The sequence below is a fragment of the Phoenix dactylifera genome, chromosome 11 (assembly GCF_009389715.1).
Source record: "Phoenix dactylifera cultivar Barhee BC4 chromosome 11, palm_55x_up_171113_PBpolish2nd_filt_p, whole genome shotgun sequence".
In the NCBI taxonomy this organism is placed as follows: Eukaryota; Viridiplantae; Streptophyta; class Magnoliopsida; order Arecales; family Arecaceae; genus Phoenix; species Phoenix dactylifera.
Window position 1 is genome coordinate 4007947 of NC_052402.1, and position 60948 is coordinate 4068894.

General features: G+C 42.9%; 4 protein-coding genes across 12 annotated transcripts; all 4 read left to right on the top strand.

Annotated features, from left to right (window-relative positions):
- The first annotated feature begins 19202 nt into the window (after positions 1 to 19202).
- LOC103721311 (early nodulin-93-like) lies at positions 19203 to 20261 on the top strand. The gene is made up of 4 exons (XM_008811474.4): positions 19203 to 19384; positions 19615 to 19676; positions 19797 to 19872; positions 20059 to 20261. Exons 1-4 carry the CDS (start codon positions 19321 to 19323, stop codon positions 20145 to 20147), a joined length of 291 nt encoding a protein of 96 aa, XP_008809696.1. The 5' UTR covers positions 19203 to 19320; the 3' UTR covers positions 20148 to 20261.
- Positions 20262 to 26161: 5900 nt separating this feature from the next.
- LOC103721318 (zinc finger Ran-binding domain-containing protein 2) lies at positions 26162 to 28164 on the top strand. The gene is made up of 4 exons (XM_026809315.2): positions 26162 to 26341; positions 26482 to 26819; positions 27667 to 27737; positions 27867 to 28164. Exons 2-4 carry the CDS (start codon positions 26506 to 26508, stop codon positions 27902 to 27904), a joined length of 423 nt encoding a protein of 140 aa, XP_026665116.2. The 5' UTR covers positions 26162 to 26341; positions 26482 to 26505; the 3' UTR covers positions 27905 to 28164.
- Positions 28165 to 33346: 5182 nt separating this feature from the next.
- LOC103721328 (biotin carboxyl carrier protein of acetyl-CoA carboxylase) lies at positions 33347 to 43991 on the top strand. Of its 7 annotated transcripts, XR_005513837.1 has the most exons (10): positions 33347 to 33529; positions 35804 to 36037; positions 38605 to 38681; positions 39310 to 39369; positions 39486 to 39710; positions 39898 to 39960; positions 42637 to 42705; positions 42826 to 42871; positions 42969 to 43661; positions 43741 to 43991. XR_005513837.1 is itself a non-coding variant. In XM_008811496.4 (9 exons), the coding sequence occupies exons 1-9, from the start codon at positions 33520 to 33522 to the stop codon at positions 43055 to 43057; spliced, it is 873 nt and encodes a 290-aa protein (XP_008809718.1). In that variant the 5' UTR covers positions 33347 to 33519; the 3' UTR covers positions 43058 to 43991. The 7 variants fall into 7 exon arrangements, 6 of the variants coding, with proteins under 6 accessions (XP_008809718.1, XP_008809725.1, XP_008809732.1 ...); XM_008811496.4 differs by having other exon boundaries at positions 42969 to 43991; XM_008811503.4 differs by having other exon boundaries at positions 38608 to 38681; positions 42969 to 43991.
- Positions 43992 to 50833: 6842 nt separating this feature from the next.
- On the top strand, positions 50834 to 57810 carry LOC103721352 (mediator of RNA polymerase II transcription subunit 17). 3 transcript variants are annotated; one of them, XM_008811529.4, is made up of 8 exons: positions 50834 to 51110; positions 51262 to 51487; positions 52007 to 52120; positions 53464 to 53549; positions 53633 to 54026; positions 54097 to 54570; positions 54676 to 54993; positions 57295 to 57810. In XM_008811529.4, exons 1-8 carry the CDS (start codon positions 51016 to 51018, stop codon positions 57610 to 57612), a joined length of 2025 nt encoding a protein of 674 aa, XP_008809751.2. In that variant the 5' UTR covers positions 50834 to 51015; the 3' UTR covers positions 57613 to 57810. The 3 variants fall into 3 exon arrangements, with proteins under 3 accessions (XP_008809751.2, XP_026666096.2, XP_026666099.2); XM_026810295.2 differs by lacking the exon at positions 50834 to 51110 and having other exon boundaries at positions 51354 to 51487; positions 51995 to 52120; XM_026810298.2 differs by lacking the exon at positions 50834 to 51110 and having other exon boundaries at positions 51380 to 51491; positions 51995 to 52120.
- Positions 57811 to 60948: the final 3138 nt, after the last annotated feature.

Here is a 60948-nt window from a genome sequence, read left to right on the forward strand (position 1 = left end):
TAATCCATCTTTAGTTTAGCATGAAATGTCTACCCTAATCTATGGTGGTAGCACATCGCATCTTCCTTAAGCATGAACTATCTTATTTTTACGTCAATGATCATGAAGAGCAGTTGTATAAACTTCATATTTAAATCACAGAAATTAAATATGAGATGAAATAAAATATTCATTAGAAGCAAAATAAGGTTTATACAACTCCAAGAATAGAAATTAAAAATATAAAAACCCTTGGCTCTTTGTTAGGGCTGCATCCAGCCCTGGAGAAGAGATCAGCCCTGCATGGAGTTGGAGACGGCAGCAGCAGCACAGCAGCAGGCTCCCATCTCTTCCTTCATGATTTCTTTCTTTGAAATATTCCCAAAATAACAAAACTCTTCTCTCTCCTCTTATTTTTTTATTCTCTCATGTTCCCGTGGCTCACTCCCTCCCCTGTTTCCTCTTCTTCTTCCCGTGGGACTTGCCTCCGAGAGATTGATCGATCCATGGGATCCGTCTCCTCCTCCTTTTATAGCCTTCCCGAATGAAGAGATAAGGGTAGATGAACGGCTGACATGTGCGTAGATGATTTGGACGACGCGGGATAAAGATTGGAGCCGATCTGGAGGTTGGTATGCTGTTGGGATCGGGGACGACGCGGAAGAAGGTGATGATGTTGAGCATATCCCGGGATGAATGCGGATGCAGTTGGTTCGTTGAAGCTTTGGAAATGAAGACACGGAGTAGGATGCTTGATTTGCGAACGGGTTTGTGGTGTTGGTTGGGATTTTGTGGGAGGAGGGAACGGGAGAAGGAAGATCCTGGGAAATGGTTGGTTTGGTGGAACCGTGGAGCTGGGATTTGATTCCGAAGCAGAGGAATGATGCTGTTGAAGCTCTTGCGGATGAGGTTGATCCGTGAAGCTCGGGTTGCTGGGAACAAACGCGTGAGCTGGGAGATGTGATTCGAAAACAGGGGAGATGAACTGGTTCGGATTTGGAAGTTGGGGAAGATGTAACGGCTGGGAACGAACTCTGTTTTGGGATGTTGATTCACTCAGAGCAGGGGAGACTACGAACGGCTGGGAGATGAAGCTTATCCGGGTCGAAATGCAGGGGATTTGGCTGAGAGATAGCTGGTTGCGGCTGGGAGGAAATCTGGAAATGAATGATCCGTGGGAATGGAACCAATCCGGGCTAGCTACGGGATCATGATGGAACAACATCGTGGATGAAACGGTTGAAGCTGGGACGCTGGGTTTATGCGGTTAGAAGGAATATTGAGATGCTGGGAGATTCGTTGGGAGAGACGTTGGGAGGATCAACGTGGAGGAGATGACGGAGAACAGGGGATGTTTCGGTTTTGTTATGGGACACGGGATTAATCTAGAAGATGGCTGGATTTGTGAGCGTGGATATGGATGAAATGAATCCAGAAGAGAAGGATCACGGGATAAGCTTTCATCCGGCTATGAGCTGGGATTTGATCTCATTCGGAAGACGAGTTCTGTTTTGAGGGAATGATATGGATGAAGCTCATGGCTGAGAAGATGATGCTGGATGCGAAGAAGACACGTAGATGGAATGCTTGGCTTGATCCTTGGAGCTCGGATGGTGAGGACGTGGAGCAGTTGGATTCAGAAGTTGGGAGGAAGTTGGATACGGTTCGGAAGATGACGAGAGGATCTCGGCTTTGTTTATGGACGTGTGATCGTGGGATAAGGCTTGGTTTGTTCGTGGGAGCTAGGGAGTTGGAATGCGATGAAGACGGGATGAGCTGGGGGTGGCTGGTTTGATTCTGTTCGTGGGAGACTTGGAGGATGAACTTGATTCGGTTGAGAACAAGATCTTTGGATGCTCACGGAATGGGAAGAGATCTTGGGTGATGCAGATGAAATCTGGGAGTAGGTGTCGTGGAAGATGAACACGGAATGGACTCGGTTCTGGTTGAATGTCGTGGAACAGGGGAGTTGGATTTGGTTCGTGGATCACGGGGAAGATGGGATTTGAAGATGGATGCTGAGGCTTTGAACGCGGGTCACGGGAGGATGAAGCTGAGGAAGCTGGGGAGCAGGGGATCTTTGGATAAGGCTTGGATTCGTGAGCTGAATGGGAAGAAGGGGATTTGATGCGCTGGGAGATTTCTTGCGGATACAAGGAATACGGAAGCTGTGGATAGACTCGGGAGGTTGACGCTGGAACAGTCGCGGACGTGAGATGAACTCGGGACGTTGGAAAACTAGACTCTATTTTGAAGCTTAAAACAGGGGAGGAAAGGGATGACGTGGAAGCTTGTTCTCTAAGCATTTAAAGGGTGACGTGGACATGGGTTCAGCTGTAAACGTGACCTGCACACATTAGTTTAGACATCATCCCAATTAGTTCGATTCGACCCGCACACATTAATTTTGACCAGTAAATAAATAAGTAAAACACTAATTACCTTTAATTTTGCAATGATGAAGGTAACACAATTTTTTTAGTTAAATATTTAAAATATGTGAATTAAAATAATGATAAGTGCTATGAATAAGATATTAATTTATGCATTATTTAGCACTTATCACAGGCCCCCCGGTATGTCTTATACGAGAATAGACTCTACCGGCGATCATTTACTTCTCCCCTTCTCAGATGCCTCCGTCCCTCCGAGGCGGACTATGCCCTCCGAGAGGTCCATGAAGGGATCTGCGGAAATCACCTGGGGGGTCGGGCATTAGCCCATAAGGTCCTGCGACAAGGATATTATTGGCCCACACTCCAGAAGGATGCAACGGATTTCGTCCGGAAGTGCGATCGATGCCAGCAAAACGCCAATGTCCAGCGCCGACCTTCAGCTCTGCTGACCTCCATCATCGCCCCCTGGCCGTTTGCCCAATGGGGGATCGACATCCTGGGGCCCTTTCCCCTGGCCACCGGACAGAGAAAGTTCCTGGTCGTCTCCATCGACTACTTCACCAAATGGGTCGAGGCCGAACCCGTCGCCCGGATCACCGAGCAAAAGATGCGAGACTTCGTGTGGAAGTCCATAATCTGCAGATTCGGACTACCCCGTATCCTTATATCTGACAATGGTCGACAATTTGACAATGTTCGTTTCAGGAAATTTTGCTCTGAGCTCGGCATTGATCACCGTTTCACCTCAGTCGCTCACCCCCAGACAAACGGAGAAACTGAGGTAACTAACCGCACTATTTTGCAGGGGCTCAAGGCTAGGCTTGATCGGTCCAAAGGACAGTGGGTCGAGAACTTGTACAATGTCCTTTGGGCGTACCGGACCACGTTCTGACTGCCCACGGGAGAGACCCCCTTCAACCTAGCATACAGCACCGAGGCCGTCATCCCGTTGGAGATCGGCCTGCCTTCTCCAAGGGTGGAGCATTACGACCCCGACACCAATTCTTCCCAGCTCAGGAGCAACTTGGATCTCGTCGAAGAGACAAGAGAGGTTGCCCGGGTCCGCATGGCGAGATACCAACAGCGAACGGCCCAATACTACAACTCTAGAGTCAAGCCCAAGCTCTTCAAAGTGGGGGACCTCGTCCTCAGGAGAGCCGAGGCTTCTCAACCGACTGAGCAAGGAAAGCTCGCCCCAAATTGGGAGGGGCCGTATCGGATCGCCCGGGTACAACGACCAGGGGCGTATAAATTAAAGTCCCTAGAGGGGACCCTGATCCCGCGAAGCTGGAACTCCGAGAATCTACGAATGTACTACCAGTAAAACCCCTAGGGGTTCAAGACAATCAGGACAATGGACTCAGCTTCCTTTTCGCAAACAATTCTCTTATCTTGATGGCTGTAATTCTCTTCTAATATTGGGTCGTCTGTGATCCTCAGATTCTCCAGCCAAAATCGGGATGCCTCGAGGCTCGACCGTAGAGTCCCAAACTCCCTCGACCTCGGGAAGAATCGCAGGACGACGAAATATCGACTTAGCGCGAAATTCCCTCGACTAAGGTCAGAATGCCCCGCTTCGTCGGGATGCCCCGGCTATAGGGATGTTCGAGACGTCAAGATATGAGTACGGTCCTCTCTGACCAGACGAGCTCGGCTCGTTCTCCATCAACTTCCCCCTATGAGCACGGTCCTCTCTGACCAGACGAGCTCGGCTCGTTCTCCTACCTCGACTAAGGTCGGGATGCCCCGAGGGTTGACCGTAGAGAACCAGACTCCCTCGACCTCGGGAAGGCGCCGTGAGGGGTGGAAAGGGTGGCTCCACCCGGGGCGCCACGAAGTGGACCCCCGGGAGCAGTCGACGATCCCCGATCCCCAAAGCGAGCGATCCCTCGACTAAGGTCGGGATGCCCCGAGGGTCGACCGTAGAGAACCAGACTCCCTCGACCTCGGAAAGCGTCGCAGGTCGGTAGAGCGTGCTCAGACCCGCCGACTTGACGAACGATCCCTCGACTAAGGTCGGGATGCCCCGAGGGTCGACCATAGAGAACCAGACTCCCTCGACCTCGGAAAGAAGCCGTAAGGGGTGGAAAGGGTGGCTCCACCCGGGGCGCCACGAAGTGGACCCCCGGGAGCGGTCGACGATCCCCGATCCCCGAAGCGAGCAATTCCCCGACTAAGGTCGGGATGCCCCGAGGGTCGACCGTAGAGAACCAGACTCCTTCGACCTCGGGAAGCGTCGCAGGTCGGTAGAGCGTGCCCAGACCCGCCGACCTGACGAACGATCCCTCGACTAAAGTCGGGATGCCCCGAGGGTCGACCATAGAGAACCAGACTCCCTCGACCTCGGGAAGCGTCGCAGGTCGGTAGAGCGTGCCCAGACTCGTCGACCTGACGAACGATCCCTCGACTAAAGTCGGGATGCCCCGAGGGTCGACCGTAGAGTCCCAAACTCCCTCGACCACGGGAGGCACCACAGGTCAGCAAAGCGTCCACGGACTCGCCGACCTGACGCAAGATCCCTCGACCAAGGTTGAGGCGCCCGAGGTCCTACCATGGGGTCTGAAACTCCCTCGACCTCGTAGAGAGCTACAATTCAATAAAGCCTCGCCAAATCCTCTCAACCTCGGTGGGCGCTGTTGGGTCCGTGAGAAACCCGAGCCCCCCTTTAAGTCAAAATGACTCCGGAGGTCAACGAAGAAAGGAGGCAACCTACTCCACCATGCGAAGCGTGACTCGGAGAATGCAAGAGGTACATCCAACTAGACGCCCTCCTTGTTAAATTTTATCTACATATTGCTGAGCGAAATCCCAACGTTGGAGTCTTATCTCGTCCCAAAGTCGGGCCTCTCCAATGGGTCGGCTTAAGATCGACCCCCTAACTACATTATGCAGGCTCCGTTCGTCAAGTCTCCGCAATCTGTACGAAGGCTTCATAAATTAGGGCCCAACTCGGCTCTTCTACGTAAACTCCGACATCTAGCTGAGAAAGTGGTCCCGACCACGAGTGTATCAGCCAAACATGGATACCAAGGCAATTTTTGGAAATCCCAGCCTTGCTCACCGAGATCTCGGCAGAGTCCGAGAACGATAACTACGAAAACCTTCGACGATGACTTACTTATTAGCCCGCGCTCCCTACGAGGGGTTCGGAGTTAAGTTCGGAAACCCGACTAAAATCCCCGAATAGCAGCAGGCATAGACCTAGTCCGGTCTTACTTGAAGGGCTAAGGCCCGACCTCGATGCCTTGGGATTTTCCTAAAGGCTAAACGTGATGACTTCCACGATTCTTAGATCCGAGCTATGCGACTTAGAGGAATTTTCTAAAAAACCTAAGACTCGGAGCTCCTTTTGGTCGGAATGACTGGAACCCGAGAAGGCTAAAACATAGCCCGGGGAAAGGGGACAACTTCGTTAAGCAACCCGAAAACTAAGATGTGAAGTTAGAGGTCGTCGAGGCAGTTAGCTAAGGCTCTAGCCTCGTTCGCAACAAAAAAGAAAGGCAAACACATAATGATGAAAGTGTTTTTCATTAACAGAAGGCCGAAGGCCGATTACAAAATTGGAGGTCGACCATTTAAGAGCCGACCTCGGATACAATGAAAAAGAAAGGAAAAATACGCTAAGTCCTAAACGGCGGGAGCAACGTCCGGGGGGTCGTCCGGCACATTGATGATCTCGAGGTTTTCAGCCGGCACAGGCTCGGGGTCGGGGGCAGGGGCCTCGGGTACCGCCTCCGGGACGGCGTCCGTCTCGGCCGCCGGAGCCGCCTCTATGGTGCCAACCGCCTCGGTCGCCCCCGTCGAAGGCTCGGCGGGGTCTTGTTCGTATATCCCCGCCTCGGATGTCAAAATGGCGGGGAGGGCTTCCACGTCGGACCCCAGGCCCAGGTCCTCTCTCGGACGGACCGTCGAGAGGTCGTACTGAGGGCAGTACCGGCGCATCTGAGCCCGAAAGTTCTCGAAACCTCGGAGGAACCCGTCCACTGTCTCCTCCTCCAACATGTCGCGGAACTCTTGCGACTCCTTGAAGAGCTCCACGGCATGTTCGGCTCGCTCGAGTGCCCTCCTCTCCCGGGCCTCAAGTTGCTCGATTCGGAGGCGGGAGACCCCGTCCTCATACCTGAGGGCCGCGACCTCGGCCTGGACCTCCCCTAAGCGCGCCTCCGTGCCGCGCAAGGCCGACCTGGTTAGGGCGTGGGCGGCCTTCTCCTCCCCGAGCCCCTCCGCCATAGCGAGGCGCTCAGCCTCGGTGGCCGCCCACCGAGCCTCGGCCGCGGCCAACGCCGCCTCCAGCTCGGCGACTCTTTTCTTGGCCGGCTCCAGCTGTCGGACTTCTTCCCGACACCCGTGGGCGATGAACACCAAGGTGTCGAGCTCGAGAATATGCTGAAAAGAAAGAAACGAGGGTATTGTGAGTTGAAAAGCACACAAGTACGCTAGTAACTCAAGAAAATTAAGAAGGAAGCTTACCCGGGCGGTGTTGCAGTAAGCGCTGCCGACGACCTCCTCCAGCGAAACATTTCGGAACACGGCCCGGTCCGCTGGAAGTACCGCACGCCGCAACATGGAGCGCGCGACCTCGGCATCCTGAAAGGCCAAGCTCCCCTCGGGAATAGGGGAGTCCGGCTCGACCGACTCTTCTCGGAAAGCCCGGGAAGAGCTCGGCACGACCGGGCCCGAGGTCCCGGAGCCGCTCGCTTCGGGGCCTCGAGCAAGCCCGGGTTCTGGCTGCTGCGGGGCCATGGACGACTCCCCCCGCTGGGCAAGGGGGGCAGGGCAAGGAGGGGCCGACGGGCCCGCATCACTAACGACCCGCTCCCGCCTCGGGTCGGCTGCAGGGGCCCCCGCCTCGGGGCCACTCGTGCCGGCTGAACTGGAGGCGCCGTCCGACCTCGCCCTCTTCCGGGGCTGGGGCCTAGCTCCCCCGGCCTCGGCCTCTCGCCTCCTCAGGCGAGAGAAAAGTGATGTGTTGCTGGTCGGCAGGCGGGGAATATCTGAAATCAAAATTTCGTTAAGTGTCAGACCAGTGACAGTAAAAGCAAAGAACGAAGAAAAAATAAAATAATGTAACCACTCTTACCCTCGGGGCGCGCCGAGCTCAGACCTACGCTCGCCAGGGCGTCCTCCCGCAGGAGCTCGGTCAGGTCGTTGCCCCTCCCGAGGGCTCACACGGAGTCCAGGGTCCTCAGCTCCCTCCTCGAGGGCTCGGAGAGCTTATTGAGGGTCTTCAACCGAGGGTTCCTCCACCTCGGGTCGAACCCCCAAGGCGCCTCGGACGCCAGGAAGAAAAACTTCCCCTTCCACTCATGAATCGAGGAAGGGGCACCCTGGAAGAGTGACATACCGCCCCGAAAGGCGAAGTATAGCCACCATGCGTCCGCCGGGTTCTTCTTTAACAGAAAACACCGGCGGAAGAGGCCTACCGAGATCGGGATCCCGTGCCCGAGGCACAGGGACAAGAACCTGATTATGGTCCTCCACGAGTTCGGAGCCAACTGCGCCGGGACGAGCTGGTACTCGGCTAGCAGCTGGCTCACGAACTCGTGGGCGGGAAAGCGCATGCCAGCCCAAAGTGTCTCGCGGTAGACCGCGATCCGACCTGGGGGCGGCTGCGTCACCCTGTCCTCCGGCCCCGCAGTTTCAAGACGAAACCCGGGCTGGAAGAAGAACCGGGAGCGGATCAGCTCCAACTCCTCCCCCGACAGGCTCGATCCCACTTCCTCAGGACCCAAACCAATTCCCACAGAAGAACGAAATAAAAGTTAAAAAAAGCGGAAAATGGAAGCTGGGGAGGAGAAGAAAAGAGGAAACCCTAGTGAAAACAGGGTGAAAACCTACTGGACATCGCCGGAAATCGCTCCGGGCACCGACGACAAGGTTCGGTTGAGAAAGGAAGCAAGGGAGAAAGGCAACGAAAATAAGAAGCAGCCAAACAAGACCTTTAGGGCAACCTCGAGGGGTTTATATAGACCCCCCTGACGGCCCAGATCGATGGGGTCGGTTCCCATCCCCCGATCGGGTTGCGCCACGTGTCGACCTCGGAAGCCGAGGCACCGTATTCACTCCGGATTAATAAATCGGGTACGAAATCGAAGCGTTGTCCCATCGGATCTCGGGGCCTCATCATGGGTCTGCAAAATCAAATCGTCTTGAGGAACGAGCGGACGCTGCCCCGCTCCCCTCATTTAATAAGATCTGGGACACGTGGAGCCTCGATGTGGCCTCCACCTCTCCGGAATTGTGATCCAGTAACACGAAATCGGAAGCGTCCGACCTTGGGTCACGCCGCGTATCCGTTTTAAATCCCGTAACGGCACACTCATTAATGAGCGAGAAGCCTCGATTACGGGATTGAGGCACCGCCTCGACGAGCTCGAGGACCCCCATCATTAATCCGCCGTAAGGCGATCCTGGCGATTCAAGAGACGCCACCTCCGCTTCAAGAAGCGTAATGATGCGAGCTTCATCATAAGCTCACTGAATAAAGCAGCCTCGAGACGCCAAAGGGCGCAGGTTTCACCATGAAAGCTCCGAGAAGCGCAAGGGGGCAGACGAGACTCGCCCCCCAACCTCAGTGACAGACTTTACTTCCCACGTCCGAGCCCACAAGTCGCTCGAACTCGGAAGTCGGGGGGTAGTGTTGGGGGGAATAAGATTTTTTCCCAAATGACATAAATGCCCCTAAGAAGCCGTACAACTTCCGACCCCGGACGGCCGAAGTCGGCGTCCGACTTCGGAACGCCCGACCTCGAGACCTCCGACCTAAGAAAAACCCCGATGTTCGAGGTCTACTCTTGTCAGCCACCTACTACGGTCGTGCGCCTCAGAGGTCTGGCCGAGGACCATACCCTGACGCCCCTCCGGCATTTATTGCGCATGGTCGCTGTAACCCTCCGGCTTACTCCACAATAAATGCGGATCTCCGGCTTACTCCACAATAAATGCGGATCTCCGGCTTACTCCACAATAAATGCGGATCTCCGGCTTACTCCACAATAAATGCGGATCTCCGGCTTACTCCACAATAAATGCGGATCTCCGGCTTACTCCACAATAAATGCGGATCTCCAGCTTACTCCACCATAAATGCGCATGGCTCCTGTCATCTACGGACTCTCAGCTCTCCACGGCAAATCAGCCCAGCAGAGTCTAGTCAACTATGATAAGTCTCCGATCTCGGCCATACCTCCGACACCAATGCAATAATTCGTCTGACAGCGTGCTAGTTCGGGTTATACGACGCCCTCACCGCCGACATCAGAGCAATGATTCGCCTGACCATGCGCCGACCTGAACAACACGCCGAGCCGTACTACGGCCTCGCCTTGTTACATCGCAGGTAAACCGACCTCCGCCTATAAAAGGGAGCCTTGGCCCCACGGTGGAAGGAGGATGGATACACTCTACAGACATTATTTATCTCCCTTTCTACACTATTTGCCCCCTCCCTGACTTGAGCGTCGGAGGGCCGGCGCCGGAAAACCCGGCCATCGGTTCGTGTGCAGGCACCCGGACGGAGGACGCCGCCAACTGACGGATCGCCGCTTCGCCACGAGGACCTGCCGCCCCTTCTCTCCGACCGCCCTAGATGGAGGACGCCGCTCGCCGACGGACCGCCGCCCCGCCGTGAGAACTCACTCCCCGCTCCCTCTCCTCGACCGAATATTGCCCCCGGGTCCAATTTCCAGCAACAATGGAAGTTACGAGAAAATGTCGAGTAAGCAAGGACGAAGGAGATCTCGTGCCAGCTGAACTATAGCAAGGAAGAATTAGTTGGGCCAACCCCAAATTTGAGGGGAAATAAGACTTTTAGATATGTGATCGATATATGTCCAGTTGAAGAGCAAGACACCTTTCTTTTTTTCTCATAAATCCTAAATCCTAAATCCTGACGTGGAGTGTTAATATTAGTTATGTTGATTTGTTAGATCATTGGATTTTGTAACATTAGATGGACTTTGATATGTTCCCTAAAATGGTTACATTGCTCAGGACGCATCGCACTATATCTGTTTTTGGTTCTTGAACTTAAATGTACATATCTGCTACTTGTATGAGATTGCTGCAAGTTCCATATTATTCTTCAAGAATTTTGAGGTTTATTTGGTTTATTTATGTTTCTAATTATGTAACCTATCTATCTTTTAAATTTAAAACGATTATTATGGAATGTAGCTAGCATTTTCTAGTTGGGATTTTCATCTCTGACATTGCAATTTTTGTGGTGCATGGATGGTGGAACTGCAACTGCTCTGATCTGGGGAGCATCCCCACAATTGCGGTCTAATTTAGTTCGGCTTGGTGTTATTTTGTGGTAATCTTGGTGTTCCCACAATCCCCTCTAATTTAGTTCGGTGATGTTCAGTTTGATGCGAGATGCTTTTCCTCCTTCATGCGGAGAGGCCATTCGGATGATGATCGCAGCTATCACCTGGTGTTGTTGGACTGTAAGGTATCCCCAGGAACGTTCTTGGGGAGTCTTTTTCATCCAAGATAGTTGCTTGGAAGATTCTCTCCCCTTTATCAGATTGGTCCATCCCATGTAATGATTCCAATCTAACTGGCTTCGTTCGAAGGTTGCAATCTCGGACGTAGCTTGCAGGTTTTTTCTGACGATCGAGATCTTCTCGGATGCCTTCGTTCGTGTTTCATGCTTCTACTCATCGTTGGAAGATCCTCTGTCACAGGTGATGTTTAATTCATGGGGCCTGTTTTGGACCCTGTTTTTGCTTGGGTTTTGTTTCTTTGTTTCCTACCCTGACGTGTCATCCACATCAGTGCTTCCAGCTTGATGTTGCTAAAACTTCAAGGACTCTTTCAAATTCTGTAACCCACAGTGTGCCCCTCTGGTTTATTCGTCTCTTTTGTACACTCTCCTTTTCGATTTTCTCCTAATGAATAAATTTGGTGGCAATAAGGCACTTGCCTCCTTTGCCATTTAAGAAAAATGTATTTATCTTTCAATATTTTGCACTTGATCCGAAAATTATAGTATTTGTCTCTATCCAAATGTTCCAATAGAGAAGGCCACATGCAAATTTAATCTCCGAGAAGGATTTGCTGTTCATTTGAAAGTTCGAGACATTTTCTTTTCTTTTCGGTGGGGGTTTGGGGTGGTATCTGCCAATGGGATATGTTATAGTTTTATTAGTCCTTCTTTAATTTTATTTTCTTTCTTTGGTTTTTACAAGAGTACAGCAGAAACAAAGCCTGGAGCACAGGAAATCAAAATCTAAAGCAAGTACAGCACATTCCATTAAGAGATAAAACACTTGGTATTTTAAACCCAACTTCGAGCTCTTTGCTGATAGCTAATTTCCTAGCTGCCAGCCAATTCGCTAACTATTTACCTTACAATTGTAACTTATCTTGGATGTCGACAATGTGCGGCTATAATGCTCCGTGCAGATATAGTAATTGGGTAGCTAAGCAATACTCTTAATAAAAGCTAAAGCATCATTTGCAGTTCCCCCCTCGCACGTGCTTAGAATTGAAGGCCACCACTTGCTAGTTGGATTAAAATTTTGAAAAAAATGGAAATTTTGCATTCCAGTAGTGATACAGTAATCCAATACTTTTTTAATAATATTTTGATGGGTTTAAAGAATTAAGTTCGACACATCATTTATAGAAATTTTTTGAAGGGAGGTGGTTTAATTTCTAGAGCATCCAACAAATTGCATCCATATCGAGTCGCATGCAAACTCAAAATACCAGGGATGGATGCGACTCATAAAGAATTAGAGGGCCGATTAGCCTTTGTACGACCCTGTACAAGGTGACGGCAAAGATTCTCGTCGTCCGTTTGCGGGGTGTCCTTCATAGGCTTATTAGCCCAGAGCAGGGAGCTTTCTTGGAGGGGCGGAGTATATCTGATAATGTACTTATTGCCCAGGAGTTTATGTTTGATCTCGGCAGGGCTCCGGTGAGGAGGAGCTTGATGGGGATCAAGCTAGATATGGAGAGGGCCTATGATAGGGTGAGATGGGACTTCTTGCAGCAGTCTTTGCAGGGGTTTGGATTTCCTGAGACTTGGATCAGATGGGTGATGGGCTGTGTACGTGCCCCTTCCTTTGCTATCTTGATGAACGGGACGCCATCCCGTTTCTTTGTGTCGACAGGGGGGTTGCGTCAGGGGTGCCCCCTTTCTCCCCTATTATTCATTATGTGCTCAGATGCATTGTCTAGAGCACTACGACGGGCAGTGGCCTCTCAGGAGCTGGAGGTTTACAGACTGGTGGTGAGGGCTCCTCCGCTTTCCCACTTGTTGTTTGCTGATGACCGTTTGCTCTTGGCCAGGTCGTCGGTGCAGTCGGCCCGGATCATCTGCGGGATTATTCGGGACTATTGTGCAGCATCAGGACAGCGGGTCAATCAGTCCAAGTCATCTATTATTTTCAGCCCAAAGACCAAAGTAGCTGTGAGGCGTTCGATAGTGGAGATCCTGGGGGTGGGAGAGCAGGAGGGTATGATGACATATCTAGGGGTCCCACTCTCCGGGCAGCGGTTGCGGCGGAGGGATTGTGCAGCTCTGGAGCTCAGTATCAGACGGAGACTAGAGGGGTGGCAGATGCATACACTTTCGATGATGGGTAGGATCACTTTGGTTCGCTCAGTTCTTACCTCGGTCCCTATCTATCTACTTTCCAATACTATCATTCCAGTTACAGTCCTGAGATCCCTTGAGCAGCTGTTCAGGGACTTTATTTGGGGGAGGTGCAGTGGCAGAGGGGGAGTCCACTTGGTGGCTTGGGATGTTGTGTGCCAGCCGGCTAGCTATGGAGGATTGGGGGTGCAGTCTTTGGTGGCCACGCGGGAGGCACTAGTTGCTAGACATGCAGTTAGATTTATGCTTGAGCCCGAGGGTATGTGGTCTTCACTGATGAGGGCCAAATATGGAGCCTTGGTCCCTGGGGTGCGAGCTGGCCGTCACCATTCTCCGATTTGGAGGGAGATTTGCACTAGAGCTGGGGTGGTGCTTCCAGAGATTAGATGGATCATAGGCGATGGCCGGTCTATTGATGTGCTGGAGGATAGTTGGATGACCGAGATACCGATCTGCCGTATGCCGGCCACGGTTGATGCGACGAGATTAGCTGGCTGCAGGGTTAGCGAGCTGCTGACACTAGAGGGGGCTCGATGGAGGGAGGAGTTGGTCCGGGAGGTTTTTGGAGAGCGATTGGCGGAGTCGGTTCTGTCTATTCCGATTCCCATTGGTGGAGGAGGCGACAGGCTAGTATGGGCTCCGACTGGACGGACGCGGGTACGGGTCAGAGATCTCCGTGCATTGATTGGTAGGGAGCCAGCTCGTCAGATTGAGGGTGGCTGGATATGGAGGTTGCGGATTCATCCGCGAGTGGCTTTATTCATCTGGAAGCTGGCCTGGGGCTGCCTTCCTACGAGGAGCTTGTTAGCCCGGCGTGGCATGGCGGTCTCTCAGTGCTGTGAGGAGTGTGCAGATAGTGAGGAGACGATCGAGCATGTCCTCCTGCAGTGCCTCAGAGCCAGAGAGATATGGAGGAGATCACCGGTCCTACTACCCGACTCGATAGTTTCGGCACAGGATATGATTCAGATGTTGAGAGCCTCCACGCTGTGTCCCCGATCTGTGGAGGTAGGGATTCTGGTGGCATACTTGTCCTATCATATCTGGTTGGATAGGAATGCCGGTCTGTTTGAGGGGAGGAGGTCGCCCCCGAGGAGGGTGGTGGATAGAGCGACGCTATCTGCGAGGGAGGTTCTTGCGGCTACCATGCGTTTTTCTTCTGGGATAGCCAGGGACACCTGGGGTACTCTCCACGCTGCTTCAGCGCCCCGGTTTGCCCTTGTTTCTTGGGTACCCCCACCCCTTGGCTATCTCAAAGTAAATTTCGATGGCAGTCGGTCAGTGGATGGTGTGGTTGGAGGGGTTGGATTTGTGGTTAGGGACCACCATGGCAGGATGATAGCGGCAGGAGGGCGGCGTACGCCTGGACTCTCTGTGGTCGGAGCAGAGCTGAGGGCGGCTTGGGAGGGTATATCCTATGTGTGGCAGGTACTTGGTGTGGAGCGGGTCTGCCTTGAGGGGGATTCATCTGTGGTTGTCGAGTGGCTCCGTGGGGCGGATCGGTTTGGGGATGGCCATCCCCTCATTAGAGAGGTACGTAGGATGGTATGGTTGATGGGCGACGTGCAGATAGGACATGTGTTCAGAGAGGCGAACAGGGCTGCAGACTGGGTCGCCTCTCATGCTGCCCGGCATTCCGGATATTTTACTTGGACGTCTGATGATGATGTTCATCCTTACTTGTATCTTTTACTTTTCCGCGATTTAGCAGGTTGTACTCACGTTAGAGTTATATGAAATGAGTAGCCGTTTTACCAAAAAAAAAAAAAAAAGAATTAGAGGGCCCGGCTGGTGACCCCATCGCGCAGTGGTGGGATATTTGGACTTGCGACCGAAACCACCGAAAAGACCAATCAATACATGTCGACAACAAATTTAATTATACAATTCACTGGATCACCCTGAAACAGGGGCCTATAACATAGGGAGCGGGCTCTATTGATGTCAGCGTTCTTTCTTAGCTCGGGCATGGTTTCGTCCTCTGCTTGTGCGCCAATTGGCTCGCCAGGTCGGAGCCACAGCATTTGGGTGAGAGCTGCTTGGCTCCTGTGTTGCACGACGATCACCGTATCGGCTTTGAGATGGCCACAAGCTGGTGGTCGCAAGAAACATACGCTCCAAGCAGCTGCCCACGGTTCCAGATTTTCAACGGCCAGTCCTAAGCAGTACGTCCCCATCTTCGGATCCACTCAACCACTATGGCCAAATTACCCTCAAGAATAATACGATCCGTACCTAGTGTCTGTCTCGCATAGTAGATGCCCTCTAAGGCTGCTCTAAGATCGGCACACATCACTGTCGAGTCCATCGGCTTCTCGCCGCAACTAATCTGGAGTCGTGATCTCGGATGGTGAACCCCACGCCGCTGCATCTCCCCTCATCATCCACACTACCGTTAAAGTTCACCTTGAGGAAACCAGAGAGTAGGGGCACCCAGGAGACGAGTACTATCTTGGATGCTGTGTGAGTAGAATAGGGGCCACAGATGTCTCTAGCCAACTTAGGTGATGCCTCTGTAATGCCGATAATCTCAGCCGCTTGCATAAGGCCTCTAGCCGCTATCACCCTCGGGTGAGGGCTGACTCCCTCGAAGACTCGAGCATTTCTATCTAGCCAACATTGGTAGGTCAGATAGGCAGCACATGTCCCCCCTCCTCAAACACATATCCCATGCCGAGGCCTTCAGGAATAATAGAAACTCCTCGGTAGACGACCACCTCTACCACTGAACCGGCTGGCTCGAAGCATAGCACCATATCTGTCTGGCTCGCGGGCAGTCTATGAGGACGTGGAAAATGGTCTCCTCCACCTCCGAGCAAGTCACACAGGCTGCAGGGACCCTCACACCCCGCCTCCCCAACACAGCTCTAGTGGGCAAGCATCCCCAAGCCATCTTCCAGATGAATTAAGGCAACCTGAGGATGAATGCGCAGCCTCCGGATTCATCTGCTCTCCATCCGTCGAGTCGAGGGTCCCGAGACCAGTTTCGAGAGGTCTTGGGCCCTCACCATTGGCGACCTAGTCATGCTCCACACTCTCCTATCAGTTATCGCCCTCTCTAAGATAGGTACAGCTAGAACCCGCTTGGCCAGTTGCTCCTTGAACACGTGCCCAATGAGATCCATGTCCTACCTCTGACGAAGAGCTCGCATACCCTTTAGCCCTCCCGCCATTTGTGGTCGGCCATGGTGGGCCAACCCTGCAGTATGTCCTTAGCTAACCACCTATCCTCAAGAATCCTGACTATCTGGCCATTCCTGATCTCCCATCTGATCGCAAGTAACACCCTTGAGACATGCGCACAAATCTCCCGCCATATGAAAGATGCTCCAGCCCGCATGGCAAATGGTTTCCCAAGCCATAAAGTGGACACCCCCTCTATCTTCCTGCAGCCCCTAGATGAAATTTCTGAATAGGCTCTCCAAACCTCATAGGGCTCGTTTGGTTCGCGGGGAAAGAAGGGAGGAAAGTGTGGTCAACAGGAAGATAATGAAATGTCTCTTGTTTGGTTGGAGTTTTCAAAGGAGAGAGATGAGAAAGTTGTTTTCTCATGGGAATATGATTTCTACATTTCATGGGAAAGTCTTTCATGGAAAAATTACTTTCCCATGAGAAACATGGAAAAATTACTTTCCCATGAGAAACATGGAAAAATTACTTTCCCATGTTTATTTTTTCCCAAAAGGCCCTTCAACATTAAAGAAGCATTAAAGAGGTATTAAAGATCTTAATTTTTATTAAGGGCATAATAGAAATTATACATAACTTTCCCAGAAAAGTGGATGGCAACCAAACATAAGCACTTTGAAAATTTGTCACTTTTCCATGGTCAACCAAACATGCCAAAAGTACTTTCCTAGGCATCCTCTTCCTAGAAATTTATTTTCCAGGAATCATATTCTTAAGAGGAATGGAGCTTAGGACTAATTGTACCAGAGTAACTCTGCCCATCATCGATAGCGCACCCACCTGCCAGCTCTCCAGTCTACGTCTGATGCTCTGCTCCATGCTTGTACACTCCCCCCTGCGCAGTCGGCATCCCATGATCGAAACCCTGAGGTACCTAAGGGTCCCCTCCTGCTCACCAAGCCCCAGGATGCTCATGACAGACGCCTTCACCGCAAGCTCAGTCTTCGGGCTAAAGCATATGGCTGATTTGGACAAGTTGACCTGCTATCCTTCTGACCAGATATCCGACAGTATGCGCTCAGGATCCTCCTGATGGCTAGTGTCGACCCCCTCGTCGCACGAGCCAAAAGCATACAATCATCCGTGAATAATAAGTGTGAGATCGGGGTTGTCCCCTGCATCGGGCTGTAGGCCTCTATCTTCTGCATCTACGTCGCCTACTGTAGAAATCGGGATAGAGTATCCGCATATATGATGAACAGAAGGGTGATAGAGGATAACCCTATCAGAGTCCCACCGATAACTCGAAGAAGCGAGATGCCGAGCCATTGATTAATGGTACAAAAAATGGTGTCAGAATGCAACCCTATATTCATCTGATATACCGTGGATGGAAGCCAAATTCCTCCGGACAATGCACCACGAAGTCCCACCTCATGTTTTCGGCGTGAGGTATCCTCCCACAGCTCCGTGGCCGTTGGAAGGAAGAAAACCGCTTGCTAGTCCACCGACTTTATTTTCCCGGGTGCTGTACGGATGCTTGACAGTGACACGTGCAATCATCTAGGAGACGTTGTGTGATGCGAACCCACCGTTTTTTCCAGCCCCCAACTTACCACGTCCAAAACCGTCGGTAAGGTGCCTTTTTCTAATCCACGGTCTTCTTTGCGTCGTTGGGGCTGGGGCCTGGGTCTGGGAGCAGATATATCACGCCACCCCTCCCATTACGGTTACAGGAGACGACAGGCATGAAACACGAAAGGATAAAACCCCTCTTTGCAACAATATTCACGAAGAAAACCCACACCGACCTAGCATGGATACACCTCCAAACGTCAAGAAAAAAAAGAAAAAAAAAATTGACACGAGGGAGACTTAAAGTCTTATAGTCACTGCAACTCTAGACATTTAAGTATTGTACAACAAATAATGCAATCAAATCAGCAGTTTCGTCTGTCTCGTGATATATAAAGATGACCTATGTGGCCACACCATATTTTTTAGAACTTATTATTTATATAAAAATGAAGAATCATCATCAAAAAAAAATAATCATGGTATAACATTCTTTGATTCGAAAAATCTTTGCCAACAAATCAGTTTAACGCTCAAAATACTATATTAAAGAGAATTCATGTACTTATCAAATTTTTAAATACTAATTTGAGATTTTGATCTATCCCGATTTAATTAGAAGATTGGAAGTCTGTGGAAAGAATATATATTGCGATTTTTGATATATTGAAATTGACGTAACGGTTAGTATGAGTTGGTATGTTCTGTTTATCTATTATGCACGACAAACTTCACTCTTCGAAAATGATGCATAGATAACTTTTGATTTATCATATATTATATAATAATTATCTCACAACTCAAACTTCATTGAATAAGAAAGGTAAGTCTGAAGTAGAAATTAAGTTTCTGCTCCACAAAATACCTAAACTACTTCTAGTAATAGCATCTTAAAATCAAGAAAGATTATTTGTACCAGCTCTTCGATAACTCCTGTCATCCTGGAGAGAGTTTTCAATACAAATGAAGAAGGTAGAATTGCCGTCGTTGAAAAAAAAAGCATCAGCTATTTTTAATTATCTATCTTTATATATTCAAAAATACCAACTATTTAGTCCGGCATCAAAGCTATCATATCAATGAGTTTGGACTAGACTTAGCTTCAATTTTATTAATTTCAAAACTAATTAAAAAAATAGATCAACGGGAATAATTTTGAGTCTAACAAATGTTGAAAAAAAGAATAGCCAACATGGAATCACGAATGCCATATGATTTGTTAATTAGTCTTTTTTCTCGGTAGTCATTTGTTATTTTTATTTTTATTTTTGCTAAAACTTATTTTTTGAACTTTGAGCTATCGTAACTACAAATTTTCAAAGCACAGGGGCATGCGTATGTCATTCCCGGCAACTTGAGGGGCGTCCTAAGATGAGGACTGCATGTGCTGCAAACCCCCGCGGGACTTCGGGAGCAAAACAAGCGACTGCCCACCAGAGTCTCGAGGATTCCAACCAAAAACCATCAGCTGCGACTCTCTTTCCCCCACCTACACTGGGGCCTATAAGAGGACACCCATCTCTCTTCCTTTACTCACAAGCCCAAGGCTCGAACCTTGAAACCCCTCCTCTTAGCAAAAAGAAAAAAACTCCCCTCCACCCATCCCCAAATTAGAGATCGTTCTCAGGAGGAAGAATGGGTTCCGTTTCTCGCTCCTCTCTGGATCAGAAGCTGGCCATGGCAAAGCGCTGCTCCCACGGTAAGCCATTGTCCTGCTGGATCAGAAACCATCCTGGTCCCAGATATATATAGTACATGATGGGGACGAAGTTAACCCGGCCCTCATTCATCTTTCATAGTAGCTAACTTGTTGTCCCTCTAATTTATCGCCAAGCTAGCTAGGAGACGGGCTTATTAAACTTGCTGTACGTTTCCTTGACATTGCTAATCTCATGGATGGCGTTCTCTTTGTTGGAATCGCTGGCGCAGAGGGAGTTGTCGCGGGAGCCAAGGCGGCCATGGTTGCAACCGTTGCCTCGGCCATTCCCACTGTAAGCATCTCAAGTTCCACGCTCTCATTACATATTATCGTCTGAGTTAATCATCATGTATTCGTTACTTGTATGGATCTAGCCATTTGAGAATGTTATCTTTGTTTTTTCTTTAATTAGTTGGCTAGCGTGAGGATGATCCCATGGGCGAGGTCCTTCCTTAATCCCGCAGCTCAGGCCCTCATCGTTTCATCAGGTTTTCAAGCACTTCTCTTCTTGATTGGTCCCCCATATATATATATATATATTATGCGAGAGCAAATTAAGCAAATAAATGCTTTTTTTGTTTTTTTGGAAAAACGAATACTTTCATCATAAAAAAAACAAACAAATACAAGTTGTATATGTGATTGATAAAGCATGGGACTTTGGCTGCATGCAGCGGCGGGGGCGGCATACTTCATAGTTGCGGACAAGACGGTGCTGGCTGCAGCGAGGAAGAACTCGTTCAGGGACGCTTACCAGGCTTGAGAGTCCCGCATTATATCTAGCCGTCTGCTCGTAGAAGTTGATGCAGATATCCGTCTTCTCTTTGTAAAAAGTGCAAGCTATTAGTGAATAAATGGAGGTTTGAGATTGAAATTCGGTGTCGGGCCAACTTGTCTTTCCTTTATTTTTTTGGACTTTTGAGAGAGATTGCATCAATTTCTCAAGCTGATCTGAAATTAATGGTGCATAAGTCCCCATCCTTGGTTAATTGGGCTTAAGATAAAGCAAAAGCGCACAACCCGAAAAAAAAAAGAAAAAAAGAGAGAAAAAGACAAAACCTGTCCCCTCTCCTCCACGCCTAATCCGCGTAACAGTAATAATAAAAAACAGCTGATCCATACAAATCAAATGTGGAAGCCAGAAAGATACGAGAAGTTCGATTTATCAGACCTACGCTGCGTATGATATGATTCATAAAAAGCGTCAAGAACTCAAGATATACGACACTCACAGACTGTAAATAGGTGTCGGAACTTATGCCATCATTTTTACCTTGTTTTGCTTTAGCATTCAAGGAATGCCATGTAAATGTTTCTTGCTAGCGAAATCTCAAGGACTTCTACTGCTGTGAGCGAGCGTCGTTCTTCGAGAAAAAGATTAAATAGATTGGTTTCAGATTTTTTGGGAATATGGGGCCAGGAAAAGTAGAATGAGCGTCTTGGATTGTGCCAAAGAATGCCTGCAACTTTAGATGACTCATTCAAGTGCGACGCTTGATATCTAAGTAGTCCAAAATGCGCTATGTGACATACAATGTGGACTCTTGAAGTTGGTAAATTTTGCTCTATATCATGAATAAGCATTTTATGAGTAATATAAGGTATTAAAGAATTATAAAATACTGTGAAGCAAGGTTCTTAATAGGCTATTTTGATATTTAAAATACCAGGAAAAGGAGGAAACTGCATCTGCTCTGCTGAAGAAAATACACAGGCACTAGAGAGAAGGCCGAGTGCCTAAATATTGTTTTCTTTATAATTCACCAATTTTGCACGGAACCCCTCCGGAATTTTAGGATGGGTTAGGGTGTATTGTGCAGCACCTAAAACATTAAGTTTGAGTTAACCCCTGTGTTGAGTTTATCAAATCTAACATGTGAAAAATTTCTGTAACATTCTAGTTAGGTGTCATAAAGTCGTTCTAAGTTTTAGCTAATTGATCGATTCCAACAAACATTGAAACATGGACCAGATTAAAAGAAACACGAACCGGATTAAAAGCTATAATTTGGTCTACCAAAGAATCGATTATGGTGTCTCTTGCAATAAATGTTATATTAAGTTTCCACTGGTCCCAGCATGATGCACGCCGCAACTAGTTCAGGTTTTAAGTGAAGGATTACTGAAAAAAAATACCTCTACTGAATTTAAATATTCCAATTTAGTTTATTATTTTTTCTTACTAACTTCGGTTCCAGTCACGATCCCCGCACCCATTCTCTTTTCGCTCTCCCGTTCGCCTCCGGGAAAAGGCTACAAGCAGCAGTTGCAACCCTCCGCCCTAGGACCTCATCCCAAAAACGTGAAAGTCATGGTCTAATAATATAAGACCTCATCCAAAAAAATTAGTCGGAAGATTTTTTTTGGGTTTCTTAATCCTGTATGAATATTCAAGATCTTCTCGGTGAATAACCAATGTGGGATTAAACACACGCCCGCACGGATCCTCACATACTTTTTCCGTTCAGGCCTTAATGTTCTCGTCAGGCTAAATATTCAAATCTATTCAAATCTAATTACAAGCACCACGATCGATCTATGGTCAACCTCCATAAATCCATATTGCAGTGTCCTTTAGTCCACATGTGCTATGGGCCAACTTCGCTCTTATGCCATTTATAACAACTCAAGACCCTACTCAAAAAAACTAGTCGCAAGATATTTTTTTGGATTTCTTAGTATTGTATAAATACCCAAGATCTACTTGGCGAATAACCGATGTGGGACTAATATACGCTCGCACGGGTCCTCATATACTTTTCCGTTCAAGCCCTAACGTCCTCGTAAAGCTAAGGGTACAAGCACCACGATCAGTCCGTAGTCAACCTCAATAAGTCTGTGCTGTAATGTTTTCCAATCCATATAGGTTATTGGCTAGGTCCGCTCTGATACCATTTTGTCATAATCTAGGATTTTATCTAATTATGCTCTGATACTATTTGTAAGTTGTAACAACTTAAAATCTCACCCAAAATAGCTAGTCGAAGGTATTATTTGGATTTCTTAGTCCTGTATAGTGTCCAAGATCTTCTCAGCAAATAACCAATGTACGCCCGAATGGATTCCCACACATGGATAATATTAAGATTGAGTCAAAAGTATCATATTGTTTATTACGCTTGGTTTTTTTTTTTTAAGGAAATGGAGGAAGCAAGCAGCCTACCACTATTTATTAAGGGAAAAAAAATGTGGAAAGGTTTAAAAGAAAAGAAAAACAAGAAGAGTGAAGATGGGGAAATACAACACGAGCAATCCACTTGAGGAAGGATGTGGAAGCACCAAAGATCCGAGGCTATTCCAAAGATTAGCATGGCTTCCTAAAGCTTTAGCAGAGTACAATTAAATGCTTCCAGCAGTGTAAAGTATGAGGCGTCTTCTGAAGCACAGTATAGATAGAAGAGCTCCGCCTTGTGAAGATCCTAGCATTTCTTTCCTTGCAAATCTCCCAGCACAGAGCTGCACAAAGCTGATCTCTTGCCTTTCTTAGAGTTGGTTGAAACTTCCTCCTCCTCCAATCGGTCCAAAGGTCATGTACGTTTCATGGCCAACCTCTCAAATGGAGCTGAATTTTGATGGAGTTCCAAAGACTTCTCAAGAAAAGGCATTTCAAATGTAAGAATGTACGTGATTCCACCCTTTGTAAGCTACAACCTCTCCTATGCGAAGCTTGTTCTTAGGTATGGCTGCTTTTCATATAACCTTATAATGTGGATAAACGAGACCACCATTATTAATGAATCTATGGTAAGAGTCTATAGAGAAAATGCCATTCTGAGTGAGTTTCCATGTGGGAACATCTGCAATCTGAGATGGTCTAATGAAGGAGAGGAGGCCTCTCAGAGCCTCTGACTGGTTGGTCTGCTCTCTAGTCAGTGGTCCTGTAAATCCTCCACAACTATTGAGAAACAACTCGGCTGTCTGGCCTTAGAGCTCTAGAATAAAGGTCCTCTCAAACAATGAAGACAACGGTACCAGGCCAAATCCAATTATCCTCCCAAAAGCGGATGTCTCGCCCATTCTCCAATTTGAAAGATAGGCTGTTCGAGAAGGCACTCAATTGCTTCATTGCGAGATCCTCTCTCCTTTACACTTGGACTCTCTCTCTCTCTCGATTCATCGAGAAATGCTGAAATTGTCTCGCTTTCTTTTTTTTCCCCCTGCTATATTATCTCCCATCTCTGTTTTGCCTTATGCTATTATTTCCAGGAACTCTGTTATCCTTGGGCACCACCAACGTGAAAACGAGTGCTCTAGTAAACTCAAAATTTATTCTTTCCACACGTCTGGAAATTCATGCGACGATTGTTGGTCAACGTGCCCTTTTCACTGTACATTTTGACCCATCTTGATCTCTTATTGTTGTGAACAGAACCAGACTCTTTCTAATTCAAGAGCGTGCACATCATCACTGATGGTCTCTCGAAGTGGGTTTTCCAAGAAGAGGGCTGAGTTGGTGGCGGAAAACAATTGTTGGAGCGCAACGGAGAAAAGGTTTTTCTTGTTATTTCTCAAAAGAAGAAGAAGAAGAAGTTTTGTTGTTGGACGAGGCATAGTTCGTTGATGAAAAAGAGTAGGAAGAAACCATATTTTTCGAAACATGAACTCGCGCATGCCTGATAGCCTGAATGCAGGACGCATGGGGCAGAAAATAAGTACACAAGATGGCACACAAGTGCGCACACAATGCTCAGAAAATATCTGTAAACACTACCTAAATTTAAGAATTTGGTCCATATAGACAATTATAGTACAGGTTGGTTCTCATTGTTAGCAGAGTATGTTTTTAGTGCTACGTTGTGTATCCGCGTATATTATGTGCGTAGGCCGGTATGATTAGGTTTTTCTTTCTATGCCTGCACACAAACTTTGTAGCTGGACGCTGCTATAGAAGAATTTTTAGTTAAATAAGAGAACTTTTACATTCTATAAATAAAGACAAATGTGCCCGAAAATAATTCAGACTCCTATCTTCCCTTTGTGGACAATGAATCCTCCTGATGTGTCCAAACTTCGCACCTCTTCTTTTATTTCAAACATGGTTAAAATTTGTAATTATCGATACATTCATTTAATGAAAAAAAAAAGAAAAAACATGTCGCTTCATCCGTTATCTCTTAAAAGTGCACGGATCTTCTCTAGTGTGGAGGCTACATGACAGAATGTTAATGTATAGCCCTCGATGGTTGCACATCACTCTACGATGTGGCCTGTGCACTGCAGAGAATCTTAGTTGTTCTCAAAAAGAAGCGTCAAAGGAGCTTTGATGAAAAAAAAAAAATTTCTTACCAAAAAAAAAAGGGATAAAAGAAAACTCGAAATTTATTCCAAATCCACCTGACCTACTTATTGTTCGTTTTTTTTATTTTTCAATTTTGAGGGAAAAGGGAGGTTGTTAACACTTGCATTCGGTAGCCTTCACAAATCCAGTCAACAAAACCGCATCAATAATTGTCACGTAAACTAGGAATCTGGTGTATCCTACAAAGATGTGCATACAGGTATGCGTACGTATATACACATGAAAAATTTCTATGGAGGAAGGAATATTCTTGCAGGAAAAGATTTCTGAATTAAAAAGAGCTATAGTTGTTGTGGTTGACCGTTAGGATGCGTGTGCGGTGGATTTTCGGGTGTGGGCGTGCGGTATGAAGTGATGAAGCGGCGACGTATGGTTGCGGTGGAGCTGGGGGAGTAGGCGGTAGGTTCTTAATTAATTTCCTGCCCAAGGTTGGAAGGGCGTTTGAAATATTCATTTGGTGCGCTGAGATGGTGTTGCGTTCCGGTTCCTTCTTATCCAATTAATCCAAGGTCCGAGATGGAAGCACCCGAGCCACGCCCAACTCCTGGCATCTTAGCTACGAGCTACTCGGGGACGGTGTGTCCTCCCGTCACCGCTGGGCTAGTGGGATCTAAAGTTCCTTAGAATCATGTACGCATGCTAAAGGTGATGGCACGCTCTGCACATGCCGATCGAGCCAAGAATCTCATGGGCAACTCAGTAAAGCACGTGTACGCGCGTTATGTTCCCACGAATTAGATTTGGTTGCGTTTCTTGTTTGACTCAATGATGTCCCGGTAAAAATCTATGGGAGTCGAATGAGAATCTTTCTAACCCTAGATTATATATGACGCAGGTTAAATATGATTCGAGCGGTCGCATCTAGCTTGCGGAATCCTCGGCATTTTGTATCTAAACATTTTTCCAGCATTTTTTTTCAAACAAAAAAAAGGGCGTCCAAACGACCAGAGCATCTAATGCCTAACATTGATTTGCATGTATGAGATGAGATGCATTTACCGAAAGTTGGAAGACAGAGGGGATGCATTCATTAAGTAAGCGGATGCTGCTTTACGCCTCAGAGCCATCAAATGCACGGAATTTGGAAAGTTAGCTTGGATGGAATGCAGTCGGCATTTACTCTGCTCTTTTGCACACAGGCTTATCTAATTTCAAAGTTGACAAAGCCGTGATCTAAATTATTGATTTCGTTATCTACCAAGTAACTAATCATGCATGCATGACGTAATATTCTTTTCATTTCATTCAAGTTTGCATCGATTTTTTCGTGCCTCATTTTTTTTAATAAGCAGAACCTCCATCCCCACATGAAACCTTCCTCGCAACATTTCATCACTATTTAGGATGAGGGAATCACATAAAGAGTAGAGGTTCGTCGTCAAAAAATCTGAAATTCCTATAATCATATCGTCCATCCCCTCCAAATATCCCCCAGGACACATATATGCCAGAAAAAGATGAGCTGAGAAAACCCTTGGCACACCAACTTTATATAGCAGCCCCTTCCCCCAAACCAGAAGGGAGCATTCCCCGGTCCCAAACGCCACACCTTATAAGAGCGCACGCCACAAAACCATCCAAGCTCGTCAAGCCATCTCGTGCTCTGCTTCACCTTCTTCTTCTGCGACCCTGTCGCGCGCTTCTTCTACTACCACCAAGTGAGTTTTCTGATAATTATATCCCGCCTTCTCCGGTTCCCGTTGGTTTAGAATTATGCGGAGTTGAGTAACTCAGTTACAAGTGGATATATATATATATATGTATGTATATTTAAATGTTTGCTCACGCGAGCATGCAGGAGGACTACGTACGTACCAGGGAGATGGACAGGAAACCAGGAGACTGGAACTGCAGGTCATGCCAGTACGTCAACTTCTGCCGGCGGGACTCATGCCAACGATGTGGGGAGCCAAAGCTGGGCGTCGACCGGCCCGACTACACGAGCATCGGTGGGGCATGGGACGTCAAGCCTGGTGACTGGTACTGCTCATGCGGCGTCCACAACTACGCAAGCCGCTCCAACTGCTTCAAGTGTGGCGCGGCGAAAGATGACTCCGCCGCAGAGGTGGCTCGGTCTTGGGGATTTCGATGTGGTGAGCCGGCCGGATGGAAATCAGGGGACTGGATTTGCACCAGGTCTGCTCCCCTCCCCGTATTCAGATTTTTCCTTGTCTCGACTTCTCCGGCCTATAAACTACAGTTCCTAGTATGCTCGTATATATATATATATATATTTTTTACTACCATGCCTTCGATGTCTCGGCGCTGAAAATTTTAGCCACCAATCCAGCCTTGTCCCAGGTATATGGGAGCAGCTTTATGAATCAAAATGTGATCCATGGAAGTTTCAAATTAAGTAGTCTCGCGAGTGTTGGCTAGACGTCCATCTTCGGAGAATTTGGTGCGATCGAGAAATTCCCAGCCACAAGCCACTTTGGTGTGTGTGTGTGTGTGTGTGTTTGTGTGTGTGCGTGTGTGTGTGAGAGAGAGAGAGAGTGTGTCATGAAACCTAAAAGGCCATTGGGACCACATCAAGCAGTCGATTCCCACTATATTACTCCGGTAGCGACATGCGTCCTGATTTGATTCGGGTACTGGTCAGCCAATACGACAGTAAGTATTGAATAGAAGTTGCCAGCTAACCTGCTGGTAAAGCCTTCCATAGTGGTACCTGTATCAGAGACGGGATGGTAATAGTTAATTATACGAGCTAGAGATGTGGAGTTTGGGGGGAATTCGGGGGTATAGGGAGGGCTACGTCCTGTTTCATGACCCACTAATCAACACGGAATATGCACAATATACCAGACATACATGTATGTATACGTATACATACATATTGCATGCATGCTACTTGGAGTGGGATATGGTGAATGAGCTAAAGCAAAAAATGCCACTGCAGGTCATTGACTGACTTAATGCAGCGCATGCATGTCGATTCTTTGGTATCTGTACTGAGTGATTTATATCTGCTTATGAACAGATCCGGGTGCAATAGGCACAACTATGCAAGCAGGACAGAATGCTATTGGTGCAATGCACCAAAGGACCATGGTAACTAATCACTTTAACAAATTCACAATCTCCCATTTTGGTCATGCTTCTGCCTTAATTTTGTTTCATAAGGGCATGTTATGCTATTTTTGCCGTTCTCATGTTATATGGCTTTTCGTTTGGGTGCAGATGCTAAGGAGAAAACTGCAGGAGATGAAGTCGGCTAAATAAAGTCTTGGTCTCATATGTATCCAAGTTTTTACTAACTCTGCCCCAGCTTGCCCATCTCGTTGTCCTCCTAGGGCTTCTTGCCTTCTTCAACGGTAGTATGGAGGGGAACTCGTAGGGAAGCGTCTTTTTTCCCGCAACTTTGTTATCTTTTCATGTTATATCTGCCCTTCAATCTTGTTCAAGTAGCAATGTATCAGAAGGGCTTCTAGCTATTTGTAAGACATGCAGAATTTGAACCTCATAAAAGCTTATCGAAGTCGCCCTTTCTACCATAAGAAGAGTGGCATGGCATACCTAGCTTCTGCTTGTATTCATGTGGACGAATGAGCCTATCTGATGGCATGACGGCAGCTCTTCGTTCTTGGGTGATCAAAGGAATGCAATGACAACTAAAGCTGAGCTCACATCACCAAAAATCAATCAAATATGCAGAGAACCTCAAGGCATCAAAACCCGATAAGAACTCGTATCACAATGCTAAAAGTGGCAATGCTTCAAAAGGAGGGTGACGAGATATCAAGTCAAGAGCCAGGGCAGTCTAATCTGCCTCTCTTTTCACTGGTATCCCGGGATCGGACCAGATGCTAGAGAGATTTTGAATTTCACCTAAAAATTCGACGAAGAAAAGATATGTTGATGCAACCGATTATGATGAAGTAGAAATTCCACCACTGGCAGAATATCTTGGTTGGACATTCAAAGGATATAGCTTTCATGCACTCGCTTGCGAATCTTAGAAATCGATTAAAAAAAAAACAGAGAGAGTAGAGAGAAGGCAAGAAAAGAATAATTTGCCCAAATGAAGGTATTTATAAGTAGTACAAGAAGACCATTTTCTTCAACCTTTCAATATGAAATTTTAAATTCTATTCTAATTCGAAGAACCTTAAATACTAACTTTTCTAATAACATCAACATTCTCAAAAATAAAGTTCCTAAAAAACAAAATTACTTGAAATTAACTAGCATCAAACTTTCCTAAATGAGATAGAAAAATAACTAATCATTAAAAACTAGTCATGTCCTGAGACTCGTGCGTACAAAACCTGCAACTCATGCAGCTGCACGTGCACCCTAGACACTTTGGTATCAGAACCTCAATATTTTGATGTAAATATATTATAGTTATAACTAATAAATGAATGATGATTATTTGCATGGTTTGAGTTAGAAATAAGAACATTTTGGTGTGAAATCAGCGATAAGAATTTGTGGAAGCTTTTGCTTGAAAAAAAATGGAAGCTGCTGATTGTTGCCATCAAAACCTGGTCTGAGAGGTAGAAGAGCACCACTTAGTCTACATGGGAAGGAGAAGCACTGACTGGTGATATGAAGGGTGCTGGTAGATCCACATGGTAGATGAAGAGGCATTGGTTTGCACGTAGGAAGAAGAAAGCAAGAGGTGGTCGGAGCTGAACAGGGCTCTGGCATGGGGAATAGAAGTTGTGAAAAGACGAATGAGAAGAGAGAATAGAAAGCTTGTACCTCATGTGCGTGCTTGGAGTTTTGAGCCTTTCTATATACATGAAGAGTCCCCATCCCATCTGAATTGGACTTAAAGAGTCTAGAGCCAGATGCAGAACTATTCTTTTGACTTTTTTTTATCTAGATCAGCCTGGAAATATGAATCTAATTGAAAGAGGTCTCCTTGACTCTAGGCTGATTGGTAGGTTGAATTTGGGCTGCATCACCGACCATATCTAGAGCATCTTATTCTTTACCATGAGCATCTATGTCTGACAAACCAGGATTCATGTCCATGGTGTCGGTTCATGGACTAGCTGCTTAATTTCCATCAATCCGACGCACCATTAGGAGTTGAATGTCTCGGTATGAATTGAACGACTTAACAGGCAATGCATTGTTATATCTACAATCTGATGCATCACGTGCATTCGCCTTAACTTGTGTTTGGTGCCATTCGGATCCACAGTATCCATAGCCTATACCTGATACTATGGGCTTATCTGACTTAAGCCCCATCTTGGTATAATCAATTGGAATTCTCAACATAATTTATGCGGCCTCTTGAATGTGCTATTTGCACAACCAGGCCGTTGGCATGGTCTGCCACCAAGATTACTCTATAGCTGACCAGGGGCCTCGTCTCGATTTGTAATTTATTTGATATATAAATAATTTAGAGATAGTAAATCACATCCAACAACTCAGATTGTTAACATTCCCCGAACCCGTCACCCGGGTCCGGCACGCGACCGGCCGCATGAGCCCTAGAGCAAGGCCCTAAAGATCATGCAAGGCCTAAGATAAACAACAATTCCAATAATTCCATAAATGCCAAAATCAAAGATTGATGTAATTCAATCAAATCCAGCTACAATGTACGGATTTATTACATAATTTCAAATGTCCATAAATAAAAGATAAATTGACTTCTAACTATCTAGCAGTCTGACTCCAGATCGAGCTCACTTCTTGTCCCATCCGACAGATTCTACGAATCCAGTGCCTCTGAAAAAAAATGGAAGTGTAGTATGAGCTTTTCCAGCCCAGTAAGAATCCCAACAGCCATACACAACAAAATCATAAAATAATCAAGTATCAAAATATATATATCATTTCATCATTTCAAAAGCTCAACAAACAACAAATGTATGTAATCAGTACATATACACAAATCCTTTTTCACATTATGTGATCCATTCCCGTATTACTCAAATTCCAAAGTTTTCAAACTTTTCATTTCTGGCGTTGGACTAACCAAGATCATGTCCCAGTCCAAGACTGCACAAATCCCACGCATAAGCTCGTGGCAGCTATCCCACGCGTAAGCCCGTGGAGGCTATCCTACGCATAAGCTCGTAGAGGCTATCCCACGCGTAAGCCCGTGGAGGCTATTCTACGCATAAGCTCGTAGAGGCTATCCCACGCATAAGCCCGTGGAGGCTATCCTACGCATAAGCTCGTAGAGGCTATCCCACGCGTAAGCCCGTGGAGGCTATTCTACGCATAAGCTCGTAGAGGCTATCCCACGCATAAGCCCGTGGAGGCTATCCCACGCATCAGCTCGTGGCCGCTATCCTACGCATAAGCTCGTAGAGGCTATCTCATGACAAGGTTAGTCCAACCCATATTACATGTCTAGTTTTACATGTTCAATCACATTCCCATCACATCACATATTTTCATAAATTTTCAAAAAATATGTTATTTCTTCCCAAATGAATTTATCTCAATATTTTCATTATAAACAACATGCACGCCTCATAGGTGCCGCATCAACTCATAAACAATAACAACATAATAATGAAAATATGTTGATAAAAATTCGTCTCATATGTATCATATCAACTCACAAGCAATAACATCAAAACCGTAAATAAATCCAACGATAAATCAATATATGCATAGAAGTGCTCAGATGTAGGGATTCTTACAGAAATTGTAGACTGACTCAAACACAGTCCGAATCGCAACCTACGCGCTGGGGTGCTGAGTCCCCTGATCAAAACCTCCTGGCTCCGCCGACTCTTCCTCTACAACATCAATTATATTTCACAAACTAAATTATTCAATATTTAAATATTCTAAACCATAATTCTCATCTGTTATGGGGTCCATCATCAGGTCCCCAAACATCTCAATCCTCCCAGATCTAGGACAGTCGGGATAGTCCGACTCCCATCTTGTACCACCGGCCTACGTCGTCGCCAGCCGTGGCCGCTGCCATGCCGGCGATGATGGCCGGTCCCGGTAAAGAGACCAACATAAAGGAATGATTCCTCTCTCTTCATGGTTGGGAGTACATCTCCCTCCTTCAAATCTCTTTGGTCTAAGGGTAATAGCCATGGTGGCTGTGCCCTTTCCTTCCCCAACCCGACAACACCACAGCCACCACTAGCCACATCATCGCCGGCCAAGAGAAGGAGGGAAGAAGAGATATCTTCTTCTTCTTCTTCTTATTCCCCCAAGAATCGGCATGCTTTCCTCCCTTCCTCCTCCCCCTTCACCCACGGAAGACCACCCTGAGGGTGGCTCGGCTCCCCCCACCCGCCAGCAACCACCTCACCGTCGTCGCCGGCCGGCAGCCAACCGATGAGAGGAAGAGAAGGGAGATGGGATCACGAGGTAGGAGATCTCGGTCCACCTCTCTCCATCCCCTCTAAAACCCTAGAAATCCCTCTCCGATCCTCACAGCAACCTGACCAACCCCACCGCCATAGATCCCGGCCAATCCCGGTGGCCGGCGGCGGCACAATCCGGAAGAGAGAGGCCGAAACAGGGGTACCTTGTTTCGGGCTTTTCTCCGACGATTCACCGACCAAACACCCCATCAACAAGGCCCTAATCCTAGCAAATGAAGCATAAAGAAGGAAGCCACACTTACCTCGGTCCGACGGCGTGCTCCGGCGGCCTTTCCGGCGAGCAATCGGAGGAGGAAATCCGTGAGCACACGCACGGGTCCAAAGCTTTTTCTCCCGTTTGCGGGAGGTCTTCACCAAAGAAAACTTCCTCCGTGGCCGGCCGGATCTCGGTCTCCTCTCCGGCGATCAACCCCTCCAGCGACCAACCTCTCCCCGGACGCTGCCGCCGCCGCTCTCCCCCTTCCCTTTTTTTTTTTTTTTTTTGTGTTTCTTCTCCCACGATCGTGCCCTAGGCACGATCGTATATGGTGGATGGGCCCGGTCTTTTCGGGCCGGCCCGTCCACCTCTCTCTTTTTTTTTTCTTTTCTTTTTTTTTTCCTGGGTATCACACATTGGATCCCTATTATTGAATCATGACTTTATCAGATTTCCATAGAAATCCATTCGGTTGGTTCCCAGTCTACCTCAACAGCTCTTTTTGTTTGTATGTATATTTTATGTGACTGCGCGCGTGTGCACGTGCAGGATGTTAAAAGGTTTAGCCTCTCAATAATAGAGATTCCAGCAAGTCAGATGGCGTCCGAACTCGGATCGACTTTCACTCCACTGTCTTGAAAAGTCAAGATCCATGGGCGGGGCATGGTTCCCGACGCTAGAAAGATATTCCAGTCTGCTACTGTATGGAACTCGTAATACTTGACGCTTAAGAAGGCTGGATTTTTGAACCCAGGAAAAAAAAAAATGAAGGCTGGATTTAATTTACAACAATGAACTGAATTCAAACGCAAACATGGGACGAGAGTCATAGGCCCATCAAGCGACGTCTTATCTTTGGTCTGGCTGGCCCCAATTTCAGCCCTGCTCCTCAGTGACCATAGTCGCTGTGCGTTGTGAAGCTGGGCTGGGTCATTGAACACAACCCAATTTGGTCTCTGGTCCGGCCGGCCGGTCTTGGATTTAAGGCGGCCCGGCCTATTTACATCGGTAGGCCGTTAGGATCAGACGGCTTGAGTAGGACTTGACAAGATGATCACAGTCAGTGAGAGGCAAGATCCCCCGTAGCTTACATAGAAAAGCAACCCACCCTGTCCCATTACCATACGAGACTCCCACACACAGAATATCGCCTCCGTTTCTGTTTCTGTTTCTGCTGGAGGCCCGAGTGTGCTCCCTCACTCGCTCCTATAAATACCAAGAAAGGGAGAGAAAAAGGGAAGCGCCGGAACAGAGAGAAGAAACGAAGAAACGGGAAAGAGAGGGAGAGAACGAGAAGAGAAGAATAGCCATGGCTACATGTGAGTCTCACATCGGCTCTTCCTTCCTCCCGAATAATGAAAATTTCCATTCTTTCTTTCGGTCGATGATATTGTTTGATGGGTTTTTCCTTCGAAAACCTAATCATAAGTGGTTTCTTTGTTCGAACGCCATCAAACGTTTCTTTAAGTTATTTTTGCAAATTCTTCAGCTTGATTGCTTGACGGTTCTTTGAAAGTCGAATCCTGATTGGTTTATACTTGAACGCTATCAAAGATTTTAATTATTTTTTTTGTTGTTTTTTTTCTTCTGCGTATTTTGATCCCGTGTTCTTCTTGCTGTTCGCACGATGTAGCGGCAATGTTCGGTCATGCCCTCTTGCATGCTCTTCTTGACTTCTCCATTGTTGTTGAAACTTCCTTTTCTCTTATTTTCCCTACTTTTCTTTTCCCTTTTACCTCATTTTTTTCAGTGTTCTTTTTCGTTTGTTTTTTTTTTGCCCCCTACTGCTCTTTGATATGGATATTAGTCTTCTCGGGGAATTTGTGAGTGCTTGAAATCTTGTTACTGACTCAGTTTCTTGAATATTGAAACTTATAGTCGTTCTTTTGTTTGATTTCATCTGTGATTTCTTCTACTTGTTCGTCTTCTTCTTGAAATCTTCTTCTTTATCTTCTTTCTTTCATTGACGGGGATTCAGCCTCCACCTGTGAGACAGCATTGCAAAAGCAAAGATTGGGATTTCATGACTTGCAATTTCTTTACTGATTGCACAAATCGATCTTTTTGGTTTTCTCGGGAACCAAACCCTACACAAACAAAAGCTGTTCTCTGTTGTGTTTTAAGATTCTTAAATTTTGAGGATCTTGTGTGTTTCAATGGATACTATCAGATCAAGATGTACGCCAAACTTTTTGCACCAAGTAGGACGCTTGGGACATGCTATCTTTCTTCTCCATTCACTTTCACCATCAGTATAAATGGTAGCAACTTGAATAGACTTAGAGATAACCGTAATTAGGAATAAATTCTTATTGAGGATTCGTATAATGCATCTTGATTAGTTGGTGCAAGGATTGATGGCTATGGCTATGGAACGTATTTAGCTGATTATTCTCAGCAGTCGCTTTGATACTTTGAATCTGACATGTTCTCTTCTGGATAGAATTTAGTTATTTAACACCTTGAAGCCAGGTGAAGCAGATCGGTATTTCTGTTCCTACCATGCTACACCTCACACAGAGATGAGGGAAAGAACTTATACCCCAATGTGTCATTGATGTCTTCAAAGCCAGTTATCTGGAAAAGCATGATACTTATTGGTTGCATCAGGATGAGGAACCCAGTTACTTTCTCTCCTCTGAATTAAGTAATACTTTATTTGGACAGCTTGAGTCCATGAATCAAACTGTTTTTTTTTGTTTGAATTTTGAAAGATACTATATTGTTCTTAAAATTTTTAAGGATGCTATATTACTTTCACATTGTCCTGTATCTTATGCAGCCACGATGAAAGATTTCTTGAGTCCAATCAGTTGTATATTTTACTGCATAACTATTCCAGAATTTTGCACTGAGAATCTTCTACATCTTTCCATGGTAGGAATATGTTCACAACTTGCTTGAAAGGAAAACTGTAAAGCAGGACATCAATAACCTCAGGACAAACTGGCTGGTTATTGTAAAAATATTACTGGGACATGATGAACATAATTGTTAGATCAAGGAAAAATGTAAAACAAGTGGTCAGGCCATGTAGTGCTATTGTCAAACCAAAGCTGTGAGAAATTTGACATCTTTCTGGATATGGAACAAGTGATTCATGAGTGGAAAAATTGCCATCATGAAAGAACAGATATAAAGAGACCTTACCAGGAGGCAGATTTGAAAATGTGGCGTGGGAGAAAATTTGCCAGTGTATGCTTGGTCAAACAATTCTTCATCCCTTCAAATCAAATGCTTCTTAATATAAAGCAGGAGAGATATTTAACTCTTGTTGCAGCAGTGTATGGTCAACAGTGCTGGTGTACCTTAAAACCCTCCATAAATCCTTGGTATACTTTGTTGTTGAAATAACTAAAGCTATTGGTTTTGTTTCACCTTTGGTTTATTTTGCAATTCAGTCACATACTCATGCACGGTTATATTTTTTATGCTGACCCAAACATTAGTGCTAGATTAGTTTCCCATGACTCTGCATTATTAGTTTACCACGATTTTGCATTCTTGAATCTTCTATCTGTTAAGTGTTGCATCAGATATGTTGAATTAACTGGTAAACATCTTATATAGTTTTACATTATGTCTTGTTTCAGGTGGTCTAGGAAGTACATCAAATGTCAAACTGCTCAGTTTTTACCCAGACTTCAAAAAGCTGAGGAGCACTGCACTGTTGACTCCTCATAATCTGAAATGCGGCGGATTAGAGACACTGAATGGGTCTAAAGGAACTCAGATATGGAAAGAACCAGTGCATGCTGCAGGATTTGATAAGCAGGCTCAGAGATTCTCAAACTCATTGGTTGCAAGATGCTGCATATCACCAGGAAGTGTGTTTTTCCATAATTTGCAACTATCTGTTCAGATCTCAAATATTGTTTTTAGATTTCTCAGACAGATAATTGCAATTGGTTAGACAGATGGTTGCAATTTGTTTCAATAGTTTTTCTCATAATGGAGGGTAAGTTTTTTCATAATAGATGGAAAACTTAAATAAAGCTTGAGGTCTTATATCTTATACTACACTAGCAACCGGGCACATACGTTTGAGGGGGAAAAAGAAAATCAAATCTTAAATTACATTAATACAAATAATAAATAAATTAATACTATATTTTTCAAAAAGTAGTTCTGCAAAAATAGGATTTGGTTTGGGAGGAATATTTTCATATATATATATATCATATTTGGTTTTCAAAAATAATCCAAAATCTTTCCATATTTTTTATCGGATCATTTTTTTTCTCAAATCAGTTTTAAAAAGTAATTCTCCACAAATGCGGTATGATTTGGAAGAAATATTTATGCATTTTTATCAAGCTGGGTTGTCAAAAGCAATTTGAAATCTTTCCAGATTTTTCCTTTTATTTTGGATTTGGATGCTCTCTACCAGGGGTTGGACTGGAGAGGTCCAATCTTTAATCACGGGCCACCTGCGATTGGCATGACAGCTCATGATGCAGCGGGCCCTATGCCTTATGTCGACTGTCCAATGTGCGGAACTTGCTGGCGTCACGGACTGTCGTGCCAATCACGAATGGCTTGTGTTGGAGACTGGACCTCTCCCGTCCAGTCCTTGACTGGAGGGGATCTTGGTCCTTTTTTTTTTGATAGTATATTTCCTTTTCCCTTTTTTAACAAACGGAAGTAATGAGGGGGATAAGTTATATACTGTGGAAAAGTGGGAAGGCATTTTCAGTATAAAAAAGTGATTGATGGAATTCACAGATGATATTTTTCTAATTTGGAACTGTCATTTTTTTAATAAAGTACAAATTGTTTGCAGCAACCTTCCCACTTCATGACACCCTGAAACTTTCTTTTTAAAAACCTTTTTTATTTTTCTTCTACTACCTACCAAGATAGGTTATACCTAAGTATCAGAAATGTTTAGGAGGTATACTATTTTTTGAATCATTAATCATATAAACCAGAAAATGTAATAGAATATAATTTGATAAAATATATTCTGCTACGTATATACACACATGTAGAAATTTTGCAAGCTTTTTCTGCTATGGCATTATTAGACAATTTGATGTAATCCTGATGGATATTTAGGGGTTGCTTGCAATGTTGCTTGGACATGCGACAAGGGTGTCGTATCCAAGATTCCAGAAGAATGAAACATGGGAATTTCTAAAAATCAGTTGAAGGGTTATATCTGTATGTTATAAATGTATATCTAAATATGTACTGATGTATGCATATGATCAATAATGAGCTAGACCCATTTTCTAAGTTCATAAAATTTGATGAAATTGTTATTGCTGGTTATGGTTTAATTAAAAACTTTGACATATAAGTGCCAGAAGTAGAAGTGTAAAGATGATGGCATCATAATTTGATGCTACGAAGTTTCAAAGAGTGTCATGAAACATCCAAAGTGTGCAGGTGTCTGGCATGCCGTAAAACCTGAAATTTGGAGTGTCCACGTAACACTGGTCACTCGTGAATAAGCAGATGCAAATTCAGTTGAGGTCTGGAATGATCTGAATTTTCTTGCAGTATTCAGCCTTCCTACTTGGCCGAAATTGTAAAGCAGCTTCAAAACTGATCACAGATCTGACATTGAGAGGCAGACTGAAACAGATTTATCCTCAGATATGATTTTCACCCTGATAACCAGCAACGATCTGCTGTATACTGCTGTTTTTTATAACAGCGAAGGGAAAAATCGAAGCAAAGATCAAAGGGAGGGAAAGAGTAGAAAATAGAGAACAAGATGAAGCACAAGGGTTGGGAAAGAGGTGATACAGATAGAAGAAGACTTGCATTGAAATGGTTTAATGAGCTTACAAGCATTTTTTCCTTTTCAGATAACCAGGCTGTGGAATGGGACCTATTATGAAGTGGGATCCTCCCATATAGATGCTATAGGGCTAGTGATTTTTTATGATGATTATGTAACCAGGATATGCTCAGACACATTTAGACCATTGTTTTGAAATGTCAAATGCACGTGTATGATTCCTTTCTGCAAAGCTACTGCTGCTCTTGCCTGCTTATTATTCTGTTTTTCTCGGCTTAGCTGCTTCAGGCATATAATTAGATATTGACTCATTAAAACATTTGCATTTATTGTGTGCACAGATTGCATAATTTCAACTATGCAATTTTAAGGAGAAAATAAGATGGTGGATTTTTCTCTATATTGCCTAATTTATGGTTGTTTCATATCACTAAACAAATTACTTTATATCATTCTTCCACCTCTAGCCAAATTTGGTATCTAAGTTTTGAACTGTTATTTGACCATGCATTGAAATTCACACTTGTCTGCATGAAGGTGAGAGTCATATGAGCATTTACTTTTAATTGGTCGAAGAGTCTCTGTTGTCTGATGTTAATTGTCTGCATGAATCTGTGCTAACATGTCTCTATTTTTTCTAAATAGCAGAGAACGATTCAAAAGTTATTGAGTTGGAAGAAAATAAATCTAATGGGGACCAAATTATCCCAGTTTCACTTGAAGTGAGTACCTCCTTCTGATTTGATTGATAATTGTAGCTTTAAACGTGAATACTGCATAAATGTCCTGCTGCATGTGCTCTTATAAAACCATGGAAGTGGATTTCATGTTTGAAATCTGCATTTATTAGAACTTCAAATGAAAAAAAATAATTAAATGTTTAAATTTGGCAAGAGGAATATGATTGACTCGAATCCCATATCCTAAGTCCTGATTTTTCCTAAATTTGCTTCTCAACATATGAATTTTTCTAAATTTTCATGTTAACAATATAGTGTTTGTATGGTGCGTGGAAATATTAAAAAGGATTGCGTAATACTGACATGATGACTAAAAGGATAATCCTTAGTAACAAAATACAGCTCCATTACCTATTGTCATTATACATAATGTCAATCTACGATCAATTTGTTAGCCTAATAGTTTTTTATCTTGAAAAAAATGGTTTCCAGTTCAAATATCTGCAGCTATTATAAGTTAACAAAGATGATGATTTATTTTCTTCTTTAAGTCATGAACCATAAGTAGCAACAATTTAGTAATACCGATTACAGGGGATTATACATCATTCCATATTTGCTGGAAAGCTTATTTGTCTTTCCAGTGATAATTTATGTTCAAATTTCTCAGGTGGAGCCATTGCTCACAGCTGTTTGTGATACAACTTCTATCGCAGAGTTTAAACTGGATGTAAGCCATTGCAAACTATAAACATTATGGAAGAATAGTCATTGTTATTTTATTTTCTAAAAAATATAATAAATAAGATTAATTTTGTTTATCTGTGTATTTATCTTTATGCTTAGTTTGCAGGCTTTCGCCTCTATGTCAAAAGGGACTTGGTTGAGAAAAATGTACCCCCACCTATTCCAACTCTTCCTCCAACCCAAACCAATACTACAAACCAAACTACTGATTCAAATGGGTCTGCTGCTACAGCTTCGCTAGCCATCTCCAAACCAAAACCTTCTACAGGTGGTATCCAGAGAACAGCTTCAGATGAAGGTTTAATGATGCTTCCATCACCAAAGGTGACTGTTCATGAACTTACTGCTCTTTTTTTCTCCTAGAGGAAGAATTAGGCTTTTATTCAACCACAAACAATAAACAGGTAGCCAAGGCTAACCGTTTACAAGATCATTAGAAAGCAAATGGACTTCGTGTTCTTCATTTTCTTTCTTTTTTGAGTGGTGTTTGCACTGATTACATGTTAAGCAGGTTGGTTTCTTTAGGAGATCCCGAACCATTAAAGGAAAGCAAGCACCTCCATCATGTAAAGAGGTAACTCTTTTAACTATGCACATGCTCAAGCTTTTCACTATTGGAGCTAACTAACCAGAAGCGGCTGGTCAGGCTTATACTGGGGCCTTATCTGGTCTGTTTTGACAGTCCGGAAAATAGTCAAAATTAGATTTTAGTCCTTGGCCTCGCCTATCTCTTCAAACTATTTTACATTTAACTGAAATTTCGGCATACTTTTTAAAATGCTGTTATATGTTTTTGGTTTTTATCAACTTATGGATCTCTTAAGTGATTGAGCCATGAGGTCCCAGAATTAGAATTGATAACTGGTCTGGAACAGGCTGAAAAGGTGCTCAGTGCGTTCAGTTGGTGGCCTAGCTTAAACATTGCCTAACGTAAAAGTAGCTCACATTTTTCTTTGAAATGTCAGTATTAGCCTGGATGAGTATGATTTCAGTACAAGCACAACAAACTAAGTTCACTTTACTGATTGAACAATAGTAAAAGTTTAATATTTTTAATATCTTTGATTGTTTTTGAAAGTAGATTAATATAATTACTGATCAATGAGTTATAAGCTTGGCAATGATCATCTCAGAAAATAGTTAGCAGCAAAATACTGGACGAGGAGATGCTCTTGTACTATTTACCAACTTATTTTTACCCTTTTTTTTTTGTTCTCTTTAAATACTGCACTTGTGTCTCTTACATACCATTTCCCACTCCTTTTATTGATGCAATCCCATGTTACTCTAGAAAAGAATTTATATTTTTCACACCAAGACCTAAATTAGTTTCATTTGCAAGTCCGAGTAAATCCTGGTATCTCATGAATCTTTTAATTTGTTAATTGCTAGCATAATATAGGAGAATCTTTCTCTCTAAGTCCTAACTCAGTTGTCTTTGCAAATTCAATTTCATGCAATTTATATGTCTATCCTTGTTTTCCGTGAATCTTTTTTCCCCCTTTATGACCTTACATAAAATTTTTACAGTGAACTATCATTGATCTGTCTGTGATTCTTTAAGATTTGACAACATTAGCTTTTCAAAGTTATTTAGCACCATGGTTGCTAAAAAGGTGCATCGAACACCCCCCCCCCCCCCCCCCAAAACTCTATAATCGTCACTACCTAACAAAATTTGAAAGAAAGATAAGTGATGCACTTAGCATAATCACTGGTTGAGTTTGCTTACTTTAGAATCCAATAAGATGGAAACATGTGGGGACTGGATAGTTTTATTTTCAAACTTTATCAGCTTTCTAGGATGTAATTGAAAATTGAAAATCGTGGTAGTTACTGCACAATCATTGTGTAATTTCAGATTATTTAGTTTGCTTAGATGCTCTAGAGAATCATGCTGAAGGTGGTGACACAAAGTTGAATATAACCATTGTTTTGAGAGATTTCTGTTGATACTATGAGAATTAAATTAGCCAAGCCATGCACAATAACAAAGTGACGAGCATTGATTGCAAGGTTGTGCTGAAAACACTTGACTGGAGCTTTCCTTTTCTTCGTCCAGAGCCACTTCGCTTCTTTGTGATGGTTAGTGTGACTCCTAATGATTTCTTTCATGCTTCTAGAGGCCTTCATGCTTCTTTTTTGGCCTTGAGATACAAGTCATAGATGTACGATAGATATGTCCCCTCCTCAGTATTCTCATGGAACAGTTGTGGATTAATAAATAAGGTTCTATGAATATGAGAGAAATGCATGAGACGCACCCTAGAAATTCAAGAACAAAGGACTGTGAAGGAATGAGAAACTGCTGCAACACTTCTTAAGATTTTCTGTTGTGTTTTCATATATTCTTTTATAAAAGCTTCTTGCTTCTTTTGGACAGCTGTCTGGTAATCAGTCCAACTTATGTTTCTTGTACTGCTGCCCACAACCATTTCCCCTTCTTGTATTTTTGGTTTCATGTAGGCTTTTCCCTCCTATACCAGGTGCCATTTATTCTTGAGCTTTAATTGGTCAAGCATTCATCTGTTTACAGTTCATGGATGACGAACTCCTTTTGTTGTGGACCTTCTGCAAATGAAAAACTGAGATGATTGTCTCACCATCAAAGGGACCTTCATGTTTTCATACAAAGTTATATTTGCTGAGATTTATATTATGTCTATCAAAGTACAATATTGATTGCCTTAGCAAAAAAAAGAAAAAAAGAAAAAAAAAGAGTACAATATTGTTTTTCAATGGCGGATGATTTTTCCAATCATTTCTAAATAACGAGACTGTTTATGAGTTTTTCGATCCCAGCGTGATTGGACTTGAGAACATTCAAATTGCTATAAATTTTTCTAGGTTTTCCGAGATCAAGACTCTATATTTGCCTGTCTTGTGCGCCAACGTTTATGTTTTCAGAACTTACTTTTGCCCTTAATGAGGCGTTGTATGAAAAGAAGATCTAAGACTGTCTTGCGCATGCCACCTTGCTATTTTGTTTGCTGTTCCAGTAAGATAATGCGTCTGATCAGGTTGAAGTGATCCAAACTTGACATGATAACTGACAAAAGATCACCATGGCCTGGTCAACTACCTGACTCATTGATGCCTTTTCTTTGTCCTTCATTTTTTCAGTTACTGCTGTTCTTCTTTTGCCCAGTTAATGCTACAACTGTTCTTTATAATAAAACTAATAAATCTTGATCTACCTTGTTGTCCTTCTTAGGCCGTATCTAATATTTTATGAACTTACTCTTGGCAGGGGCAAGACGTCAGGGAAGACCAGGTTCTTTGTTACATTGAACAACTTGGTGGAGAGGTTCCCGTGGAGGTACTAACTTGTGTCCATTTGTAGAAACTCTTGGATCAAGGCCAATCTGGCAGGCACAAGTTTTTTATTTTAGTGCACAGTTAGAGCTCGCTTTGATTTTTCTTTTATTACCTGTTTCAGTCTGATGTTTCTGGGGAGGTAATCAAGATACTGAGAGAAGATGGCGGTAAGGATGCCAGGGTACAGTTTTGTGTCATTGTTTATGTCGTGGCTATTACATGATGCTCATTGACGTAATTTATGTTTTTTGCTGTGCTCTGCAGAACCAGTAGGATATGGTGATGCTATTATAGCAATCCTCCCTTCCTTTCCTGGGATAAAAAAGCTTCAGCAGGCAGGTTCTTTCCCATAGTTTACATAAGGTTATCGACGGAACTAAGGTCTCACCGGGTGTTTTGGTAGCCAACTTATACATACAGAATTGAGCTTTTGGCTGGTTACAACGGGCTTGCGCTGCTATTTGAGGTGCTTTCTGAAATGATGAAGTCTCAAATATTTGTATGGACCATAGATGCCAGAAACTTTTCCATGGTGCTGCACCTACTTCATATTCTTGCTCTTTTTTCACCCAGATTTATATGTTTCGAATTTTCGGGAACCTCTGATTGCAGGGATAAAGTTCAGTTTGTGCTCAATGATACTATTATCATACGTAGTTTTATCATTTGAAAATCGCATATAAACTTTTGCTTAAAATACCACCAGCAAGCATGTGGTGTTACAGTATGGCTGCTGATGGGTGAGACGGAGGTGTAGGCTTCGTCATTCGAGATCATGATTCCAAGCTAGTGGCGTTGGGGGACAGCAGATTTTCGATTCGTCGATGGTGTGTGCTGAGCTCCGAACCGCCTGGGAAGGCATATCTTATGCGAGACGGACACTTGGTGCAGACCAGATTATTCTTGAGGGCGACTCGGCCACGGTGATTGACTGGATCAGGGGTCGGGGTCGTGCAGGTGAGGGTAGGCCGCTGCTTCTGGACATTCGTAGATTCTTGCAGGCATGTGACACCCATCAGGCTACATACGTCTACAGGAAAGCGAATTGTGCAGCTGATTGGGTCGCTTCCTATGCGGCTCACCATTCTAAAGTCCTTGTTCGGAGGGAGCACGACACAGTGCCGGAGTTTCTTTCTGATTTGTTATTTTCAGATTTTGCTGGTCGTATCCACACCCGTAGGGTGTGAGCTGCCGTTGTACCTACGGGTGTGTGTGAGCTGCCATTGTACCAAAAAAAAAAAAAAGGAAAAGCATGTGGCGTTAGGTAGATGAGCATGTTTTCCAGTATTTATCAACCCTGCTGTTATAGCTTTCTGCTTGTGTGGTATATCCATGCTTGAAACATTCCTCCCTCTTTTCTACGTGACAGACATAGCCTGTGCTTAGATAATCTAGCATATAAAGTTAGAAGCGATCTGGATCTGCAGGTGGGATGGAATTTTGCCCATGTTGTTTTAAAAGAGACATGATATCAATGAACTCCATCAGACTTCGGCCGGTGAGGGTTATTAAAATGGTGCATGGCCTCGTGGCGTCATCTTCTTGCTTCTTTACCTAGCTGTAATGCTTCTAATTAATGGAAGTCGTGGAGGTGTGGGCACATATTTCACCCCTATGTATCACGAAGAAATACCCACCATCATCGTGTACAGACTCTGGCGCGTCATGACATGATTGGGATGCACGGAAACGTGTTTTCTTCCATCTTATTACGGAATTCTTTTATCGTGTTTAACTGAACTTTGGAGGAGGCGAATTTGTCCTCTCCCTCTCCCTCTCCCTCTCCCTCTCCCTTGGAGTAAGAACCGATCCAAATAACTTGTATTTATTTATTCAAGACAAAAGTACTAATGATAGCAAGGAAGAAATAGTAGTAATGACGTGGTCCAAAGAAAGAAACATCTGCAGAATGGGAGGGAGACCGAGCGATGGGGCTCGGTTAAGAGGTGAGTTTTTAAAGTCACAATGAAATCTTAAGGCCATATTTCCTTCCTCAACCTTTCTTTCCTTCTTTTTGATCTTCTACCGTCCGTCGCACACCGTGGCCCATTGCATGCCGCGACTAACAGAGAAGAGGAGATGAACGGGTTTCCTTCTTCCCATCCGAGCATGACGCAAGATGACTGCCGCGAGTTCTCCAGGTACCACGGCCGCTCAAACTATTCCCATCGCCTCTCCTCACGACTGTTTTATCTTGGATTTCTCTTTTTAGCATCCTAAATGTGGAGGTCGTTAGATGGATACAAGCCATAACATGATGCCCATCAAAGAAAGAGAAATTATATCCTATACCACGTGAGGTAGTGCGCCATGCCAATCCGACTTTGCCACATAATCCGATGCATCACATCAGCTTAAATGTCGGCCCGATCCACCACGTTGGCCAAAATTAAGATAGCATTTCGTGACCCAAAAAAGATCTCCAAAGTAATCTTAGATCACCGGAGATTTTTATCCTGAGATAATATAATTTTTGATGATTTAAGATCATTGCGTTTGGTATGCTATATTCCAGTGATTAAAGATTCCTAGATATTCATAATTGACCTATGTGGTATTTCATCAAAATCCAAAATCACTCACTATATAATACCAAAATTATCTCTAATATATTCTATAAAAATATATTAATTAATTATATAAAATATATTATTATATATATATATTAATTATTAATATCTTCTACAAAATATATTTATTAGTCCTATATATTATTAATCATATAAGATATATTAATTATTATTATTATAGAATTAATATTTTTATTTATACTTATAATATATTTTTAATACTAATAATTATTTTGACTAGAAAAATAAGGCAAATAGAAGTAAGAGATTAAATATTTTCATTATATAAATATAAAGTACAATAATATCTTTTTATTATAATTTAAAATTATCGTTGAATAATAATATGACAATAATATGATTCATAATATATTATAATATATCATATCATAAATATAATATATATAAGGTATATTAACGGTATATTGATATACCAATATTTTCATTAGATTAAAAGGTATTTTTGACTTCAACTTTTAGCCTAAGATCACTGCCTAGGTGATCTTGGATTTCCGGCCTTAAAGGCGGGCATCTTATCACTGGGTTGGGCGGTGATTTGAGGAGTGAAGATGATTTGGAACCAATGCCACGTAGATTCTGTGGTGTAACTAAATACAGTAATTTTATTACCTCCATCCATATTATGCTTGATCTTGGAATGACACCCTATACCAAATGCCCCTAAGGGAGTAGAGGAAAACCCTAGCCGTTTTGCTCCCTTCCCACCTTCCCATCATCGCCGCTAGTGGGGCTTGCATCCCCATCATCGGGTAGATGTCCCCCTTGATCTCCTCCCATGTGAGTGCGACCGAGAACTTGGGCCGCTCCCTTCTCTCAGAACTCTCCGATCTAAGGCGGACCGTCTTCTCCCAACCACCTCTCTCCACCGCCGCCGCCGCCACCATCAATAGAGAATTGTTACTAATATAGTGGGATTGCCATAGTTGTAGCTTGCTCTTGCTAATGATATCAGTTGAATATCTAAAGCCAAGAGTTTAAAAAAAATTAACCACAAGTATATCTAATTTTTGTAACTAGGTTACATCTCCTATGTACATTAAATCTTTGAAATTTCAGATTTCAGAGCAAATTCCATTCCTATTAGGTAATCTAGGTAATGTACTTTCTCTTTCGTGGGAATTGGAGGAATAAACTTTTAATTTTTAACAAGCTTATGGACATATATGTTGGAGTGAATGAAAGAAGTCTTGACAAGCTTGTTTATACGAGTATGGAAGTCAGAATCATTTCCTATAGACTTAACAGCTGGTAAAGTCTTAGAATTTTATGAATACAAGATAAAGTGCATGACCTTTAAAAGCGTGGTCTGTTAAACAGCAATACCTAAGTATGACGTGGATTTAATCTTCATACAACTCTATTAGCAAGATCAAGGTTTAATCCTCTTATTCTTAGAGTCTGATGAGATATATTCAAACTATAGGTTTCTCTACCTATAGTACTTCATCATAGAAACACATATTATTAATATGAATAATTTGTTTATTTTGAAAATAGTAAGAGATTATTATAGTTTTATTTTCAAAAAACTTTTTTTTCTTGTTGTCTATTAGAGGTTGTTATTTTTTTGAATTTTTGATCGTTTGGTTCCCTTAATGAAGAGACACTTTGTTTACAGATCTTCTTAACCGTCGAGAGGAAGTTTTAAACTTGGACATGCTATGTTTCTTTTAGGAAAAGTCATTTTTTTTTCCACTTCTACATAATACGATGTACTTTGGCACATACTGGATAACTCTTCCTTCTCTTTTTTCTTACAACCGCAAACACTCTCCCTTGCAACCATACTCTCTCTCTTACAACCACGCCCTCTCTTACAAATTAATAAATGCAAGTATTTGTGTGCTATACTTTGGGGTACAACCTAGAGAATAAAGGTATGGGGGCTTTACAATCATGCGGATAATATTTTTCACAAATTCCACCTGCAATATACTGGGAAAATAATTATCTTAAAAGGCGCCTTTAGTGGTGTGCCTAACTCAATTATTTATTCCTATTTTTTGCAAGTTTTCTTTGAATGTGGTATGTGAAGTTTCCCTTGCCCTTTCCAATGCCGACTCCAATTGCTCGCTCACCTTTTTGCTAGCTCCGCTCCTCCATCTTTGCCACCGTTGTCAAAAGGGTGACTGAACCAAGATGATCATCAGACACAATGAGAACCATTTTGGCCACTACAAGCAGGGCTGGATAGGATTCGGGAGCAAGATTTCTTCATATTGGAAAGCTGAGTCGCAGACCAAGCTTTCAAAGGCCATAACTTGGTCAGACAACGTTCTGATTGAGATGATTTTTTTTTTAATCGGATAATTTTTTGAGATCTATAACGTGATGCCAAGCCCTTTAGGAGACGATGCCTCTAGCGATCGAGCCCAAATTCCATCGTTTAGGGCTCAAAATGGTCCGGTCAAACAGAAAGTTTTTTTTTTAGGCAAAATTTTGACCGGACATAGCTCTCTATCTGAGAAGAATCAGGCGGATCGACAGAAGGCAGAGTTAATATATAAGTCGAGATCTACCTCCTCGAGATTTTTAGCTTTTATAGAAGATTTTTACTAGCGATGTATATTTTAGGAAAAAGAGTCCTGCTAGGATTAGAAAGAGAAATCTGACCCAAATGGTGTTGGACGGATCTCACATTATAAATAGAGGCTATGAACCTCGCTTTTTAATCATTAATAAAAGAAAAGAAGGCTTAAGTCCTACTTACGAAATTCTACTATCTTTTTCTAGTTATCTTTTGTTATTTGCTCCCTTGCCTTCCTTTCTGTTAGTGCCGTCGTACTTGTTGCCCACCCCGCTACACCATGTCATCAAGCTCTCCAAGTAGGCCAGCAAAGACTCCCGCTCCAAGCTCAAAGTTGCTAGGGAAGCTTCTTTTTTTGTTTATTTATTTGCTTCCACCATTGTTCTTTTATCGACTCATGGAAAGGACTAAAGAACATGTATTGATATGAAGCTTCCTTTTTTGTTTATTTATTTTCTTCCACCATTGTTATTTTATTGACTCATGGAGGGTACTAAAGAACATGTATTGATCTAGTCAGTGATGGAGAGGTAAAAGCATCCAAAGCGGATATGGATGAAAATAACACCCCTAAAAATTTTCTTCTCATGAAAATGACATCTTGTATTATTTTCCCATTATTTACCCATTTTTGTATATTAAAATATATAAAATCGCTACTGTACAAAATTATGTGTTTTGAATTTGAAAAATATTTCTTTCAGATTTCATCAATCATTTTTTGATCCTAAAAATACCACTTTCATTTTCTCATAGATTATCTATATAATCTTGGCAAAAACAAAATTAAAATCCTAGGTTTAGAGAAATAAAAAATTTCATTTAATTATAATCGTGGCAATAAATAATTAAAGAATAGAATATTCTAACATATCGGTATATCATCGTTGTCATTCTCCTATCATTATTGAAACAATGGAGGGGTCACACATATCGGTATAGGTAGCTCGCAGTGGAGCAGCACTGGATCGTAAACAAATGTTAGCCTTCTGCGGTGGTGGAGTGGTACTGACAGATCACGCCCTACCATAAGGTTGCTGCAGCAACCTCGAAATCGGGGGGCAAAAAATAAAACAAAGGGAAAGAAAAATGTGGATGAGGAGGAGAAAATCGGGGATATCCGATCTCTTGGTGTGCTGTTTTTTTTTTTTTTTTTTTGCTGTTTCTCTGTTCCTCTTCCTCCTCTCCATCTCAAGTCGTCGTGAGTGGATTCAGACATCCTCCAATCACCCAACAGCTCCTTCACTCTCGAGGTGGCTGCAGAATTGGATCGTCCAACAACAGCAAGAGGGTGCTCGTATCCGTGGATGATTTCGGAGCAAAAGGGGATGGCTACAATGATGACACCAAAGTACACACATCAATGCATTACATTGTGATTACATTTTCTTTCTTTTTTTTTTCTTTTTGTGCTGCAAATTTCTGTTTCCTAATTTGATTTTCCTTCCTTCTTTTCTAATAATGCATGGAGAAAAATCTTTCTTTTTTTCCTCTTTATTTTCCTTGCGGGAGAGGGGTTTAATCATAAACTATCAAGACCGTTGTCCCCAATTGATTTAGATAGAAGAAACCAGTATTATTAGATAGAATTCCTATTGGAAAAACTTCTTTTATACATTGGAAATCTCTTAATTTAATATTGCTATTTAGTCTTGATTATTTAATAATTAGCTTTCTACATGCATAGAATATAATAATTTAAATTATAGATATTATCCGATTCGAGGCACATTATGGAATGTACTCTCTTTAGAGTAGAATTCGTCCTATTTAGGTGCAAACCGTTAATAGCAGTCTACTTCTAAGATACAAAGAGTCGCTTCATCATTTTTCTAGAAGTACAGTCTAATAAAGGAGAATCAAAATCGAACTTGAACCAGTCAAATCTAGATATAGTAAAAATTAGCAAAATAAATTGAAGAAATCTCTTTTAATCTTTTCTTATATGAGCCCAATCCTTTCTTCTCAAATGCTCAAAAGGCGCACTTAAGTTCACTCACTTATTGTTCAATTTACTCTCTCAATTCTCTCATCATACTTGTGTTATAATTTTCAAGTGGATAGACATGGCGGTTCTCTTTCCCATTTATAGTTATGAAAGGATGAATGTGATAGGGTGTTTACTCATCCTTTCACTAGGTGCATTCCTCCACCACATGATCCATCCAATTATCAATGGTTGTATCTCTTGGAATCATCAGTCGATCAAATTCGTCAAGATGCATATTTTCGTCAATCTCTTGTGGCCCCTTGTATAGAGCATGTCTGCTTCATTGATGTGATCTTAGCCCCTTGTGATTCATGATCATGATTTATGCAGATTCTTCAAATTCCAGTAGAAAATGTATGTTTGGAATATGAAGAATACGAGTAGATTTCAGGAACCATCATCCATCCGCTCCGAAAGATGCTGATACCGGGGAGGGGCCGGATCCTCAAAAGATGGCTATCAGTAGCTGGGGCAATAAGAGGCGGAGGGCATGGGGACAAAACTAGCGAGCAAGGTCTTGCAAGAGAGATCGAACGAATGTAAATAGTGTTCTGCTTGCTAAAAAGTTGCATTGCAGAGAAAAATTCTGTGCTGAGCTTAAAAAAAAAAAAAAAAAAAAAAAAAAAAAAAAAAAAAAAAAAAAAAAAAAAAAAAAAAAAAAAAAAAAAAAAAAAAAGAGGAAAAGGAAGTGAAAGGAAGGTGGTGGGGTGAAAAGCACTCCGAATCGCTTTTCTGAAGTGAAATATATTTGTGTGTGTGTTTGTCTGGCGGTCGTCATGCGCGCGTGTTGTCAGAATTTGTCGTTTGCGGCCATGGCCCCGCGCGCGGTTAGTGGTGTGAACAAAACTCACGCATTTCTGATGTTTTTGACTGTAGTCATGTATGTATCTCTGCTGGCCTCCTCCGGTCCTCGACATTACTCGATCGGAACCTCCGGCCTTCTCCTTATTCGGATCCGGATCCGGATCCGGTTACAGTTAATAATACTATCCGACTCGAATACGAGTCGCGACCCCTCGAGTAAGCTAGCAGCAACCTAAGCTCCTACCCATCTTAACTCCTCTCCCGACGGCTCCGGGAGAAGCAGCGGAGTGATACCGTTTTCCGTTATTTATTTAGGGTTCCGTTTTCTCTTCTCCTTCCGCTTTCCCCTCCCTCCGGCGACTATCAGATCGGATCGGATCGCATAGGAACGAGCGAGCGATGATGGAGGAGGGGAGCGTGCGGATCGATCTCGACAAGCTCCCGATCAAGCGCCTCGACGCCATTGATGAGTTAGGAAACGAACAATTCCCTCCGTGAGTCACAGCCTTCTTCCTCTTTTCCTGCCTCCTTTTTTTTTTCTTTTTTATAATTCCAGCAGCAGCAGCAGCAACAACAAAACATCAGATCTGATCAGTTGAGATCTTCCTCTCTCCCTCACCCAACTCTCTCTCTCTCTCTTCGCAGAGAAATCGGCCATGAAGAGAAGCGTCTCTCCATGATTCGCCGGATCGATTTCTCTTTCGTCGTGGGGAAAGATGAGAAGCAGGCCAAGAGCTCCAAGGAGACGGCGGCGGCGGCGGCGGCGGCGGCGGCGGCGGCTCAGCAACCAGCTTGGCCGTGGCAGGGCTTAGTCGAAAATCTGCAGCTCGCTCATCAGGAGCTATCCATCATCATAGATCTCATCAACACGGTCGGTGAGCTTTTCACTTTTCTTTTCTTCTTCTTTGTTTTCAAAATTTCGCAGTAAAAAAAATCGTGAGTTTGTAAAGTTAGGAAATCCTGGGAAAGGTATTGGTTTTTGGGTTTGGAAATCTTTGACTGCGAGATTTCTATTGCAATCATCGAGGATGTTTTAGAAAGCTAACTAGATTGCGAGTTTCATGAATTGGATGGTGCTGGATCCTGGACTCTTCTCTTCTGTGTCAATCACATTTGTATATACACCTTGACAACTCTTTCAACATATTCTACTCCGTATAAAACCTCAGAAATACATGATTTTGCGTTTGGATGAGAATCAGCTTAATCATATACCGTGCTGTCTTTTAGTTGCTCTTTGTTGATCGCGAATGACGCTAAGTGGCTCCTATGCAACCAAAAATCACTATTAATTTTAACTCCTTGTTGATTGTGATAAACAGACCCTAGGACTGGGGTTTCGATATATTAGTCTGCACTCATTTTCTTTTTCTTGAAGATGCTTGTGTAGGTTGAAGCAAATGATGCTGTAGCAGTGGCTGGAATGCAAAGACCAAAGCCTTTGCCAAACGAAGTTCTGTCAGACCTTTCAGTATCTGCAGCAACTAAGCTTCAACGACTTCGGGTATATGTCTTGGCATAAAATCATGAACATGGTAATTCGGTGCAAGTTGTGTTCAGATTTGATCCGTGATTCTGTTTCCTCATTTGCACAGCATTTGGAAAGATGATGATAATTGTAAAGCAAAGCTTCTGACATGATAGTTAGAGAATTCATAATGAGTGCTGTGGTCTCAAACATGGACTGCATGTGTGTTCCTACACACATGTATTCACTACACTATTTGCTCTGATTATGAGTGGTATGGTCTGAAATTCAGTGTTATATCTGCATTCTCCCCCCTCCCCAATATATAGTCTGTTATATAACTGGTAATGATTGTTGTTTTTGAAAATCAATGTCCATGTAAGTGTGTGCACACACATGCATGCATGTTTGTGCTCGTCAATATGAACTGGCATTGGACAAAATAATGCACATATTGCCTTGATCTGGAAAGAGAGCAATTGAATGAATGCCTTGATCCAGTTTCTCATTTGTTTGCCTCTTTCATATTTTTTGAGGCAATATTTTGTTTCTTATTTTTAAAAATAATTTTACCAAATTCTATGACACTTTCTTTTCTGGAGCACCTTTTTAATTTTCCTCTTTCTGTGATTCTAACTTTTCTTCTACTTTTCCAGAGAAATATTATTTATGTGTGTTCACACATCTTAGCCATTATTCCCACTGCTATAGTTGGTGATTTTGCGGCTGCCTTTCCCCACAGTTGTCATTTGGATCCTCTCTACAAACCATCTTCGCTCACAAAATCAGCTTGCATCCTCAATTGCTGATTTTGCCACCTTTGCCCTTGTTTGCACCTTCGTTCAATCTCCCAACTGTTTCCCTAATGTTATCGACTACACAGCAATTAGATTGAAGGGATGTTTTTAAAAAAGAGTAAGAATGTCGGTACAATGGTGGAAATTTAAGGAGTCAAAATTTTGATTTGCGATATAAGAATCAGGTTTGTCAGTATGATTAGGATCCAAGCATGTTAGGAGCCGAATTTTTTTGCATTAACAATTAATGCATCCAGATATCCCTTTTTTCTTTTCTTTTTTTTTTTTTTGGGGGGGGGGGGGTTTGATATCTTTTATTTCTTAGACAACTGTTGGGTCATAATGTTTATTTGCAGTTTTCTTTTTCCATTATATGTCTGAGGGTTTTTTTATGAATTGTTTAAAGTTTATAGGAGTCTTTTGTAATTCATATTGAGATAAGATATGCAGAGCATAAAATAAGGGGGTTAGGCTGTCAATGTATTTAATGCTCTATGTTTTATATGCTCTTTTTTTTTTCCATTAATTGAGTGGTTTTAAAGTGCGGTCCTTCTGTGTTTGGGTTTCATCTATGTTATGCAGCATCTTGGAAGATATTTTAAGCAATCTTCTAAGGCAATGGAGCAGCAGGTCTCTCGGGATGCAAGGTTCTATGGTTCACTTATCAGGTATCTACACCTTGTCACTTGTCAAAGGCGCCAACTTTCTTGTTGAACAACATATATCATTCTTACTTTTGATGAACTGATAGGTTGCAGCAGAATTGGAAAGTAAAACGGCAGCGTATGGCAGCAATAGGTCCAGGAAGTGAGGGCTTCTCTTTTGATCTGCTAGATAATTCGTTCTTAGACTTGACTGCTTTATCTCGTCCATCATCGATATCTACAGTTCGTGTTGATCATCACTATTCAGGCATTTTGTCTATACAAAGGCCTCAAAAATCATGTCGCTCTATATCTCTTAGATTTATTGGGGCTGATCCTCGTTGCAAACAGAAAAGCTTCAGTAGAAAGAAAGTATATAGCTCAGCTGAGCATCCTCGAACAGCTAAAACAGAAGCTTTGACTGATGAAGATGTCAATGAATGTGTTAAAGATACTCATTCAGTTCTTTGTGAAATCCATCAGTCTATATTTGAAGAGCAGGTAGATTTATTTGAGGTCCTCTTTGCAATCCTTTTTGTACTTTATGACATATTCGGTCATCAAATTTCAGGTTTTTGACATGGTAAACCATGAGACGTACAACCCATTGCCGGGTGTAAGTGTGACTGGGATGCGAGAAGATTTTTTACAACTAGCAATTGGTCAAGAAACTTCAGTATGTCTGTGCCTCGTGCCTTCTGGGAAAGAAGATGTCTCTCAAATGGTTGACCCCTTGGGAGACAGTCAGAATGGAGAAAGCGGACTTCTAAATTCCGACTCGATGGAATTGTCAATTGTTGGAGATGATAAACCTGATTTCCTTAAATTATCAGGAATGCCCAATCCAGTCAGTCTGGAAATTTATTTGCTATTTATTTTTCTTGAAAATGTTCTTGCAAGGGCAAAGGAGAGACGCTCTTGTCCGGTCAGAGCTCAAGTGTCCGGTCAGCCTGCAGATGACAGTTGTGGTGTCCTAGGTCACTTCTGTATGACGGTAGCTCATAGAATCTTTTCCAACAAAGTGTTGTCAGAACTAGAATCCCTTGTATGAACTGGTTTTCATTTTACACATTCAATGAAACAAAGAGCAAAAAAAAAAAGAAAAGTATCGAATATTCTGTTATCGATTTTTCTCTGTCTGTGTATGCAGGTGAATGGAGTTCCATATATCCAATTGTTATCTCATCCTACCTGGCATTCTCGAACGTCATCATGGTCTCTCTCCTTGAAGGTTCCCCAGTCAGTTCATGCTGCCAGGCGATCCAAGATTTCAGACGATCATTATCTGAAGCATGGAATGAGGTCACAGTTCCACACCAAGGTTGTGGTGAAGGATGACCAAATTAATGTAAGTGGCGAGGGTGCACCTAGTATCATTTGTTCATTTAGGGGCAGTTCTTCTGATGTATTCTCGATGAACTGTTATGGATGTGACTTGGAAGATCTGCCGATGATTCTTCTGCAACAGGTATGGTTTTATTTATAATATATCATATCAATTTATTCTTGAAGAAAGCATAAATATCCAAGAGCTAGTGAACTATAGTGCTTGAGATTGAGTAGTTTATTCTGGTGAGCAAAGGTGACATTGCAACATCAAAGGGTCTATGTCAGTTCAGATCCTGGACAATATGCTTCACATTTTACTCAAAATCTTTTAAAGGTGCAGCCTTATAAATTCTACTTGTGAACTGTGATAAGTAACTTTTCAAAATATTGTTTCATCAACAATCAGGTTCCTGCTTTTAGCAAGGTCCTGAAAGGTAGAGACAACTCCCAAATCAGAGAATGAGATCAACAAATTTACAAGGACCATAAACAAGAACTTGGAGATGCTTCGACTAACAAACTTCCTCTTAGTTCCTCGTTCAACTGAAAACTCGTGTGATCTCCAGCTATTTTGATGATATTATCATCTGAAGAAACTTTGGAATCTGTAATCAGCTTGTCTCACCGGAATCATGCATGTTTGAAACACAGTTCACCATAGCATACCATATTGTCCTGGCCATATAAGACTCTTTTCAAGTTATAGGTTAATTTTGATGGTTTGCTTATTGGCTGCGTGAGCTTAGACTTTGTATAAGGTAGGTCTGCTTGCTTCTAAACCGGCTTTCTAGGTTTTGTGATAGCTCCCATCTTTTTCAAAAGTTTTCTTAACTAGGAATTTGCACCTATTAGATAAGGTTGATGTCATGTTGGCAACAGAAGTAAGATGTTCTTTAACTTAGATGCATCATACTTCTAACTATAATCTGGTACATGTGAAATTCTCGCTCGATAAAATATCATAGTCTGTTATTCTTGCCTGCAAGTTCTCTTCCTTGTGCCAGCAACTGTAGAAGAATTACCATAGAACAATTCCATGCAGTTTGGCATCAGAATATGACCTATAAGCGAGCATGATTACAAATTGTGATGTAGAACTAGACTGAAGATTCCAAGTAGGAGCTAGGTGGTTGGTGAAAAAAGCTTATGGGCATAGAAGAATTCCTTGTGCCAGCAACTGTAGAAGAATTACCATAGCACAATTCCATGCAGTTTGGGATCAGAATATGACCTATAAGCGAGCATGATTACAAATTGTGATGTAGAACTAGACTGAAGATTCCAAGTAGGAGCTAGGTGGTTGGTGAAAAAAGCTTATGGGCATAGAAGAATTCCTTGTGCCAGCAACTGTAGAAGAATTACCATAGCACAATTCCATGCAGTTTGGCATCAGAATATGACCTATAAGCGAGCATGATTACAAATTGTGATGTAGAACTAGACTGAAGATTCCAAGTAGGAGCTAGGTGATTGGTGAAAAAAGCTTATGGGCATAGAAGAATTCCTTGTGCCAGCAACTGTAGAAGAATTACCATAGCACAATTCCATGCAGTTTGGCATCAGAATATGACCTATAAGCGAGCATGATTACAAATTGTGATGTAGAACTAGACTGAAGATTCCAAGTAGGAGCTAGGTGGTTGGTGAAAAAAGCTTATGGGCATAGAATTACATGAATGTTCAAAAAACTATTGCATTGAAGAGAATCTCTCACAAATCTGTTGAGAGCAGAAGAGCTTTTTTTTTATAAAAAAAAAAGGTTCTTTGGATCTTTTTGAATATGTTCATTACCATCTTTTGTCGAAGAATTTGACATTTTAGCAGATTCAGTCTTTCTGCTTGCTATATAATTTTCAATGCAAGAGCTTACTGAGAAGATGGGGATCTTCGTACTTTTCTGAATATACTTGTTACCGTCTTTTGTAAAATAATCTTGGACATTTTAGCAGATTCAATTTTCCACTTGTAATTTTCAGCATAAGAGGAGCATTCTGGATTCTTGCACATTTGTGCCAACATTGTCGTTATTTAGTTGACAAATAAATCAGAAAGAAAAAGAAAAAGAAAGATCATTACATGGAATTTTGCTAGCGCTTTCTTGTCAACAAGAGCATAAAATAAAAATAGCATTTATTCAGATTTGTTTATGTTTCTATTGATTATTTGAAATTTTAACAACATGGAATTTCCATTTCTTATGGCTGCAAGAAGTGACGAGGGAAAACCTTCTTGAAACTGTACATCTAATATGTGTTGAAACAAAATGATTTTCGTATCTTCCACTGAGGGACAAAGAACTTGCTGCAAGTAAGATTGTGGATTGGCTGTTTGCTCAGGAGTATTTCAAATAGAAGATACCAAGTCATATTGATTCGTCTACTTATGTCATGTCAGTCATTATAATTTTATTTTTGCCTAAATCATGACTCCCTTCCGACAGGTAGCGAGCCAGGTTATTCGGTGGCTTCATGAGGAAGCTTTGGTAGTTGGAATGAAGGCAAGTAGGGACTTCTTGTGCCTGTACTTCGATTTGGACCATGGAGACACTCTTGGCCTAGTGGCGCACGTGGACCCTGATGACATCAATGGGTGTATTTCGTGGTGGGTTGTGATGGATGATGGTTCGGCGGAGGGAAAAAAATTGACGGACTATGGTGAGTCCGAGGGTCGGAGATTTTTGGGGCATTTGTCTCTTGAAGCTTTATATGCCACAGTAATGGATCTAGCAAGCTTGTGCAGCATCGGTGGCATTCACTGATATGTATTGACGAGAACACGACATTTTGCTTAAAAAGGATTATGCTCATACATATGGTGGGTAGATGGGGGCGTAAGCTGAAATCCCCGGCTACGGTTGTATTGAGACAAGCCGTACCTATTGGGGTTGGCTCCTGGAATTTTTCTGTCCTGCTTACATATTGAAATGGTATGTATTTATTGTCTTGATTTTGCCCTTCGCTTTGACAATTTCCATTCAAAGCGCTTTAAGGCTTACCCGTCCGCTCGGGTTCTCGCGCGGGGCTACCGAGTGAAGTCATGCCTCTGGAATCTGGGGATGTTTAAGTTCCATCTGTTTCTCATTGGCCTCGTAGGCCTCGTATCTGCAGCAAATTTTACGTGTGGAATGCGAGTATTGCTACCAATCAACGGCGCATGCATTCGCTAGCCCGATGGTGCCGTGCGCGAGGCAGACGGTCTCAGATATCGCTTGGCTAATTACTGACTTCCTTATAGAATTGGTGATCTGAGCGGTGATCCAAGTAAGAATCATCATCTGACATGTGGATGCATACGGTGGTGGCCGTCTCTGCACTGTGGTGATTTTTATTAAAATATTTTTTTGAATTTTTTTTTTTTGAGAATATGATGTTTGAGAAAATGATTTTAGCATACTTGCTTGATCATGAAAAGTCGCATGTTTCAGAGTGATTTATATTTAGTTGAGCATGTATGAAATATATATTATAGTCTTAATAATAATAATAATAATAAAAGGATCTTACTCATAAATTTTAATAGCTTAAACCACATATTTTCTCCCAGCGAACCAAACAAGTTTTTAGATTTTTATTCGGCTTCTTGGTCTTTGATGTCATCTCTTGGATTCCTCTTTCATGCAGAGGAGAAATTTTATCCTACAGGGAATACTCAAGGAAATAAAGTGTATTGGAATTTATGGCAAGTTGGATTTTTTTGCGAAGACAAAGGAGTTGACCCTGCTATTTTTTGGTTAGATTAGAAAGCGGATAGGGGGAAATAAAAAAAAAAAGAAGTAATTGTAGAGATAGAGGTAAATAAAAAAAAGGCTCACTTATTGCCCTCGCATGGTATAATTATGGAGGATAAGTTTCTCCCATTACTCTACTAAATAGTGGAATAAAGTTATTCTGTCTAGGCTCGCTTATAGCCCTCACATGGTATAACTCTTAGGCTTGCTTTTGTTATTTAGCAGCAAAAACATGGAAGAAGGGCCTTATTGCATGAGTTATTTTGCCCACCGCACAAGCCTTTAAGAAGGGCCCTGTTCCATGACTTATATTGCCCACGACATAAACCCTTGGACTGTATATTTTTTTCTTCTAAAATCTCTTCATATCATTACCTAATTCCTGTTATAACTGATTCTTTTTAAAATGATCCTTGTTATAACTAATCTTTTGTTCCTTTTTATTTTTTTCTTAAAATAAATACTAGCAATTAAGCACATGCAATGCACATTTCAGGGAGGTGAGAGGAGTGTGATCAGGTTCAATAAATTTAGGAGTCTAATCAAAGATCAACCTGTTTATCAATCGAATTAGAGAAAAAGATGGAGTCGTGTCTATTTTAGATTCTTAAAAAATATATTTGATTGGCAAGCTCCCCTTCCGGAGTCATTCAGTATTCCAATGCAAGCCCTGATGATTTCCTCCAATTTGTTAAAGAGAAATTCCTTCGAAGAAATCAAACGAGGGAGAGTACTCTGATATGCTATATTTCGTATAATATCTAGTTGGCTATGGATGCATCTTACAAAATGTAATCCGAAGCCCTGGATGGATCCTTTGAAAGATTCAATACAAACCTATGAGCTCACCTAAGTGACCAAGATAAAAAGATCCTTGACTGCTAGGGAAATCTGTGGCGCTCTTTCTATAGGTCCGACATCCCAAAAGATGATTTTCTTCATTTGGAAATCACCGTCCTCCAACTTCTTAAGATAAACTTTGATGGTAGTGTGCATGAAAGATGATTCTATGGTGGAGCTAGTTTCGTCATCACGAATCATAATTATCATTTGATTGCAATAGGTGGTACCTAGGTTTTTGACTTTACTGTCTGGTGGTGGAGCTTTATGGAGCATGGAGGGATTGGTGTATGCTACATAGATTTTGAGAGCTTTCCACATTCTGCTAGAGAGCGACTCCTCAATAGTAGTGAAGTGCCTATCAATGCCGATGCATAATCATGTCAATTATCACCCCATACTTCAGGACTATTGGTGGATGGAAGGTAATCTTTAATCTTTTGAGGTGAAGCATATTTACAATGAAGCTAATAGTGTCACCGACTAGGTGGTCACTTATGTAGCTAATCACACGAGCTATTTTATAGGCCTTTGTTTCTAATGCTCCAACCCATCTTTTGGATATTTTGTCATCCAACTCTCGTGGATGTATTTACATGAGGAAAGTATAATATTTCTATCCTATCGAAAAAAATATTTAATTTACCCGGAAAGAAAGAGAGTGGATGTGTAGTTAATTAATTTTTATAAGACAAACTCTTTTTGGTATAAAAGAAAGGATAGACAGAATTAATAGAAAATATTCTTTAAGGTCAAAATATCATTTTCATATACAGCATTAGATTTTCATCTACTCTGCTATAATAAATGTCCATTATTATATTGATATTAAGATTGCTTTGTCCAAAAAAGTGCAATCCATGTTTAAAAATCAATTTTTTATTAATTTATACAGTATTAGTATGGTCTTAAAATTTTTATATTAGTTTAACAAAGATAAATTATTTGGAACATGAATAAAAGATAAAGTGCATATTTTTTTTCCTAAGAACATGAATAGTAGCTCTAAATTATTAAAAATTCAATCATTGATTGAATACATTTTTCTTGAAAAGTATTCCTAAGTTTTCTCACCATATAGCTTAAGTTTTGTTATTTTAAAATATATTTTCTTGATCTAGGACAAATCTTAAATTTTTTTTTTATATTTTCTAATTGTATAAATTAATTTTTGATAATGCATATTGTTGGTACTTTCTAAGGAAAAATTTCATTATGCTCATTAAAACTACAAATAGATTAGGTTGACCCGTGACCCAACCTCACCAGACCCAATTTGACCTAATTCGGACCTAGTTTAAGGACTTGTGGGGCTAGGTCGGTTTCCAAATTTAGACCTGTTCCATATTTTGGATCGGTTTGGGCTTATTAAGCTCTGACCTAATTCGACCTGATTGTTATATGGGTTTAATTTAGGTCTTTTGACCTATTACCCGACCCAACCGGATCCAAACTCGATATACCCATCAATCTCTAGGTGGTTGGCGGGTGTTAAGCCGATCTCCCATCTACAATCTACTCATCTGA

Excerpts from the sequence above, each read along its gene's own strand:
- LOC103721352 (XM_008811529.4), top strand. The coding sequence starts at position 51,016 with ATGATGGAGGAGGGGAGCGTGCGGATCGATCTCGACAAGCTCCCGATC. Across the intron at positions 52,121-53,463 it reads CTAAGCTTCAACGACTTCGG|CATCTTGGAAGATATTTTAA; the intron begins GTATATGTCTTG and ends TATGTTATGCAG. Across the intron at positions 54,571-54,675 it reads TGTCAGAACTAGAATCCCTT|GTGAATGGAGTTCCATATAT; the intron begins GTATGAACTGGT and ends CTGTGTATGCAG.
- LOC103721311 (XM_008811474.4), top strand. The coding sequence starts at position 19,321 with ATGGGTTCCGTTTCTCGCTCCTCTCTGGATCAGAAGCTGGCCATGGCA. Across the intron at positions 19,677-19,796 it reads TTGCCTCGGCCATTCCCACT|TTGGCTAGCGTGAGGATGAT; the intron begins GTAAGCATCTCA and ends TTCTTTAATTAG. Across the intron at positions 19,873-20,058 it reads GGCCCTCATCGTTTCATCAG|CGGCGGGGGCGGCATACTTC; the intron begins GTTTTCAAGCAC and ends GGCTGCATGCAG.
- LOC103721318 (XM_026809315.2), top strand. The coding sequence starts at position 26,506 with ATGGACAGGAAACCAGGAGACTGGAACTGCAGGTCATGCCAGTACGTC. Across the intron at positions 26,820-27,666 it reads GGGGACTGGATTTGCACCAG|ATCCGGGTGCAATAGGCACA; the intron begins GTCTGCTCCCCT and ends GCTTATGAACAG. Across the intron at positions 27,738-27,866 it reads CAATGCACCAAAGGACCATG|ATGCTAAGGAGAAAACTGCA; the intron begins GTAACTAATCAC and ends GTTTGGGTGCAG.
- LOC103721328 (XM_008811496.4), top strand. Across the intron at positions 38,682-39,309 it reads TTATCCCAGTTTCACTTGAA|GTGGAGCCATTGCTCACAGC; the intron begins GTGAGTACCTCC and ends CAAATTTCTCAG. Across the intron at positions 39,370-39,485 it reads TCGCAGAGTTTAAACTGGAT|TTTGCAGGCTTTCGCCTCTA; the intron begins GTAAGCCATTGC and ends CTTTATGCTTAG.